Below are 72,089 nucleotides of genomic sequence, written 5' to 3' on the forward strand. Positions count from 1 at the left end.
TGAATCAAAAAGTCTTCAACTTAAGTGCAAAAACAACATTTCATATCATGAGGCTTAAAAGTTATTGATGTCACAATCATCTGCATCTTCTTTGTCAACTAAAACTTTTTCAGCAGTTGTGTCAACTCAACAATCTAGACCAGCTCCGGTGACAGTATCTGTAGCTTGCCAAACAACACTTTCCTGGTTCGAACAACAAGTTACACTAGACACAGTAGCTCCAAATCCTCAGCTTGAGGCTAAAACCTCAACATCAGCATCTCAAACTGATATTATGCCAGACTATACATCCAACAAGGCAGTTCAGGGCGCAGCCCAGTTATCCATAAAAGAAAAGAAACAAATGGGAAGAAAAGAAACAAATGGGAAGAAAGGCCAGGTCCCTCCAGCACTTGGAGGTACCTTCTTCACTTGCAAATACTGTTGAGGTTCATAATTCATTTGAACCTCTTGACATGGAGATTAGTCCCTCGCACATTGTGAAGGATAGCAGACCTCAATCCCGATCTCAAATTAAGCCCCCATGAATGACTCACATATCATTCAATGGAATTGCAGAGGACTGCGGAATAATTTTTATGATTTACAATTACTTATACAGGATTTTAAACCTTCAGCTCTATGTTTACAGGAGACATATTTACCAAATACTGAGAAACTTGACTTAAGACAGTACAGTTCATACAATTTCTTCTCATCCCCGGGTGTTAAAGCAACAGGAGGTTCTTCGATTCTGGTGAGACAAGGTATTATTCATAGCCCTGTTTCTCTGAATACCCCCCTCCAAGCTGTTGCTGTCCGAGTGACTTTGCACATTGTTCTTACATTGTGTTCACTCTATGTTCCTCCTTCTTCATCTCTTCAGCATTCTGATCTTCAGGCGCTGTATGATCAACTTCCCAAGCCCTGTATCATCATGGGAGATTTGAATGGACACAACCCTCTTTGGGGAAGTGCACACACTAACAATAAGGGGAAAGTACTGGAAGATTTTCTTGCCAACAGTGACATATGCCTCTTTAATGATACTTCCAACACGTATTTACATCCCGGTACAGGTACTTACTCATCCCATGATCTGTCCATGACAGACCCGTATCTTCTGAATCAGTTTGAATGGTCGGACCACAATGACCTGTGTGGCAGTGATCATTTTGCAACCATTCTCAAAGCTATTGCTCCGTCAGATGCTCCTCCATCATCAAGGTGGAATTTCAAAAAGGCTAACTGAACTTTATATAAAAGTCTGTGTGCTGACAAACTCAAACCTGAACTTTTTCATGATATACCTGATGCCATACAATGTTTTTCAGATGAACTAAATAACATAGCTGAAGAGTGTATCCCAAAGTCCTCTGCAATTCCACATGTGCGTAAATCATGGTTTAACAATGAATGCAAACAGGCTAGGAGGGCAAGGAAGAAAGCTGAAATGTTTTTCCGTCGCCATCCCACGGTCCATAATTTGGACAAATTTAAAATTTTTAATGCCAAAGCACGCCGTACATTCAAGCAAAATAAACGCCAATCTTGGCGGAACTATACATCAAAGATTAATTCGCGCTCATCAATATCAAAGGTATGGAATATGATCCAGAAAATCAAAGGTAAGGGCTCTAAATCTAGCTTTCACCATCTTAAAGATGGGACTCAATTATTGACCAATAAATCAGATATTGCAAATAAATTAGGTGAAACGTTAGCCAAACATTCTTCCTCATCTACTTATGTACCCGAATTCCAAAAATATCAAAAACTGCAAGAAAAGAAAACTATTCATTTCAATTCAGATAATGGGGAAGATTATAATGAAACATTTTCGATGCATGAACTTCATGCACTGCTTCAGGCAGTGATGGTATACATTATCAGCTCCTCAAGCACTTACCTGAGTCTTGTTTAGAGACGCTCTTACATATTTTTGATGAGATTTGGACATCTGGAACATTTCCTTCGTCATGGCGTGATGCTATTATTGTTCGCATACCTAAGCCCGGTCGTGAACTAGCTGCGTTTGTAAGACCATGGAACGTATGATACTTTTGGTACTTGGAAACCAATAACCTCATAACAGATATACAATGTGGTTTCTGTAAAAACAGAAGTACTGTCGATCATTTAGTACGCTTGGAGTCTTTTGTAAAAAATGTCATTATTAATAAACAACACGCAGTGTCGATCTTTTTCGATTTAGAGAAAGCTTACGACACGACTTGGAAATATGGAATCTTAAAAGATTTACATGACTTAGGATTACGAGGCCGCTTGCCTCAATTTATATCCAACTTTTTAAATGACAGGCAATTTCAAGTCCGCGTGGGTTCTACCCCCTCTGATCATTACAGTCAGGATCAGGGTGTTCCACAACGCAGTATTTTGTCTGTTACATTGCTTAGTATCAAGATCAATAGTTTATGGAAGGTTTTAAATGATTCAGTCGATAGATCGTTATTTGTGGATGATTTTAATATTTCTTGTCGAGGTAAAAATATGCGTAGTATTGAACGCCAACTGCAGTTATGCTTAAACAAAATAAACAAATGGTGTGTCGAAAACGGATTTAAATTTTCTAAATCAAAAACCAGTTGTATACACTTTTGCCGTAAATACAAGCCCCATAAAGACCCAGAACTATTTCTAAGTGGCAGCCCCATCAAAGTTGTCAAGGAAGCTAAGTTTTTAGGTTTAATTTTCGATTCACATTTGACCTTTTTGCCCCATATTAAATCCTTTAAAAGCCAAATGCCTAATGACACTTGATTTATTGAAGGTTGTTTCTAATTCAAAGTGGGGAGGGGATCAGACTACCCTCCTTCACTTATACAGATCACTCGTCCGCTCAAAACGTGCTTATGGCTCCATCGTATATGGTGGAGCCTGCAAAAGCAGCCTGAAACTATTAGATTCTGTCCATTATCAAGGTCTAAGACTTTGTCTTGGTTCCTTCAGAACTTCACCTATTGACAGTCTCTACGTTGAGGCCGATGAACCATCTCTTACAGAACGTCGTATTAAATTATCCTTACAATACATTACTAAATTACACTCTAATGAATCTAACCCTGCAAAAAACTGTGTGTTCAATCCCCTTTATGAGGATTTGTACGACAGGAAGTCTTCTCTTGGTCCACCTCTAGGGCACAGAATTAAACCCTTTCTTTCTTCAGCCGGCATTGAGCTTGAAAACATAGCTCCCTCCCGTCTTCTTTCTTCTCCTCCTTGGCCACAAGTTGACCTAACATTAACTACATTTAAAAAATCAGAAACTAATGAATTACAGTATAAACAAGAATATAATCAATTGGAACATAAATATAGCAATTATAAAGCCTTATTTACAGATCATTGGATTTACTGTCATTGGATCCAGAACAATATCTTCCAGATTACCAGATAATAGTTCTATTTTTACAGCAGAAGCTAACTCCATATTAACAGCTCTTAAATATATTCAAAGACACCCTAAACGTAAACAATATATAATCTATTCAGACTCTCTTTCTTGTCTTCAGGCGATTAAAAATTTATCATGTAAACATCCACTTTTAACTGACATTATTGAATTGTATAATAATCTTGCTACTGGCCAATACGACATCGTCTTTTGTTGGTTACCAAGCCATGCAGGCATTTCTGGCAACACAATGACCGATCTTGCTGCCAAGGCAGCACTCAACAAATCTGTGACACCACTTCTTATTCCATACTCTGATTATAAAGCTACAATTAGATCGTATATCCGTGATCTGATGAAAAAGAAGTGGGACGCCCAAGTGAGTGTAAATAAATTACATGCAATAAAACCTTAAATTGGTTATACCCACTTTGGCTGTCAGTCCAGATTTGAGGAGGTCATTATGCGGCGATGTCGTATTGGCCTTACGAGATATCCTCATGAATACCTTTTGAAAGGTGAGGATCCTCCCTTCTGCATCCCTTGTGATGAAAGAATCACAGTCAAGCATGTGTTGCTTGACTGTGTGGAATATTCCATCGCAAGGGATAACTATTTTAAAGCAAGAACTACGAAGGATCCCTTTAGTGATGTTAGTGCTCATTTAATCATTGTGTTTTTAAAAGAATTAGACCTGTTACATGACTTGTAAATTGATTAATATTTTATGATTGGAAGTTGAATTAGCAGCTAAGATTGTTAGTGGCTGTATCCTCGAAGGGGGTTGAAGTACTGTAAAATTATTGTCCTCCTGAGAGGGTACGTAAGTCCCAAAACGGTTTAAGTCAGATTTAATTTTCCAGTTTTTTAATCGTAGAATATGTGTCATTTTAATTTGTGGCTAATCTTGCATACAGTCGCCAGCAGCTGAGGGGATGGTGTAAATCCAGCCAGGGACCATGCAGGTAGCAGAGGTACTGTAAGTCCCCATGGTCCCTGGTGTGGTGATCTACCCTCTGTTGTTGGAGATCTATGGCCTGTTTAATATTGTACTGTCCAAATAGTGATACTATCATTTTTCAAGTTTCCACGCTAGTTTTAATACTAACTGTGACAGTCTAGTGGTTTTACTGTCCTTCGTAGACAGGGTCTTCTTAATATGCATATATATTCTTTTTGTCATGTATGTTCTCGTCACGATATGGCTGCAATATTGCCGATGTGACGTTAAATAATAACTCACTCACTCACCCAAGGTAGACTCTGATTGGTGTGGAATTTGTTGGGGAACCTGGAGTCCAAGCAAAATAGGTCATTGGTCGTCTGTCGTGGTATACCCACTGCCCTTCATATGACCTGTATATTAAGTAGCTAGTATTTCTACTGTCTGAAAGGATTAAAGTATAGTGTCACTTGAGTTTGGAAAATGAAAAAGCCATGTTGTCAATATTCTTCTGTCGTAATTACTGCTTTTCACTGGCAAATTCACAAATTCTTGCCATTTATTTCATCAGATGGATTCTGCTTTTGAAGACAGTCAAGACTAAGAATCCCCTTGTACTGAGATTCTATATTAGTACATAAGCCTACATTGAGGCCAAACAACTTTCACAGATTATTAATAATTACTTGATTTTGGACAAGCGAAAAACCACTAGGCAACAGTTGACTGGTAAGAGTTAAGAATATATGTGAATGGTACTGGATTATCGTGTGTAACACAGTGGTTAGCTGCACAGGAACGAATACTTAAAGGCCAATTTACTCAAAAATTGGAAATGTTGCTTCAAGCTCAAATGGATTTTATTATCAAAATTCTCTATTCCATTATTAAGATTTATTACATCTATCCACAGTCTACCAATAGGAACTGGCCACTGTGAGAACATACTAAGCTGTGATAGAACTTGTAAACTCGTTTATGCGTGGGTCTTTCTAATTTGACGACAGTGTTTCGGTGTATTCTGAAGTATTATTGCAAGAGCTTTTCAAACTGTAACTTTGATTCCCCGGAAGGTGGTCAACCTTTGTTTATAGCCTGGTATAACTGGTAGATATATTTCTATATAGTTGTAATAATGCCGAAGCGATGCAAAATTTTAACTCACTCACTCAAACATTAACACAGTTTTACAAATTTGTAAGTATCACGCCAGGAATCATCTACAAAACACTATCTGTGTTTACTGTATAGACGAATGGCGACACTTTTCAAGAAACGTGGATCAATTGAATTCACCCTCAAGGAATAAATATTACTTATTTCTTGACAGTTGTATAGCTGCCGTATTTGCCTTTTCCGAAAACAAATCCATCAAATCATCACTACGTTACAGCTACTCTACATGGTTGATGCAACATATGTCATATTTGGGATTTCACTTTCTTAGTAAAGTACAAATTCTAGTACTTTTTTTCGGTTGAGTCCCATCCGGGATTCGAACCCGCACCCTCAGAGTCAGGCACCTAATCGCCAGCACACAAAGTCAGCCGCCTAGCCCGTTTAGCAGAGGGGTACACAAAGTACGCAGTCTAGACTACCAGTTGTCCGACTTTCATTTTTGTGGAAGTCGCGGTGGCTGAGCGGGCTAGGCGGCTGACTTTGTGTTCTGGCGATTAGGTGCCTGACTCTGAGGGTGCGGGTTCGAATCCCGGATGGGACTCAACCGAAAAAAAGTACTAGAATTTGTACTTTACTAAGAAAGTGAAATCCCAAATATGACATATTTTGCATTTGACCATTTTCTAAATGGCATCGTGTAATCATACATGGTTGATCTTAGCAAAAAGAAATATCCAACTATTTTGAAGCTTTGCTACGGAAACTAGAAAATCCATTTATTTGATTTAAACATATAAATATCAGGTTCATCGCCCTGGTAAAACGAGTGCACGATCATGGCAAAACTGTATTGAACGTACTCTTTTAAGTGTAGAGTCTTTTTGTTACTCGATTAGGTTTCATTAGGTTACACTGGATTATATGTAACTCCATACTAGTCAATACCATTCCTGCATTTGAAAGGTTTCGGTTTCCAAATATAGACTGCATCTAGCATCCTGTCACTTTGAGGATTAAATTCCAACCTGAAGAGGCTTTGACATGTTTTTCAAAGCGACTCTGCTTGTCCGGATTGTCAATAACAACGAAGTGTTCTCTTCTTGAACAACAGTCCGCAAGACCCTCAGTGTAAAGGAGCTTGTCGAGATGAAGTTGAGGAGGCGGTTGTGGATGTAGTCGATTGGACAAGCATCTGTTAAAGACAAGAACAGTTATGATTTAGATTGTGGTAGATTTATTTTGTGGTGGTTGATGCTTAAATGTTACTAATAAGAACAGAGTACACAGAAACACCAAGTAATGTAATGTATTATAAAGTGTTTCTGATACGTGATGGCAACAGTTTCAAAACAAGTATGACGTTGTATCAAGAAGGCTTGTTTGTTTATTTCAAGTAACTGCCTTAAACTGGCCTCAATAAACGACCGTGCACTTGTAGCAAAAGAATAAAGCAAAATCGCTAAACACCAATATGCAGACGTTTTCATCAAATAATGTTATTCTATAATTCTTTCCTACACAGTTTGCCTAAATATAGTACGGCAGTTATCATTTTTACAGATGATACGTATTTTTGTCCATTTCTGGGAAGCCATTGTTAATACTTTAAGTCAAAAGGCCAGCGATCGTTCAGTGACGATGAGTAACGTAATTAAGATCTTATGTTGATCTTGAAACGCATATAGAAGTGGACTCGTTATATGGAACTGTAACATATCCTACATTCTACTGCCAGAATTCCTTCAGGGATTCGAGTGAGTGAGTGTTGTTTTACGCCGTATTTAACAATATTCCAGCAATATCACGGCGAGGGATACGCGAAATGGGCTTCACACATTCTACCTATATAGAGAATCGAACCTGGGTCTTCGGCACCAAAACATTTCACACAAAGTCAGCGATCTAACCCGCTCAGTCAACGCGGGCTTTAAAATAATGCAAGTCCGATAACTGGTAGTGAATTCAGGACAAAGGACTTTGTGTACCCCTCACAATGTTTTTTGTGTACACCTCTAACAAAGTGGTCAAAGTATCGGATTAAGTACCTGAGGTATGGATTTAGTACACTGTCCCCGCCTCCTCTTGTCTGACCAGCGGTGACATGAATACCACAAAAGTAAATTTCAAACTTACCAGGATTTTAAGCGTAGGCTTTTTGTGATTTTAATTATGGCTAAATGTGACTACAATGACAGGCTGCTGAAGGGATGATGTAAATCCGCGGAGGTAGAAACGGTATTGTAAGTCCCCATGGTCTCTAGTATGGTGGTCTATACACCATTTGCATATTGTATTGTCAGTATAGTATAGTATAGTATAGTATAGTATAGTATAGTATAGTATAGTATAGTATAGTATAGTATAGTATAGTATAGTATAGTATATAGTATAGTATAGTATAGTATAGTTTTTAGTAACATACAACTTTATTTGAGATACACTAGTATTTGTTCCGTTTATCGTAGATACGTTTCTGTCTTCAAAGCAAGTATTCGATACCATTATAAAAGGTACCTGGGCTTACACATGATTTCTGATATTTAAGTTGGGCAAGCTCCCAGTACTATCTAATTAAAGCTTTGCAACCTATCAGGCTTACCCGAAACAAAGCTAACTAACGATATATACAGATTCGGTTAATATAAAATATATGGTAATTGATTACCAGGAGCCTCGGACAAACATGGGACAGTGCCTGACGTTCACAAGTTCATTAGATTAGATTACAGAGGCAAATTAGCTGATTATGTAGGCAACATGTATTTTATGTTCTTTTAACAGCGCGAGCTTTGCAAACACGTTTGTCCATGATATTGTCTATTTGCCCGTTTCCATTTTCAAGTAAGTTTTCATTGTGTGGAATTTTATTAGTTAGATGTGTTAGGTCGCTAACACTTGGCTGTGGCTGTGTGACTGGTAGTAGAGATTATTGTAAGTTGGTATTACTGTGATAGGCAGGTGACTTAAATAATTGAAGTTGTGATATAGTGTGGTCGTTCGGCGACAGATTTTAGCCATAGACACAATGACATGGAATCGTCGCTTTATGCCTTTGCTTATGGCAAAACCAGACTCTAATATAAAAGGCCGCGAGCGTGTACTTTTGAAACACAGCTTAATAGTGATGATACGTTCTGTTCGCCGACCCGCATGGGTGGCACACATCATAGACACATGCGAAGATAAATACATGTTGTTCATATTACATTACAAAGGATGCTAACAGACCCTGTAAATAAACCGTTGTCAATTTCACAATTTTAGCATTGTCATTGCTGCTTTGACAACATCGAGAGTCTTGTAACTGTTTGCTTCAAAACAAACTTATTTTTAGTGGTATTTTGACAAGATCAAAAGTCTTGTAACTGTTTGCTTCAAAACAAACATTCAATAGATATGCTATTTAGATGATGTTGTTGATCGTGTTTATAGTTTAAACATTCGTTTTGCACAGGATATGTGTTGACAATAGTCAATTGTCGAGGCACTGTCGTATTGTGAGTTATCTAAAAGTTTGACAATACAAGGTTGTCAAACTTGACGGATTGAGCGCATGCGTTGTTCTAATGTCCTTCACAGCAAAGGCCACAGTGAACGAGGTGCAGGACGTCAGGAGAGTCAGATGGTCAAAGTGAACGAGGTGCAAGACGTCAGGAGAGTCAAATGGTTAAGGTGAACGAGGTGCAAGACGTCAGGAGAGTCAAATGGTTAAGGTGAACGAGGTGCGAGACGTCAGGAGAGTCAAATGGTTAAGGTGAACGAGGTGCGAGACGTCAGGAGAGTCAAATGGTGAACTGGAAAGTGAACTGGAAACACGGTTACAGTAAGTATATGCAAAATACTTTGACAATTCCCTTCCAATAGATAAATACTGAGCACGAATACAGTTAGGTTTGGATTCTCGCATTCTAGATGCAGAACCAAACAACAGTATTTGTAAATCAATAATCATCGGCCAATGCATTCAAAACCGATAATGCATCATAATGTGTTAAATATGTCAGTCTATTATATCTGCATTGATCGAACCATTTCCACTTCACTTCACATCTCACAAGCGAATAGATTTTTAAAATTAAGCGAATACAATCAGAAATGAATCAATCTGCAAGTTGGATATGTTGTATGCGTATATATTGACCTGCGCCATGGGTGATGACTAAATGGTACATGACAGCCATCACGATCTTATTTCATGCCAGTTCAAAACTGTGAAGACATTTTGTACATCAGGGGTTGAGAAGAACCGATATTCTTTAGTATCCATAAAAATATTATTAACTCTTGATCTGCCCACCTTCTAGAATTTCAATTAAGCGCGCATATCAAAGCAGAGAAATGTATTTTATCCGCTTGTACAGGTAACAGACCCGTGAAGGTACGGGGTAGAATAAGCCTTCAGCAACCCATGCTTGCCATAAAAGGCGACTATGCTTGTCGTAAGAGGCGACTAACGGGATCGGGTGGTCAGGTTTGCTGACTTGGTTGACACATGATCATGAGTTGCGCAGATTGATGCTCAATGTTGTTGATCACTGGACTGTCTGCTCCAGACTCGATTGTTTACAGCCCGGCGCCATATAGCTGGAGTATTGCTGAGTGTGGTGTAAAACATGTAAGTTATAACATGTATTTTATGTTCTTTGATCAACGAGTGCTCTGCGAACACTGTGTGTTCTATATATGTATACTGGTCATTTTAATGAAGGTTTTCACTGAGTGAGGCTTTTATTATGAAGTGTTAGAAGTGATTATTGTAAGTACATATACAAACTGTGATTATGAGGTGACGAAAATGATTGAGGCGCTTGTAAAATATTGAGGACTTTCAGTCAGATCTGAGTCGAATCTCGCTCCTGTTTAATCTTTGCTAACAGAAAAGAAGACTTCAAGTACGATTCAGTAAGCACCGTACTCATTGTTGAATAGTGATGATTCCGAGAGTGTGCTGAATCTCACAAACACACGCAAAGGAAACTCAGTGCTTAGAAAAGTACAGGGACATCTGTTTTACGTCAAACCGGAAAGCTGTTGTTCACTGGATTGTCTGGTCCAGATTCGTATCCATATAGTTGGAATACTGCTGAGCGCGGCGTTAAATAAAATATCTTACAAGAGCTTCAATTTAATATCACGTGAAGCGCCGTGGGAACACATTATCCAATTTTACGACTAACATACAATTTACGTTAAATTAGAGTTAGTAATAAAATATTTATTACATCGCGATCGGTAAGGCATAGTTACCTACTCTGTCGAATTGATTTGCTTATTTGTACTGTCTTTCACTGGGAACGCGACATAACAAAAAATGTGCGTTCAGCTAGGGTTTCGATGCTGAACATAGTCTTCTATTGTATCTTGTCCTCATACAACATACTGAATACTATAAAACGATAAGTCATATTACATGTTACTAAAATTATCTACATGGGGCAGCAGACCATGTACATGTGGGGTGAGTTAGCCTAATGGGTAATGCGTCTGTTCGTCACGCTGAAGACCCAGGTTCGATTCCCCACATTGGTACAATGCGCGAAGCTCATTTCTGGTGTATGCCACAGTGATATTGCTGGAATAACGCTACATACGGACCCAAACTATACTCACTCACTTATGAAAATGCACTGTATATTGTACAAAATACATGTAAATCAATTTCATTTTTTCTTTTTTTTTCCTTTTGAGAAAATTAATAATATACCGTCAAGTTGGAAGAGAGGCTGAGGGTTGAGCCATTAAAACACAGAACTTGTTTTCAGCGAGTCACCAAATCCTTAAACGTGATTTTGCTGTGTAGATTAAATGACTAATTCAGCATGCTAGAAGATTTGAAAACTCATGAACCGTGGAAGACATTTATAAACTAGATGTTTGCGTATCCATTACAAGAATCTGATCAATGTTTATCAGTATTCAGACATCAACCTGCTTTGTAAAATAACTGATGTAGAGTTTCTTTTTTTGTTATTGAAATGAATTGTACACACTTTTGTGTTGAGTTAAAATGCATCTTCTTTTGCTAGCTACCTTCGTGAATTGACTTTGAATCCATTTGATACAAGCATCTACATGTTAAACGAAACCGTATTAGCATATATATTTATTCAAGATTTGTAATTTCATAATTGTTTGATGTATAAGTAAATAAGAAAGTGTTTCACACGAATACAATCTTATCGCGATTCATCCTACCAACGTTGCCAGAGCAGCTTTTACTGATGCATCCAAGTTATTTTAGAGCCATGAATGTCCAGAGTAGAACAGGTGTTCAGCAACACATACTTGTCACAAAAGGCGACTATGCTTGTAAGAGACGCCTAATGGGCGTGTGTCATCGGTTCCCAAACGATCGATGCTCATGCTGTTGATCACATGATTGTCTGACTCGATTATATACAGACCGAGTTATGTAACCGGAATATTGCTGAGTGCGAGGTAAAATCCAACTCACTCACTCCAAGATATTTTATCAAGGTGTGTCATTCAACATAAGCCTGGCGCACTATGATCAGCACCTGGAATACCTACAGCACCAGGATCAGCACCTGGAATACCTACAGCACCAGGATCAGCACCTGGAATACCTACAGCACCAGGATCAGCACCTGGAATACCTACAGCACCAGGATCAGCACCTGGAATACCTACAGCACCAGGATCAGCACCTGGAATACCTACAGCACCAGGATCAGCACCTGGAATACCTACAGCACCAGGATCAGCACCTGGAATACCTACAGCACCAGGATCAGCACCTGGAATACCTACAGCACCAGGATCAGCACGACTATCTGACACTGAAACAGCCGCACCAAAGTCGTCGATATTCCCCGCAGTAGTACTTAACACACTTCAAGAATACAGCCAGTCTCAGTTGCTAATTTATACGACCAATTATAAGATACCAGATCCGTGAAGCTACCAGGTAGAATAGGCCTTCACCAACTAATGTTTGCTACAAAACGCGACAATGGGTGTCGGAAGAGGCGACTATGGTGGTCGGACTCGCTGACTTCGTTGACACGTCATCGGTTCCTAACTCGCAGATTGATGCTCATGTTGTTGATCAATGGATTGTCTGGTCCAGCCTCGAATATTTTTATAGCTGGAATACTGCTGAGTGCGGCGTAAAACTGAACTCACTCACTCATTGTATATGTAAGTTATAACATGTATTTTATGTTCTTTGATCAACGAGTGCTCAACGAAACTAAACTCACTCACTATAAGATACCATTTATGTATTTACAGAACATATTACTAAAAAAATGGAAAACATTCTATGTATTCTGAAGACAACAATTATTAAATAATAATAATCATTATTTTGGTGATCTTCATTTGCATGTAAATGTTTGCTGGAGATCTGAAATATCCTACATAATCTCAAAACAAACATTCTGAAAAACCACAGAAGAATCATAGATGTGTAAGATCAAAATACTGCTTCAACAGACGCATGTTTCATACAGAAACTGACAAATAGTCTCCCAAATATGTACAATAAAATTTCAGATTGTTGCAAAATGTGCACCGTGTCGACTTACCACATCGTTTCTTGGACATGGACGTGGTGACACATCTCAAAACATAATGAGCGCGAATCCTATATTTCTTGGGAATAGTGTTGCAACTAACCCGAACCAGCTTAGCCATCACAGCCTTTCAAGTCAACATGTGAGGGAGTATAACATCTTTGTATCCTCGGGATCGGGCCATCAAGCCCTCTGATTTGGTTGACACGACACCGTATCCCAATCGTAGATCGATGATTCGTGTTCCCGATCACTGGATTGTCTGGTCCATATTCCCTCATTCACAGACTATCGCCATGTAGCTGGAATATTGTTGTGTGCGGCGCAAAGCTAAACTTATTCACTTAGTTTCTCTATCTAATGCAGTGAAATAGTGTTAGAATTGGGAATCTTGATTTTTGGCGGCCATGAGGCGCTGGGAGATGCTCACTCTTCACAAAGAGGGAGTTCACACTTCATATTCTCCCTGCACCACCACCACCATCAAACACTGGCTAAGGAACACTTTTTGCTTTAACACCGCACTCAGCAGTATCGCAGTGGCGCTCTGTACATGCTCAAAACTGGACCAGGTAACCCAATGATCAACAGCATGAGCATCTATATTCGCAATTTGGATACTTTAGAGATCTGTTAGCGCCATGCACAGCAATATCCTAGCGGCGGTCCGTATACACTCGACTCTGGACCTGATAAGCCTGTGATCCGCAGCGTGACCATCGATATTTGCAACTGAGATACGATGATGCGCACCATGGAAGTGACGTGTCTGTGAAGTAACTCTTAATTGTGTTTTAGCTTAGTCATGTGTCACACATTGCGGATATACAACAGTTCAAATACAGGTGTTTAATATTGTCCTGAATTAATTTGCTCTATGGGGCACGTAAGACATTCAAGATAACTTAACTCTTTAATTTCGTAATTTAATCCAAACTCTTATCGCCTCCTGTGTAATGAACAACGTCCTGATGTTTCCACACCAACGGAAATTTCCTTATTGAAATTCTGGGAGTTCCGTAGTTGATTTCCTCAGTTGTTGGCAGTATAGGGCTTGCTTTTTACTTTGTATTGTCCTCTGTGGTTAAACTATTATATAGCTAGTTGCTAGTGTTACAGTCGATTCTGTGATAATCTAGTTGTTCCACTATCTTCGCTGACAAGTTTTAACAAATTACCATTAATTATTATGTCTAAAATTAATTGTTCTCGTCACGGTATAGCTGAAATATTGCCGATGTGGCGATAAATTTTAATTCACTCACTCACTTCGTAGTTGATTACTTCACTGCAAAAGTGAAACTGATTACTTATATGTGTATATGTGTCCCGAAACCACAACGAATAAAACGTTAAAAAAGACATCAGGCAATGTATCCAGTGATGCGCCAGTAAAATAACACATGCATACTTATTTTCCCTTCGTAAGTTTCTCGGAAATTGTTGTCAAGAACTGTGTCAAACAAAGCGCTAGCATTTTATGCGTAAACTAAATTATCTCATTTCCGAATTAACATTGTAAAGCACTGGCGAGATTTGATCAAATACTTCAAAATGAGTGAGTGAGTGATTTTAGTTTTACGCCGCTTTTAGTAATATTCCAGCAATATGACGGTGGGAGACACCAGAAAATTGGCTTCACACATTGAATCCGGGGCTTCGGTGTGACGAGCGAACGTTTTAACCTCTAGACTACCCCACCGCCGCTACTTTAAAACTGATTTGTTTATGATCTTAAGGTATTTTATCGTTGGTGTTAGAATCTGTGATTTTAGTATCGATATACGCATCGTATCGCCACCCTTATGTCGGGATTTGTATTGTATCGCCACCCTTATGTCGGGATTTGTATCGGATCGCCACCCTTATGTCGGGATTTGTATCGTATCGCAGCTTCAGTGCACAATACTTTGGCAAGATATCGTCGTGGCTAAAATTGTGGTATCGTGATATATCGTATCGCAAGTCGTATGCCAATACCAGCGAACCTGACCACCCAATCCAGGCCAACAATATTTACAACAAAGACGCTGCAGGCTGCGATTAACCTGAACCGTTTTATACATCGGAGTCACATAAACAAATAATCGAATCAGACACAAACACCCCAAAACTTTTTTGTGCTCTTTTATTTGCATTGGTGTTGTGCATCGTCTTCATACAGTTTTGGATTTATCTCATGTCATTTAGGAAATTCACTGTGAGCGAATGACTTAATATTTAACGTACCATGGACAGTATTTCAGGCATTTCGTGACGAAAACAGTCACTAGATGATATATCAATAAGTTTACAAAGTAAAACCCTGTTGTCAAGGAACGGTAAATCATAGATAGGAAAGTATAGTGCTAGTAACTGGAATGTAAAATATTGCAACTACGGTAACAGATGACAAGAGCCTTGGGCGGCATGATGAGCGAGCTGGCTAAGGCGCCAGGCAAATGATCCAGCAATGTTGAGGTGTCGGGATCGAAGCCGCCTTTGACCGGGTCTAAAAACCATGGAGTCAACTTTGTGTGCAGACTCTTTCAGTGTTGTCACAACCCCAAGTGTACAGTACACAACCCTGTGCAAGAACCCACGAATCCGTTGGTATATGACCAGATGGTGGCCACGTGAACACATGCAAACACCTAGTTGCGGGTACAGCAATGTGCAGTGAACTTGGACAAAGTACTGTGATTATGAGTCCTAGTCCACCCAGCTGTTAATGTGAGAGCCTTAATAAACTCGGTGCGCCAAGTGGCAACAAGAGTTGTATACTCCCCAAGGAGTTGAGATCGAAACACGATGTGCTGTTGAGATTGACATCCAGTGATCGAGGGAAAATTACCAGCGCCTTGACCATGCACCGGTGCGCACATATGTGCGCTATATAAATATCCTATATCCTATCCTACCCTCAAAAGGCGACAGATAGCCGATAACTGAAAGTAAATCACCATGGGAACATAAAGTGTCTTTGCTACCTGCATGGACCCGGGCTGGATTTACACCATCCCTTTAGCTATTGGCAATTGTGCATGGTTTAGCTAGAAATGAAAATACCAGGATTAAACAGTCACTAGGTCAAACCGTCCTTCGTATGTTTTGGGCCTTACATATTTTCTCATGAGCACAATAATTGCACAATACTTTAATCCGTTCGACGACACAGGTACCAACCATCTCCGTTGCTAATCTAGTCATTCAGTTATAAAATGACGCATAATAATCATAATGTCAATGAGGTCTATATCTTTTGAAAATGGAATAATTAAACGAAAGCAGGGATTATTAAAAAAGATCCTCCTAAGTCTTAAAGTACTGGGCCCTTATTCTCGAAACGTTTGTAGCCCTAAGAATCCTTAACTTTAATCGTAGTCTATGTGTTAAGAATGGGCTTAAGAAGTTCGTAGGGTTACGAACGTTTCGAGAATAGTTAGCCTGATCCCTTGTGACAGAAAACAACAGCACATTAAGCAGCACATCCTTAGCTACTGCTGTGATATTTTTCATCACAAGGGATACAACACGGAGGATCTTCGCCTTTCAACAAATGCTCATGAGTATATATAGTATGGCCAAGGCAATTTTACAATGCATTTTTTTCTCAAAATAAAGTGTAATTTATTGATACCTGCTCGAGTGTTATCTACTCTAATATTTGTTTTGTATTCTGAATATGTGATCAGAAGTGGTGTCACAGATTTGCTGAGTGCAGCCTTAGCAGCAGACCCGACCATTGTGTTACCAGAAATTGCAACATTAAACCATGAATGCAACTCTTACGACAAGCATTTATTACTGAAGGCCAATTCCGGGTAGATCTTCACGTGTAAAGCAACAGGTAAATGAGTGAGCATCCACATCATGAGTAATACAGGTAACAAATTCACGATCATACACTCAGTTAAATTGCAAAAACCGGTGCAAACTAGAATAACAGAGAAACAGAAATAACAACTGATAACATAATTATCGTAAATCTCTAAATATAAAAATACTTTACCATTTAGAACTACACAGTATGAAAACAATTATAGCAACCTTGAGAACAGCACTACCAGCTTTCACTGGTGTAGCAGACTTGTGCAGTTTGGGATACTGATTTCAAATGTCTCTCTCACAAATGTAACGTTTGGGTAGTGCCCCAGATTTGTCTCCCCACAGAAAGGCTTCCTCTGGATCTGCGACAAGAGAGTTCTGACCAGAAATATTCTTTGGGAAATTTGGCAACCAGTCAAAAAACGTCATTGGTCGTCCATCGTGGAATCGCCAAGTTCCGTCAATATTCGATCCATCGATCAGATACTTTTTGACCGGAGCCTCTGAACAAGGAAAACAAGATGTAACTGCAAATATTTTACGGTACATCCTTATTAGCCGTTTTTCCCTAAAGGGGCATCTCTCCGCTTATCTTAGGATTTAATGGTTAATGTGCAAACATCCCTCCCCCTCCCATAAAAAAATCCCAGATTCGCCTCTGTGCTGAAACTTACCCCTTAATGTAGCATATATTGTTATTTGCAAATCTCGTAAGGTTATGTTTATTTACAAAGCACATAATATTATGAGTGAGGAACCTTAAGATTATGTCACCTTAATATGTTATGACTAAGTTAGTGGAACACCAAATACAACTAGAATGTCACACACAATATGATATGCATTACAGGCTTACCAACAGCTCACCAAAAACATAGTGAGTAAATGAGTTTAGTTTTACACCGCACCCACCAATATTCAAACTATATAGCGGCGGTATGATATTTGACACTGTGGAAAAAAGCATTCACTATTTCTATACTGAAATATTTATCCCTTGTGGGAAAATCAATACAACCAAGCGGAACGTTGTGAACTGTGATTATTTCACCCTGATATCCGGAATGACCAATACCACATCGTCCATAAGAACTTCTTGAAGTTTGAACTGGCAAGCTTAGTAGTTTCGCACTGCTTCAAACAGTTCCAAATTATCATTGAGGTGTTCGGTAAGATAAATACGTTGCTCAGTGTTCACGAGGGGAACATGGGTTAATGTACCCTCGTTGTTTGTTTATGTTCGCTGAGCCCGAAGATTTCTATGTATTTCGAATAACATTGAATCACGTAAGATGTACGGAAATTTCCGAAGTTTTCCGAATCAATAGAAGGGAGATACCCCTATATCTGTTTTGTTGTCGGCAAGATCTGGCGATGGGTACATAAAGATTTGCGCCCTTGCTTCAAACAATTAACATTGAGGTGTTCGGTAAGATAAATGCGTTGTTCACTGGTCCCTTGGGGCACATGGGTGCATATACCGTCGATGGTTCTGTATGTTCCCCTTGTCCTTCGGGCAAAAACATCGACAGTACACCATCCCATGTCTCTCTCTCTCTCTCTCTCTCTCTCTCTCTCTCTCTCTCTCTCTCTCTCTCTCTCTCTCTCTCTCTCTCTCTCTCTCTCTCTCTCTCTCTCTCTCTCTCTCTCTCTCTCTCTCTCTCTCTCTCTCTCTCTCTCTCTCTCTCTCTCCCCCCCGTTGTGACCAGTGAACAACTCATAATACGACATAAAATATCAAGCAAAACATTCTCTCAAGTCAGGTGGTCGGTGAGTCCTTTGATACTGACCTGATGACGCAGTAAGTTGCTGTAGCATATGGGCTTGCTTTTCAGCACTGTCAATGACGATAAAGTGGTCCCCTCTTGAGTTACAATCAGCGACACCATCGGCATAGTTCAGTCTATTAAAACGAACCTCATAGCACATGTTAAGAATTCGGTTGTGGGCGTGGGTCGAAGGACATCCACCTGTAAAAGATATGACCTTGTTTGTGTTAAATGATTTTTTGAACATGTTTTTTCAGCAAATATCCTCGAGAGGGGTTAAAGTACTGTAAAATTGTTGTCTTCCCGTGATGATGCGTAAGTCACAAACTAGTCAAAGTAATTTGACACTTTTCATTTTTTTAATCGTACTGTATGTGTTTTTTTAAATGTACAACTAGATGTGTCTAAAATGCTAACAGCTGAAGGGATGATGTAAATCCAACTTGGGCCCACGCAAATGTACTGTACCTCCCCATGGGCCCTAGTAGGGTGATCTACCTTCAGTTGTTGGCAATCTGTAGCCTGTTGTAATATGTTGTAGTATATTGTCATCTACAGTTAAAATGTTTCAGTGTTAATTACTAGTTTCTAATTGAAACCTGTTGGTAAACTAGCTGTTAGGCTGTCTTGGGCTGACAGGTGTTTATAATTTACTTTTATTTATCGTAAAATTGTAACTTGTTTGTAATCTTGATATGGCTGAAATAGTGCCGATGTGACTTAAAATTAACTCACTGACTCGCTCACTCTCCAACAAATAAGACAATCTATAGTTTTATCCTACTATTTTGTGGCAGAAATCATTCAATTCGCCTCAAAACCTTCTTGTTGAGAGCTGTTTGTCGTCACAAATACCACTGGAAATACAGGGGACTCCCTCTAGACCGACATGGCTCTGGACTTGTGAAAAGTGTAGGTTTTGTGGGAGTTTTTGGAAACTGAATCCGAAATTAAACCACACGGACAAAGAAACAAACACGGTGAAATGTTTGGTTGTATCAGTTCCACTTTAGTAACGCACATCCTTTGGGTAACAACAAATGAAATTTTTAGTAATGATGAGCAAAGAAGTCAGTCATGGTAGTTTGGCCTGTGAATAGGCCTGATGAAGTGGCAAGGAATAGCTCATAAACGCTGTGACATACAATAAAGAATCTATAACCGGTTTCTATATTGTATTGTTGTATCGACTGATTTATTTTATCAGATAGCTAACTAGTTTTATCTGACATTTTACTGTTCTTCGATGACAGCTTTTTACTTTCGAAATTACTTGATTAGTTTTTTATATTGACATAACCTGACTTGCTCTCGTCTATGGTCTGTAATACTATGGTCTGTAATACTATGATCTGTAATATATGACGCTTAATATTAACCCACTCACTCACTCACTCGAACTGATTTCATGCCGTTTCTAACACTGTCATCGTACTCGTACGATGTGCAACTACAGTGTAGATAACAAGTACAAATATACTGAAACAAACAAATAAAGGAACACGAGAAAATTCAAGTGTTCCTTTAATATTTTCCAGTTTTCATCACTAGTTTTGATTGCGCTGTGGGACAATGTGAAAACAACATAAAGGAACTCTGCCATTACACAAATACGTCCTTTCAAAGTGAGCCTGCTCTTGAGAGGACTAGTCCCAACACTTTCAAAGTTAATTTTACGCTTACCAGATTTTTAAAACGTAGTATTTTTGTTCTTTTAAATTGCCAAATTTATTGTATGCCAAAATGAAATGTTTTGGTTTTACATGGTATGTTTAGATTCATATTTGTGATACTCTGCTATTTTTACTGTCCATCGTCGACAGGTTTTAATCTTCCAAATGTTTTCAATTTTTACTGTATAAATTGTTTTTGTCCCGATATGGCTAAGTGAGTGAGTGAGTGAGTTTGGGTTTACGCCGCTTTTCGCAATATTCCAGCGATATCACGGCGGGGGACACCAGAAAATGGGCTTCACACATTGTACCCATGTGGGGAATCGAACCCGGGTGTTCGGCGTGACGAGCGAACGCTTTAACCACTAGGCTACCCCACCGCCCCCGATATGACTAAGATATTGCCGATGCGACGTTAGATATTCCCTCACTGAAAGTGAGGATAATTCCTATCATAAACAGGACCTATCACATATGACATATTTTCATTGCTGTTCGCGTTTGTTGTATCAGACTTATATTAGTAAACATACATGCGATGTAAGTTGCAAACTATTCTAATATATTCATTGTACAACTGTACGTCTCGGAAAATTGTATTTGCTCTGACTGTATGCAAGTAGAGGACCCGTGAAGATCCGGGCTAGTTTGAATTGATCTTCCGCAACCCATGCTTGTCGTAAGAGGCGACTCGCGAGATCGGGTGGTCAGGCTTGCTGGCTTGGTTGATACATGTCATACTATCTCCATTTGCGTAGATCGGTGTTCATGCTGTTTATCACTGGATTGTCTGGTCCAGACTAGAGTATTTACACCCGCCGACATATAGATGGAATATTGATTGCGGCTTAAAACATCAATCAATCCATCTCCGTGGATACCTTCTAAGTTGCCGTTGCGGCGTAAAGCAGCATTCACTCACTGACCATTCATCAACTCACCTGTAACAACAGTGAAGTAAAGTGTACCAATCTCCAGGTCTCCGTCCTGGGGCGACATGAAGAGAACGTCATGGAGCTGACACATCCTGAGTTGGTGCCTGTAGAAAACGGACATGCAGGCTTTGTTCTCGAGACACAGCGTCACACATGTAAATTTGCTTCCAACACCCCCGATTTCTGATATGATGTGTGTCCTTATGACGACATCAGTGAAATTTGTCCACTTGGCTCCGTATGCAGTTATGAGATCAGGGGATGCGTAACGAACTACAAAAGTAAGACTGAGTATGAAAAAGACTAGTTTTTGACCAATAAGTAACCCTTCGTGAAACATCGCGAACGTTTTAAGACGTGTCTTCGAGTTGTCAAACATGTGAGGATCGATTCAATCTGTTGTGTTGAACATATGCACGGCATTTATATCTTTTGGCAGCCATCTAGTCCATGGTGGATAAACAAAACACCAATGAGAACAGTAGAAACATCGTTCTATCACATAGATATGTAAATTAATCGATTTTTTTTATTCTAGTAGCCAAATACCAAGGGACCTACATGAGAGCGCAGACCAGAAGCAGGTTCACAGATTACTTGTCCTTGAACGTTGACTACCGATAGGATGGTAGGAATTGCCGCACCCCATGTTTAAGTCTCAGCTGAGGAACCTCCGCCTTGACAATTACGTGATATGTGTAAAACAACTCGGCTATGTGACAGAAAGTAAAGGATTGAATTCATTCATGTTTTAGTGTTAATGACTGTTAACGTGATTATTCTTCGTCAATATGTATGTATGTATGTATGAGTGTGTGTATGAGTGTGTGTTTGTGTGTGTGTGTGTGTGTGTGTGTGTGTGTGTGTGTGTGTGTGTGTGTGTGTGTGTGTGTATGTATGCATGGTAGGTCGGTAGGTAGGTAGGTAGGTAGGTCGGTAGGTAGGTAGGTAGGTAGGTAGGTAGGTAGTTAGTTAGTTAGGTAGGTAGGTAGGGTGGATGGGCTGGAAATCAAAACGTGGTACACAAACCACAAACAAGTCATAAGATAAAGAACCGATTACAAGTGGTAACTGGTCATGTTTTGATTTACTACTTAAGGTCAACTTCAACAAGTTCATACCCGGAAGTTTATTATTTTAAGATATTTATGTCAACACATCAACCTAATTGTCAGGGGTGCTTTTGCATTACTGGATATATGTAACAGCGGTGAGAAATTGCTGGTGAAGCGAGTATTGGTTATTCTTTTCGGACAATATAAGGCATGTCATCGTTATTACCGAAAGTGACTGACAAAAATGTGCTGTTCTGATTCAGCCAAACCGAACAGAATTATCCTGATTCATATGCAAGAAGAAAAATAATCGCGCACAGGGAAGCACAATAAGTGCCAATGGGGTTGCCTATTTCTGTCCTAAATGTTTAGGAAGTTATTTGTTTCACCTGGACGTAAATAGCATTTCCTTTCATGAACGTATATAAGGAGGCGAAACATTTATCACTTGTCCTGACATTAGATGACCAATACGTTCTGTTCAGCTCTCAGTTTCACCTTACATTTTGGTACATACAAGAGAGGGAGTCGCGAGTAGAAATAACTTGACACGACTGTGATGATATACGAGCAGTGCTTTCTATGTACATTTTATAGAATGTATTGAATCCAGTCTGTTAGGGAAAAAAACCTATGCATGCAGATTACCTATTTGTGTTCAATAAAGATAACAGGGCGTTTTGGTAGTCTAGCGGTTTACGTGTTCGCCCGTCGCGCTGAAAACCCGGGTCAATTCCCCATATGGGTACAATGTGTGAAAGTCATTTGGGGTGTCCCCGCGCCGTGATATTGCTGGAATGTTGCTACAGGCGATTCACTCAAACTAAATTCACTCAATACCGATAATGGCAATACCAGTCTGATAAGAAATTGTGTTTGAATGAAGATTTCTTTCATGAGGGGAACTGATCCATGCAACCCTGTACCAAATTTCTGACATAATGGATGATTTGTAACAGTAAAGTATCATTTTAAGATAGGTCTTTATATAGTAACTGGAGTGGAGATATTAAAGGGTAGAGCACTTCATGGAAGTCTCAAGAAGCTATGTCAATCGTGCCGTAGATGCTATTGGTGACCGAGGGTCCCTGGTTCTCATGGTAACCTAACTTTGGTTGCTTGTTGACTTATAACCTGTCTCTATACATATGATTATTAAACCTTACATATTTAACTGATTACATACTAGTTTTATGATACAGATCTGTGTTTCCTATTTATTGTTGTAAGTCCTTTTCGACAGGTTAGTGTACAATCTAAATGTGTTTCGTATTAAGTAGTCACGATATTAATGGACTATTCATGTGAGTGAGTGGATCTAGTTTTGCGCGGCTCTCACCGATATTCCAGCTAGACGGCAGTGGTCTGTATATAATCGAGTTTGGAAGAGACAATCCAGTGACCAACAGTAAGAGCATCAGTCTACGCAAAATGGGATACGATGACATGTGTCAACCACGCCAGGGAGCCTGACTATCCGATCCCGTTAGTCAAGCATTTGTTACTGAAGATTAATTCCAACCCAGATCTTCACGGGTTAATCCAGATGTGATTAAATTTGTTTGAGGTTTGAATAATATTTTTAACTCAGTGGTTGCTGGGGTGTCCAGGCTTGAGACGCGGTGCAGTTGCTGTATATAGCGACAGTCAGGAGTATTGCAGCTATATAACAGAATTGTATCCAAACAGTCCAATGATTAATATCATGAGCATCGACCTAAGCATCTGCTAGAGGTTCCCTGGTAGTAGGTTTAAATTCATTTTTGTTTTGGGACTTACGTACCCTCACAGGAGAACGAATGAGTTAAGAATTTGAATCACATCGGCAGTATTTCTATCGTATCGTGTCGAACAAATCTTGCATCGCAGGGCACAAAATATTAGAAAACCTGTAGATTAAGAACAGTTAAACATGGAATATCACACATATAGATGCAAAACAACCATGTGAATAAGTAAGCTTGTAAACTATTAAGTACGATAATTAATATATACAGGCAACAGCTCACCACTAACTAAAGGCACGTCATTATACTAAGGACCAATGTGATAACGAACAGTTCCACAAACCATTGTATCACTTTTGCTTAGGTCAATACTCATGATATTAATCATTGGATTGTTTGTTAAGCAATTGAAGATAATCCCTGCTACTACTAGTTATAATCGTAATAAAAATGTGTCATTTAAAGTTAAGGCTAGATTATCAAAAATTGCTAATAGTGAATTGCTGAAAGGATTGCGTAAATCAACAAATATGGCGTAAGTCCTCATGGTCCCTAGTATGGTGATCTTCCTTCAGTTGTTGGCAATCGATAGCCTGCTTTTTACAATGTATTGTCCTCTGTAAAAATATCGTTTAAGGTGACATGCTAGTTTTACTTTAATATCTGTGATACACTGGTGGTTTTACTGTCCTTTGTCAACAGGATAGTAATTTCTGTTTTCATTCTTCTATGATACAATAATCAGTTGTTCTGATCAGCGATATGGTTGAAATACTGCCAGTGTCACGATAAATATTAACTCACTTACTCACTTAATTCATTCTCTGCAAACCCGATCCTTCGAGACGTCCTTTACCTCAAGGACGGGTGCTGAATAGAAGTCGCCTTTGGGCTTTATCAGAAATATTTGATGATTACTTCTTCCTGGAGAGATTGAGGTCAGGAAAGCCTTTCAACTGAAATCACTTACTTCATTGATATATCAAACATATTCAGATTAAGAGGTTTCAATATTTGCTCATGTCAGACTATAAATCAATCGGCAAATTGTTGTGGACAGACGTACCGGAATCTGATAGTGTCGGTTTTGGAACTCTTGTTGCCGTCAATAATGACAGAGTCAAGAGTGTGTTCGTAGCAGACATATTGAAAAAGCCAAAGGCCAACAAATACGCGGCTATTTTTATGAAAGTAATGTAATAAAGTACATTTTAATTCACAGATTTCGAAAAGCAATATATAAAAGCTATAATTCGTGTCAACACGCCCAACACTACACGTTTCCATTACAGGATAGGCAGACCTTTAGATCTATTCTCCAAACATATCAACAGGATAGTGTCAGGATAGTGTCAGGATAGTGTCTACATAAAACGTTAATGATGGACCACTATAAGACCGTTTCGGTCCGAGCCATCATCTAAAACATCAATTTCCTAATTATGTATTATTGATTCATGTTTCTCGTACTTTTCTTTAAGAGATTTTAGTAGCGGCGCTTTCATTCTCTCACGCCATCAAAGTGTCCATCAGACACGCCCCTGTTTTATACGTAGCATTTTAACAACAGTGTAAACTAGATAATGAAATATCGGTGAATACATGTTGATAAACACTGAGCAATTCATTACTTCCTGTTTATACTTCAGTTTGTTTAAATAGTTAATGATATGATGCGGAAAGGACTCCGAGGGACATCTTTGAAGGTATTATTCAGTTCTCCGTGTGGACGCCAGTTTCCTTATTAACAGGACGCGAGTGTCTCGGTTCCGACAATGGTTCTCCTATGTGCAGTGATGTATTTATTAATTGCACTTTTACAGGAAACACGTTTTCCCCAATAGACGTGTCGTCAACAAGATGAAATGAGGCGTGTCCTCGATTTCAAGATTATTGCACTTTGCGACATGCAAAGAAAATTCCCATCGACTTGGGCATTTTCTTTAGTTTCATCTTTTTATAAACGTGTATGCACCAAACGATCAGCAGGTTTGAGTAAATATTGCCGAACGTTGTTGCATCTTCCTGATTTGTTTTTAACTATTCTATTCATCTAAAGAAGGTCAGATCACATTTGAAGATGGCGGTAGATGATAACTCCTAGTTGTTAGAAAGACTGTAGCTTTCTTATGGATACTTTTGTGGCATATTTTACATGCCGTTTTCTGAAATGAAACGCTAACTTATTCAAGAACCAGTTTCCAATGTTCTCAAGCAATACCTTTGTCATTAGAAATGCAGCAATGTTTATCTTTTTTGCTGCAAAGTACCGCCAGTCAAATATTATGGTCAGATGATCTACATACACTCTGTGAATAAAAGTGATTTAAAAGCAACAAGAATCCATTGTGATACCAACAAGAAGGCAATGTCGTCGACATCCCCCATCAATCGTCTGAACTTAGAACAATAGGTAAGACCCAAAAACATTCAACATAAATTAAAACGTTTCACTTTTAATCGCAGAGGACGTCTCAGGCTTGGCGTGTCTAAATTGCCAACAGCCACTGTCACTCGATCAAGAACAATATCTTCTAGATTATCAGACAATAGCTCTATCTTTACAGCAGAGACTAGCGCCATATTAACGGCTCTTAAATATATTCAAAGACACCATAAACATAAACAGTATATAATCTTTTCCGACTCTCTTTCTTGCCTTCAGGCGATTACAAATTTGTTTTGTAAACATCCACTTTTAACTGAAATTATTGAATCGTATAATGATCTTGCCACTAGCCAATGCGACATCGTCTTCTGTTGGTCACCCAGCCACGTAGGCATTTCTGGTAACGCAAGAAACACTCATACGAAAGACACACGCATGTCGTGCTTGATTGTGTTAAATTCTCCATCACAAGGGTTAATTATTTCAATGTCAAAACTGTTAAGGATCTTTTACCACTGTTAGTTCTCATTTAATTATTGTTTTTTTAAAAGAAATTGATTTCATGATTGAATTTTGATTAATGTTTTGTAGATAGATATATTTTAATGATTGGTAGTATAAATTAACAACTGATATTATTGTTAGTGGCTGTATCCTCAAAGGGGGTTACAGTATTGTAAAATTATTGTCCTTCTGAGAGGGTACGTAAGTCCCAAAACTTTTCTCAGTTGAACTTTTGCCCACCCGATTTTAAACGTTGTATATTTGTTCTTTTAAAACTTTGGCCAAACATGCGTACAATCACCATCGTTGACAGGTTTTTACAATTCACTATTATGTATATTATTAATGGGTCTCCTCACGATATGGCTGCAATATTGCCGATGTGAAGGTAAATATTAACTCACCCACTCTTGAAATTGCTAACATCTGAACGGATCACGTAAATGCAGCTAGGGACCATGCAGGAAGCAAATGTACCGTAAGTCGCCATTGTCGCTGATCTACCTTCAGTCGTTGGCAATCTATAACCTGTGTTTAGACTGTATTGTCATTTATAGCTACAGCATGTTAGATTTAATTACTAGTTATAAATGGATATCCATGATGCACTAGTGGTTTTAATGTCCTTCGTCAGCAGGCTTTTAATTTCTAATTTTAGAGATCAATAATATAATTCTTACGTGCTCTCGTCACGACATAGCTGTGATATTGCCGATGTGTGGAAAATATTAGCTCACTCACCCACTCACTCACTCAATGACGTATGCAACTAAATGCGAGAAGGTATCTAGTTATTAGCGTGCGCACCTGCCTGATCGAAGAAGAAATCGAGTACAAGACCATATATCAAATGTGTATTGTGTGTCCGTAACACATATGTGAGTATTATGATAAACAAAAGTTCCACTGATCAATGTGATGGCTCAGATGATGGCCGATCCTTGCTTGCTGTGCAACGTCTTCATTCAAATATTGAACTGTAGCGTTATGCGGCCATGTATTGTTGCATCCTTAAGCTTTTCAGCCAAGTGATTATCTACACAAGTCCCTTTGCCAGTTCGTATGGAACACAGATCATAACACCTTTGAAGCTTACAGTATATAAATCAAATGTTGTCTTGGCAGAAAAGAAAAACTTCAACCCATTCAAGATCTTCAATTGGAAAAAAAATCCTGTTTAGTTTGACCTCAGTAGACAAATGACTGTCAGCAAATTGTTATGGAAATCGGTTTTGAAAATACTCGTTAAACTGAAATTGAGCAGTTTCGCCTCTAAGCGTTCAAAACAACCTGACGTTTCTCTTTTTCGGTAAGGCACAGCAATGTGCTTCTCGGTACTCCTATAGAAAAAGTGCATGTAAGTGTAACAAAATTATAATGTAACAGTGTCTTTGTGCTCACTAAATGTCTCTCTATGTTTCATCATTTGAAAATGGCCTTCAGACTATTTAAATTAAGCGGAAGGGCATAATCGACATTCGGGTACTCTGAAACTATTAGCTATCATATTTTCTACAATGTCTGCGATTTAGACATTTCAGACTAATAAACATTTCTGAAAGTTTACTTGCACATGTATTCTATTAAAAACTGTGAACATGTTTCTACATGTTCGTTAGATGTCCGCCTCTGACATTCTATCTTCAACAAGATGGGAAATGTACAAGCCGTATCAATTGACCAAACTTATGTCTGAATGAAGTTACACTTTTTAAATATGTTAAAACGTTCACATATTTCACAGACGTAGGTCTGTGTCTACAAACTGGAACAGGACACAAACAGAAGGTTTTCAAGTTTGCCATGTGATATCAAAAGCGGGTATTGTTAACTAATAAATCAAATATTGCTACTAAACTGATTAAATCTTCATTCTCATTCCACTATATACCTCATTTACAAAATCACTAGCAGAAAACAAAGAGATCAAGCATTGTCACTAAGGTGTCATAATCCCCCGACGCATATTATCAAATCAAACTTAAAAGAAATGAAAGTCAAGGTCGTAGTTTAAGATGAAGTAAAATATCAACAAAAAACATTACTCTCAAATTCTCCTGATATCTTGCACTGTTGTTGTTCAAACACAAAAATATCTTGAAAAGTCACTTAGACCTTGACCAGTGGATGAAACTCCTAAAAACACAGTCGCCGTGACCTTCAAATTTGACTGAAGGTCACCAAAATCGTCTGGGCCCTGCACCTTCCCTGGATAAAGTTTGGTGACAAGGTGCAACGTTAAAGTCTCCTTGTGACCTTTCTTTTACTGTGATAAACTTAGATACCAAATGTGAAAAGAATCAAGTTAACGATTCTTAAGATATTCCAATCCGTTCATACTATACCCCCGTTCCGTGCTATCCCCCACGTCCGAAGAATGAAAGTTAACCCATTTCTAATCACGTGCTACATACTCCCCTTCTTCCACCCCCGATGACACATAAAATCACCGAAACACATTTGCCACATTCCTAGAAACTTCCACATAATAGTTTATGACCTAGAACATCTGGAAATTTTCCACCAACATGCAGTGTCGTCATAGTTACTCCTCACCAAAAGATGTGTGTGATCACCCTGACCTCTCAGATTATCAGATTATCGACCCATTTCATTGTGCATTTTCCAAATCAAGGAAGAATGATAATAGTTATGACAAAAAAATCAATTTGGTTGGTACTAAGAAACCAACAAACAGACAATGTGGTTTCCGCAAAAGCGTAAGTGTCATCAGGATCTAAGTGTCACACGGTGCCGTATATTGTTTGTCACATTGAAGTCAAACTGTTCCTCAAAGGTTTACAACTTTCCTCTGTTGAATCTCGTTTTGATATTTCTTGTCATGCCTTTGAGAGGAAATCAGTCACGATCAGACCAAATATATTATAAACTGTCTCTCGAACATGATCTGAAAAAATGCAAACCTTTGTTATCTCTTCCATTCACAATGAAAGCTTGTATTTGCAGACAATATAAGCCACATAAAGATACTGATTTACTGTTGGATGGAGCTCAATTCCATATGAAAAAGTCAAGTTTCTTTGTCTTTGAGAATCCTTTGAACTGACGAATAGATAAAGAATAAAGTTTTGAAACAATGGGAGGGGATCAGTAAAATCACTCGCTTATGGGTTATGGCCGACTGAGATGCTGGGAATCGATCACAAAGAAGACTGCGACAAAAAGTCTCACGGAATTATATCCTAGTCAATCAAATCCAGCATTTAACTGCGCAGTTAATCCTTGTTATGGTGATCCTAACCAAATTATACCCTTCGCCCCTTGTACTAAACACTTAAATAACTACAGTTGATGACACAACAGCGATTACAGTTATTTTCTATACAAATAAACAGATGTACATATATATCGCAAAATATATCGCAGGGTGACTGTACCTGTATCAGGTTATGTTTCTTATAAGGGATATTTTTGCTACAAATTTTGATATCTTGGTAACTATTTTAGTGTCATTAGCTATGATAAATCAATAATTTAACAAAATCTTAAAGACTTGGATATTTTTTTGGACGATGGTAAATATATTCTTTTGGTACGGAAGCGTATTAGGACCACGGTTAGTATCTCATACGTAGGACTTACTACTTAGTATCTCATACGTAGGACTTACTACTTAGTATCTCATACGTAGGACTTAGTATCTCATACGTAGGACTTAGTATCACCTACTTAAAAGATACTAAGTCCTACGTTGGAGATACTATAGCTAAGTCCTACATAGGAGATAGTAAGTACTACATAGGAGATACTAAGTCCTACGCAGGAGACAGTATGTCCTACGTGGGAGATAATGACACCAAAAACAATTTTCACCGAGGCACTAATACGCTTCCGTATTTTGACGTCACAAAGACACTGACGTTAATAAATATAATGAAATTTATTAGCAATAGATGTAGACTGTTCTATCACAATGTGGAATATTCTCACGGCAGTTAGATTCTATTGGTAGATTGTAGTTAGATGTAATAAATCTTAGAGCTCAGATGCAGCCAAAAACGAACACAATTAAAACACAATTATCATTTATTCATGGCGTATAATGTGCATTGCTGACTGTGATAAAAGAAATAAAATACACAAAATTGTAAGCGTAGAATCGCAGATCAAAAGTGCTATAGTTTGTACATGGGTTTGCTACCCTCGAAACAAAACAGACATCGAACCCACTCAGAGCGGACGGGCATGCGCTTAAGTGTAATGAAGACTTTCTTTGGCTGGTTAATTTACCGATACGCTCAGGATGTGTGCATATAAATGTTAGGTTTTGTAACGCATGCTCATTTTTCTGTATTTGCATTCGATCCGGCCAACAATACTGAGATTGTGAACTGTTCCATGGCTGGAAACTGGCACACGTCCAAGGACAAAGCAGGACTTGAATCTGAGTTTGTACCGGTTTCCGTCAGATCCAGTCAACCGAGAAAAAAAGGGATTCAGTTCATTTGCATTTTTAATAATTTGTTAGTGTAAGTCCATACCGAAAGGTTATGGTTTGCGTGTAACCTTGAACAATGGAATAGATGATCCTGGTTGCTTGTGTCATCGTCACAACAGCCAGTGGAGGTACTGTCTCACATCATGTCGGTTCAACGATCTAAAACCTACTTGTTCACAAATTATAATACCTGGTTGAGACGAATGTGTTGTGGATCCAGACAAGAGCAAAGTAGACTAAACTGAATAGACAAATAAAATGCCTGAATTTAGCTTCCAAGTTCTGGAAAGATGTCAACGATAATGTTTATACGAAAGATGAATGACACAAGAGACACCTTGGACACATGCTGTCGTCACTTTGATCATTCTAAAGAGAATGTACCAACATCTGAAAAGAATAGCGAGGCGATAACCTAAGCATATGAGTCATGGTCCTCCAGATGATGCATCTCAAAAGTTGGCGTCATTTGAAAGGAAGGCCATCTGAAATTAAATATAGAAGACAAAGTAAGAGCAAAGGCAGTTGAAATTAGTCCTTATTCCTTAGATCGATGTTTAGATCGATGCTCATGATCACTGGATTTTTTAGTCCAGCCAGTTGCCATTATATACCTGTGATGTAGCTGAATCCATCAATCAATCAATCCATCAATCAGTCAATCAATCCCCAGCTTCGAAGCTGGAATATTGCATAAAGCGGAGAAAAATCCAGTTCATAGCACATGCTCCAACTACCCTATTTGCTATACAGGATAGACAAAGATACACGGAATTCTACTGAGCTGCCCCCACACCTCATGCTTTCCCACGTAAAATAACAGACCGGTTTTAGTTCAATATTTCCCCACTGATGTAATCATAAAATATTCCAACCATTACACACTCATAAAACATGCAGGTCAGCTTGATCATTCTTCATCGAATTTTCTTTTAATGCATCTTTGTGAAACAGGCAAACTGTTGCGCAAACAGTGTTGCGTAACAAAGGGTAAATGACCAGTCTTGCTATAAGCGCGCGAAGTGAGCAAAGGTTGGCAATGTACTTTCGGTTCGAAAAGTATTTTAAATATCAAAATGAAATATCATCACCATCAAAGGTATACACCTATTTCCTCACATGGTTATGCTATCAGTTTCCAAAGCCATATCTAATACTTGCTCGCGTAAAATATATTAATTCCAACATTTCCAGGGCCATTTGTGGTATGTCAAATGGTTCTTCGACTCCACTACACACCGCCCCGAACTTGAAAAGAACAAAGCATCAAGTGCATACAGAAAAAGAACATTAGGATGTTTGTATTATTCCTTTCATTCATATTTCAGTCTGTGCGGCGGTGGGGTAGCGCAGTGGTTAAAGCGTTCGCCCGTCACACGGAAGACCCGAGTTCGATTTCCAGCATATGTATAATCATGCAACCCATTTACCTTTGTTGAAGTATTGTTAAAAGTGCCGTAAAATCTTACTTCTTGGTCGCCTGATCATGGTGAAAGCCGCATCTTAGCGTTATCCGTAATCTCTCTCTCTCTCTCTCTCTCTCTCTCTCTCTCTTTCTCTCTCTCTCTCTCTCTCAAAGAAACGTGCAAATGTGTATTAATTTAGTAAGCCCTGAGGAGTACCACGTTAAGCGACGAGCGAACACATGTTAATCGCCAACCGTTATTCACATATATTTCAAAATATGTTGTGAATGAGTAACTGGATGATGTATATAGATTCCCGACTTGATTAGGTTTTGTTTGATGTTTAACGCCAACATTCCAGTGATCAACATCACAAGCATCATCCTACCCACGAGGAGGAGATTTTTAAATGTTCCGTGCAAGGTATGAGAACAGGGTACTGATGGTTCGCACAAACAAAACTATTTGAGAACTCCAAGATGATTAATCACATTGGTGCTGTAGTCATTGTGACTGCACTTTCCGACTCTGTTTATACTCCTCTCATTTGAAATTATTTTTAGCCAAATGTCAATTTCAGTTTTTGTTTTAATCAGAGTAATGCATGTTACAGTTTACGTTTGCATGCGCCGAATTATTAGTTTCACAAAGCATATACGTTTATTGCATTCCGACATATCATGTTAAAAGGTGGGTGGTGCTTGATTAAAGCTCATGTATATACAACTATAATAGATTGTAGGTCCCGTGGTACGGAACAGAAATTCAGTTGTCTTGTCAGGGCTGATGTCCGCTAGTAAATCGATCGATGTGGTTCAGTTAGGGTGAATGAGTATTATACTCTGATTGAAAGTATCTCGTTCATTAAACTAAAACAGTATACAAATACGTGTTTTTACGTCATGATAATGCGACAAGAGCGGCATGATGTTGAGATCGATGTAACAGAACATTGTTTCATGCTATTATTGTTGTATGTATACAGAAATGTACGTGTTTCACGAGGGAGCATCGGTTTCCAGTGTAAAAGTGAGTCAGCAATATTCCAGCTATATAGCGGTGGTCTGTAAATAATGGAGTCTGGACCAGACAATCCAGTGATCAACAGCATGAGCATCGATCTGCGATATTGGGAACCGATGACATGTGTCAAACAAGTCAGCGAGCCTGACCACCCAATCGCCTCTTACGACCACCTCTAGTCATATTCGCCACTTGTATGGCAAGCATGGGGTGTTGAAGGCCCATTCTACCCCGGATCTTCACGAGCCTTCCATCGCACAAAGGACCACGGGATATTTCATGTAATCGTCGTAATAATAATGCTTGATGAGTGAGTGAGTGAGTGAGTGAGTGAGTGAGTTAAAATTTATCTTGGCAAGAGAAAATTACTCATCAAAGACAAATATATTTCATAAATGTCGTTTTGGGTGCTAATAAAATCTTCAAATGTCGGTAGCCAAGTACAAAACAGAAAGTTCTTCAGGCTGCTAACAACTAATGTTTGGACAGAATACACGTAAATCTTTCTGCTTCCAGCAAGTTTCATATCCCATCTCTTTAGCTGCTTGCGATTGTACGACACATTTGCCTTTTATTTAAAATGTAAATACATATTGTATGCTTCAAGGTGACCCTTGCAATGAGTTTCAAGCGTTGGGTTAAGACAGTCGTTTTCTGGACTTATCAAAACACGGATTCTTAAAATGTTAAAATCTCAGAAAGAGACTAGTTTGATGCTGTCAAATAAATTGGCATTTCAACGTTCAACATAACTACTCTCCGGTAAAACTCCAGTCTTTGACAAATTGCTCATGATTTAGTATGCGAGTTCCAATGCATGTGGTTGGAAGGTGGTTTGTCGTTTTTGTAAAAAAAAAAAAGAGACGAGAAATTATTATGAATTGAAATGGTCGAACATAATATACTACACACTGGACTCTTTGGAGATCGGTGTGATAGAAGAGTTGAGCGATCGAGGTATCATATAGTGAAATTACCCATCGGTTACAAACAACAGGAACTTGACTTATTGCCACAATTTCAGGTTTGGCATTACCTTTCTGTTTGCCTGTCGTGCACAGTAATACACAGAGACAGACATATATTTGTCTTGCGTGATGTCAACATCGTTAATACCCCTCGAACGTAATGACCAATACTCTGACTTTGAATATATGCAAAGGTGGGTAAGTAGATGCTATCGCAGATCTTGTATGATATAAGTTATCGCTGACCAGGCGCTGGCACAGAACATGGTCATAAGAGAGTCATCATCTGTGACATTTCCATAGCCTTACATGTTAATTAACTTTTACAAGAATATTTTTCATTAAAGAGTAAAAGTCATTTCATTTTAATATTTGGTTAAAACCTAGGAAATCATTCTCAGTTATGTCGACGTAAGTTTCCTTCACGTTTACGTCGATTAGTTATGGAGTGTAATCTATCCCACAGACAACCATGTTAATCCTGATTGGTATGTCTAATACATGTTGTTCAAATAGTTTTCATAAAAATTATCGGAAAATTGAACAGAAATTATGTGTATGTAACTGAGATGATTTCTATTGAAAGCAATCCGACCGAATATTGTGGACGTTGTCAAAACCGGCATCTGTCCAATCCGGCGCGTTATCAACACCAGCATGAAATCTTAGTCCCGTTCGTGGTTTGTACATATATCATCATTTTAGATGCCCAGCTATCCGACAGCTGTCATATCACGATCTCGGCATGAAGTGAGCCATATATTTGTTCATACAGAAATCAGCCCTATCTTAACCGGCGCATGGTGAGGAGTCGCATGGATGTGTATTGTCACCAATTAATCCTGCATGGTTGCCGACAAGGGCAATTTAATTTTAGTTCAGTTGGGGTATACTTTTATTGTGAATGTGTCCAGTAATTGAGAGAACCACGTGATGCAACAATGTATATGAGAGTGACAAAACTGGATCATTACTAGTCCGCTCTGCAATCTGGCACTCTTGTTACGACAGTGTGTTTTTGTAATTTGTGTAATTACTGATTAAGTGATAGTTATTATGGGTCACTTTTCGTATCACGGTACCGGTATTTTAGCGGCATAACTTTTAAGGTAGAGCTTAAGAGTTCCGTCCCTTTAGTTCGCTGGAATGCTCAAGATTCAGTGACTGTGTATATATAAGGCTGGTTGTTGAGTTGCCGGGACACACACACGGACATACCCTCGGAGGTATACTGGAGGTGTGTCATCATTCGGCCTATCTACATCTATCTGCCTCTTAGTCTGATTGTCAAAATCGACCTACATTCAAAACTGACCGCTCCCCGTGTAACATTTAGTATAACTGTTTCTTACTCTCAAACGAAACTTTTGATGAGCTGATGGTATATTTGTGACCCATTTCTTTAGATTTAATTCTGCTACATTGTATCAGAAACCTGTGAATCCTTGTATCTTGCTCTTGTCTGCTCAATACATAACATTAAATATTTGAGACTTGTCTGTGTCATATTTTGGTGGTTTTGAGGGGGTTTCTTATACCTCTTGTCACGGCAAATTATTAACCATAACACTCTGACTAAACAGGATTATTTCTTCAGTCCGGACGAGTGCCGGTTTAAGCAGTTTCCACTACATACAGATTTCACAGCATAGGAAATTATGGATACTTGGCTTTACTACGTGCATTCCCTTGTTTTGATAAGCTTATAAGAAAATGTCAGTCACATCAATAATTGAGCAGATGAGGCCAGAAGTCGAAGTCCTTTAGTGCCCGTCAATATGCACAGTCATTGTCTTATGCCCTAAGCGTAAACTGTCGACGGACATGATCGACTATGAAGTCCATTACATGTATATAACAAATTGTGTTCTAAGTAACCATTGGCTTATTGGCTTAAATTTCGGATAGTTTGTCCTGGACCTTTGACGGCAGAGCCATGATTGCGAGCTTTAGTAACACCTTTTCCCTGTATCAAAGTATCTTTTCCATGATAAATATGCGTATGAGCTACAGAGAGAGATCAGGCATATGTTACGAGAGAGTATTTTATGTAAAATGTATTATTGATTAAGTAATAATTATTAATACTGTTTAAAGATCAGGCATATGTTACGAGAGTGTATTTTATGTAAAATGTATTATTGATTAAGTAATAATTATGAATACTGTTTAAAGATCAGGCATATGTTACGAGAGTGTATTTTATGTAAAATGTATTATTGATTAAGTAATAATTATTAATACTGTTTAAAGATCAGGCATATGTTACGAGAGTGTATTTTATGTAAAATGTATAAGGTAGGCTTTAGGCGTACCTCCTCTTGACTAAGTGTTTTGATTATTTGTGTGTACTTCCGGTTGACCACTAGAAAATTTCACGTTGTTGCCAATGGTCAACAAAGTGACCAAAGTGCTCGAACGTTCAGGAATCGGTGACTATGTATATACAGGCTGGTTGTTGTTACGAGTGTGTATTTTCCGTATATTTTGTTATTGATTAAATAATAATTATTATTGGGTCATAACGTTTAGTGTTTTGAATAAAAAGTATGATGGATCACATTTCGCATAATAGATGATCTTCATTTTTAGGATTTGGGCAGCATTCTTGTCCAGGAATTATCTGCCCTTGATTTCCTGTTTGTGTACATCCTGGAGACTGTTTCGAGGGCATTCTACAGTGTTGGCGATGGCAGTATGTGCTCGTACTTCTCGGGAAACGACTGAAAATGTATATAAATGCTAGCTGCCGTGTTGTGAGCGACCCGGACACCCATTCATATTCATTCGCTGGAGTTTATCTTTATCTAAGACTTTGGTGAGTTGACATTATATTTGTGACCCTTTACTTTAGCTTTGACTCAGTTGTATTGTACATGAAACCTCTATTTTGAATCACTGTATCTTGTTCTCTGTTTAATACAAACATACTGAAAATTTCAGACTTCTCAGTGTTATATTTGCTGGTTCTGAGGGGATTTCTTACACTTTTTGTCAAGGCAAATTTTTAACCTAACACATATCGTGAATAAATGCATTTCCAACATAGCAGCAAACATGTTATCATGAAAAGATATCACTATAGTTAACGGTACACTACGAAACAGACTCGTAGGAGTTGAAGGTATATCAACACACTAGGGACCGTGATTAATTTTGCTACCTGCATGGAACCGAGCTATATTTACATCACTCAGGTGTTGGCGATATTTGCGCAAAATGAGCAACAGGGTAAAAAAACATGTACTCTACGATTAAAATCACGGAGACTAAATGCGAATAAATACTTTGAATGAACAGTCTCACTTGTTTATCCATTCTCCTAAATTAAAACGTTACATATATTTAGTAACCGGGAATCACAAAACAATGACAGTGTTATATAAAGAGGTATCATCGTGGGTCAGGTGAAAGTTTAAGTCACATGAGCAATATCTGAGCCCTATCTTGGGAAAGAAGGTCATATAGACTTTACACAAAAAATCCCTCACCGAAAGACAGCATAACTAGTAGATCATCAGAGATATGATTAAAACCAGCTTCAGCAGATCTCAACATGTCATTAATTCGAAATTTTATTCAAAAGCAAACTAAAACAGCCACCATACTGAAGCTAGGACATATGACACACCTGCTCCCTGCTACCCGAGCAGTATTCAAAGCCAGCTAATTAAATTATCACGTTATAACGTCAATTTTAGTTTTCATGTTATTCAAGCTGAAGACTCGTTACCGTCCACAGGTTTTAATTTGTCTTCCTCGTGCGTACAAATTGATCGTAAATTGTTATCAATAATGCAATACATGGCTTACATGCATCAGCAGTTAACAGCATGACATTTTGTAAATAGGTAGTCTGGAAAAGATTGAAACAACCTCAAATAACTAATGCATCCACAATCTACAAGCATCGTCTGTTGCTGATTACATTGTGTCACTATCAATCAAAATCCTAATTCAGAGCAGATTTGAGAATGCCCACTGAGTTGTGGCTCAGCTCGTTGGTGACGGAAAGAAAAAAACGCAACTCAAACCATCTATTCAGAAAGGTGGAAAATGCCTTGCTACAGAACTAAACATAACATGATTTGTTGTTCGAACTCAGCAAATCTTCAGATATATGTCGGCGGTCCGTAAATACTCATGACTGGACAACCTAGCAATCAACATCATGAATATAACATGATGCTTACTGTGTGTTTAATATACTATGGACAAAAACAACAACAGAAACACAAAAGTGGGTTTCATGGAACTAGATTACGAAGTGTTGGCAGTGAGTGAGTGACTTCAGATTTTAAGTCACATCGGCAATATTTCAGCCATATCGCTACTAACACTAGTTCTAAAATCACAATACATGTACAAACATACAAAACCCTGCCGACGAAGGGCAGTAAAACCACTAGATTATCGCAGAATGAGTTAAAACTAGGTAGTAGATACCCTTAAAAGGAGAAAAGCATTTTGGACAGTACAGTGTGAAAATGGCTTATAGATCGCCAACAACTGAGCATAGAGCACGAAACTAGGAACCATGGGAAGTCTTGGCAGTGCAATGTTCACCCACTTTTTCTGCAGTATTTGTGCCAACTGTTTGAAGTACTATCACTGCTGCTAACGTGATCGCAAACATTGACCAAGGTCAACCCGCAATTCTTCGCAGGGTTTAGGATCTAGAGACAGTTGGATCCATGGTAGTACGTGGATATTGTGGTCCAAGAAAGGCTGTTGCATGCCTTGTATTGTTATGATAGGCGTTGTCGTGTTCAAAAACTCCCAAATGGGAAGTACTCGTGGCCGATACGTATCGTAGTACCGTGGTGTTTAATTGCCCCGAACGTGAACCCAATCTGGTGGTCTAGTATGGGAGATGTCGTCCCACACTGTTACACCTCTCCACCAAGCCTGTCCACTTCCTTTTTTGCAATTTCGAGCATAACGTTTCCCATTGACGTCTTCTGTCATTTCCGCTATTTGTTTGGTCGTACTTTATTCTAACCCCATACTCCCAATACGCTATTAGAGAAATCTATATCTGGCACACATTCTGCATGACTACCAGCAACAGGCCGTCAAATATTTCAACGTTTACTGATTAGATGTCCCTTTTTTCAGAGTATATGTTGTGATATCAGCAACATGAAAGATACAGTTTCCTTGGAAATCCAGCAACATTCGTACATGTGTCTGTCCCCGTAGACATTTTTTTCATTAAATTGGTCAATAAAGTGTCCCATTGTATTGGATAGCCTAAATGAGGGCATTACATCTATATTCATGAAACCCATGCTTGCCATAAAAGGCGACCATGCTTGTCGTGCGACGCGAATAGCGGGATCGGGTGGTCAGGCTCGCTGACTTGGTTGACACGTCACTGGTTCCCAATTGCTCAGATCGATGATCATGTTGTTGATCACTGGATTATCTGGTCCAGACTCGATTATTTACAGACTGCCGCCATATATCTGGAATATTGCTGAGTGCGGCGTAAAACTACACTCACTCTATATTTATGAAGCCCAGTTATAAGGAATAATTTTGGATGTTAAATATATGTGATAAGAAGATAACAATGTTTTCATTAACAAAACAAAAATATAGTTCATTATTTCGACAAATTGATAAGTGTCACAGAAACCCTATTAGATGAGGATGTATGCCGAGTTTTTGTGTACCCGTTCGTTGTTAAGTAAAGCCGTCACAGTATTCCAGTTACACAGATCAACACCAGGTGCAGGAGCTTTGAAGTGGGGATGCCATGTGCCAACCAAGTCAGCGAGCCTAACCATCCGGTCCCGGTAGTATGGACTTTTGAAGACCGATTCTAAAAGGAATATCTTGAGTATCCTGTCCCACTAACAGCTCCAAGAAATCACATAAAGGCAAGGCACAATGAAGGCCCAAAACTGGAGGTGCTAATGTATTGATCGCCATGGCAAGGAACGGTTATTTTTGGTCTTTTAAAGTCATAGCTCTGATCAATCTGTTGTTTTAATATTTAAGTTTGTTGCTGTTTCAAACTGTTTGTTGTTCAACGCATTATTACGGAAGTAATATTTCAGCTGTATTATGATGGTTAAGTAGTGGATTAAACAACATGTAATTAACATCATAAGTATCGATCTCCCGAATAGTGATACGTCTCACCAAGTCACATGATCACGTAATCCCCTCCAAGTCACATGATCACGGAATCCCCTCCAAGTCACATGATCACCTCTTAAGATCAGTATGTATTGCTTGAAGATCAATTCCAGCTCTGACCTTTACGGGGGTTTGTTATGCAAAACACTTGAACTTTCACAAATCTCTTTTAATTCTATGTATTTCTTGTTTGATGTTATGTTTACGTCAGTTGACGGGAAAAGCGATATCTTTTGTTTCTAGAGCAATAAACTATTTGGATTGTAAATTTAAAAAATCATTATGATACTTCTTAACTATGAAACATACTTTAACTTAATCTTCAAGAATATTTTTCAACTGAAAATATTGATTACTTTTTTCAAATAAGAAAATCGTTTCCACCGTCACTATTAAGTCAATCTTCTATATTTTAGGTCAATATATTGAACGTGAAATTTGATTTTTACCCTGGAGGCAACCGTGGGTACTAACAGCTTAACGCTACTATCAGGGAAATTGGGAATCAATTCCGTGTAATTTTTTGTTAAATGTGAAACAGACAATTGTCAAAAACAAATGCCAATGAAGTCATACAGTACAACTATGTCCTCCTTTACAAACAATGCATTCACTACACTTAATCAACTGTGAAGTAGGATATAGGTATACAGTATTTGCTTGTCGATAGCAAATAAACTTGTAACGCGCCAGGGTGTATGATGGTACTTAAACTTAAAGTCACGTGATTGAAGAAAAGATCAAATCAAAAGCATCGTGATATTTTCTTCATGGTCAGTGTGGACACATTCGACTTCATTTACTGCATATCTAATAAAACGGTTTTTTTTAGAAAAATAGATTTACCAACTGTGCAAACAAAAATATTAAAAACACGTAATGAAACCGAAGTAAAACAGTGAAAAATTTCTGAATTGCGAAGTTAAGAGCGTACGCGTATGTCCCATTTAGGATGCTAACTGAAATCCATTAATATTGAAGACCTTATGCTTTCATATACGTCGTATACATGTGGTTATACTTTCATACACATTTCGGTTAGAAAGCTATTCTTTCAGGGATGATGTCTTTTTATACGTCCAGTTTAACACAATATACTATCATATATATCCAATGTAAGTGTTGTAAGTTTTTAAACTTTTGTGCACATTCCTTTTAGGATTTCTTTCATATGTATCCCACTGAAGAGGTTCTGCTTTCATGTGCATACCATTTAAGAGGTCGTGCTTGATATGTATCCAACTTAACACAGTATGTTGTCATATGCACCCTATATAACTGTCATCATAAAAGGCGTTCATCGACTTTAATGTCAGAAATGAATAAACGACTTTTATGTCAGAAATGTACAAACGACCTTTTCAAAACAAACAATGCATTTTCATTGCCAAACTATTACCTTTAGTGCACATTACTGCACCACTATTCATCATAGGCACAGTTCTAAAGCAAAGAGTTCTTTGATGTCTCTAACTATCTTACTATGAAGGAGATTTAGACCTACAAATGAGGCATAAGACTTCCTGGTGTAGACAATTGATGTATGATTCAGTGAGGCATGGCAGGTCGCGTACTTTGACAATTGATTACGATTTTCTTTGTTCGACACATGAAGACAATTGCCATGAGGGGAAAACATCTTAACATTTGTAGAAATATTTTATAAATGGTCACGTGAAAGTCCTGATATCTCATGCTCCCCCACTGGCTTTGAAAGCAGGCGATTTGGGGGCGTGTCTTGAAGCTAATCTGTAGATCTTCCGCCAGATATATGTTTTGGGATGCTTATAGATGCAACGTATCAGTTCTATTTTGACACGTTATAATGAAGCGAATAACATTCGGTAAAACATTAATGTATTACCATGTTATTTGTCACCAAAAGGGATAAATATTTCGTATCACTAACTATAAAGGATCTTTTTAATGACATAAGTTCTATTAATTTGTGAAAAAAATAATAAAGTGAATTGGTTGCTAAATCTTGATATATAGGGTTATTGTTATAGACATGATTTATGTTTTCTGTGATTTGTTGTGCCGGGGTACCGGTTGAAGTACAGTACAATATTGACCCTTTGGGCGTATTTAGAAGCCCACTTCAATCACAGAATATTCCTGACTACCAGTTTTTAATCGTACAATGTTTGCACTTTTTAGATAAATGACTAATATTCCATACAATGCCAGAAGTAGTGAAAGTCCTCACTGTCCCTAGTATGGAGTCCTAACTTCCGTCGCCAGCCATCACTAGCCAGCGTTTTATCGTGAATCGTCAGTCGTTAATGTATTATTTCAATTTTCCTTTATATTGTTAAACAAATATGTGATGACTTAGTTATTTTAATGTCCCCCGTTGGCGACGTCGTATGAATTATAGTTTACTAGTTTAGAACTAGTTTACCAATTACCAACTATTACCATTTCTGTCGGTTGACATGAACAGAACATATCAAGAACAAAGAACGAAATCTGGAATACATACGGTGAGTGAGTAAGCCATGCATTTAGGTTACATCGGCTGTATTTGAGCCATAGTCAATTATAGAAACAATCGAAGACAATTTTCATGGATCTGATACATTTCAACGTTATAATAATAACATATTTGATTTAATTATTAACTTAGAACACTGACCAAATCATGATTATTTATAATTTAAAAAAGCGACAATAACACTAGTTTATACAATTGATTTTTTTAAAAGAAAAACGGCACATGTGCCCACATGGAATAGCAAATCCTTCCATACATACACATTTGCAGTTTATGATACAGGAAAATTCGTTCAAGTAATCTCTTGTGAGATGCGAGGATACACCAGTAAGTAAATATTTCATGTTTACTGCTAATGTGGATATCTTGTAACTGAAAATATAACACGGTCAAACTAAAGATGGTGAACCATCTATCACAAGGAATTTACTTTGGGGCGTTACTCTCGTCTATTTTTGCCATCGGCGTAGAATGACTTTGTCCTGTCTTGACGGACAACCCAAGGAGGTATGTTGGTACCGACTGTTGATTTTAAATTCATGAAGTATATTTATTCCTACCTGGGTACCCCATCTTCTCCATCAATCGATCCGAAGTAGAACTTTCCATAGTTTGACTTGAAATCACTGGATAATCAGTGATAGCATTTTCTCAAAAGCTGCCTTTCGTGATGCAAGGCGAATTATGTATGCCACAACTAAAAACACATCTGAATGTGTTTGTAAGTAACTCTTACAAGAGCAAAACAAGTAACTTCGACTGTTTATCCTTTTCACTCAATACACTCTTAAAACGTGCAGAAAACACACCGCTATTAATCGTTCTGGAGTATATTGGACATAAAACACAGATGGACATCTATTGGCATCCTTCGGTTTGGTACATGGCAATATGTCGCTGCTTGTCGATTCGACGCGCACAGAAACGCCATTTGGTACTAGTATTTTTCAACAAAACAATCAAGATACAAAACTTCCACATATTGACCGCCCACGAGTAACGACACGACGTCAAGACCGACGTCAAAAGAGACAGCCAGTTCCGACGCCAGAACATCAACGTCTCCAGTGGAACAGACAGCGTTTGCAATGGATCGTACGTGAGTGTCTACAAGTGACGTTACAATGGGCCATATTTTCTGGAAGGAGAACGTTTTGGAGGTTGGGGGGTTATGGTCAGTTGTTCACAAGTACCGTTGTCAGAACAATACAAACGTAATGATGGCCTGCTAGATGCCAAGATTAGCCAGCCACGGTACATATGTGGGATAAACAGAGCTAGATGCCAAGATTAGCCAGCCACGGTACATATGTGGGATAAACAGAGCGACAAACAAAGATGAAGTGCCTCCGCGCAGAAATACGTCCTTTGGATATCCCAAGTCAGCATGTCAGACCATCCAACCCCCTTAGTCGCCTTTTACGACATGCATGGGTTACTGATGATCAATTCTAACCTGTATCTTCACGGGTGACAGGTCTGCGTCAGTGCACAACGTGGACATACTCGCTACTGACCGTGAGGACCCCTCTGAGAAACTCATCGTGTTGCGTGTTGTGACCCATTTGTAAGTTCAAGTGATATATACTAGCCACATGAAGAAACTGTGCACATCGAAAATACGAATATAGGCACACACTGTCTTTATACATAAATACAGGTGTGAAATCAGAAAGTATTGCGGGACAGTCAAACGCTCATGCACGTGCCAGGTGACGTGACGTCATTAATGGTGGCCTATGGACTTGCAGTGTGTTACTGCAAGAGAAGTGTGTGGAGCTGCACACAGCATGTGAAACTCAGAAATTGCTGTCACTGTCAAAAACGTGACCTTAGGTCATTCGAACGTTCACAAATTAGGTTAACATCTGATTATCGTCATGAATCCATTGAAATGGTTCGAGCAGGAATGAGCCAACAACCGGTTTCCAATGCCATCGCAACGCGATATCTGCATTGGTCAGACGTTATCGAAACACTAATGACGTCGCCGACCTCCCACGTTCTCGGCGTCAAGACAAAAGATTCCAGACGACAGAGATCACGTCCTGGACCATTCAAAGACTGTTAAGGATCGTCAGCTACGTCAATTTTGGATTCGACCATAACTCCCTGCTATGTGACCCATTCTGACACAATGTCATCGAGACAACAGCAAACGGTGGTAATACCCTTTCATGACTTTGTGACTTCGTCGTGTGACCCCTTATTCGATTTTGAACTCCTGACCTAATCGTTATAATATTTTCCATTTCTTTCCGACATTTTGTTGTGGTCCGATACTTCAACTTAAGTGTCATTTCGTCTTTGCTGTGTTGTATTCCAATTCTGAATGTATTTTTGTGTGTGTGCACAGTTTCTTTATGTGGTTAGTATATTTCCGTATTTTCACAATGCACGGACGTGTCTATTTAATATATTAGCACACGTATTAAGGAAATGAACCGTCTGAAATAGTGCCTACTCCCATTCAATGATGTCCTTGGTTCCAACATGTCCACATATTTATTGTCAACCTCCCACATATCGATCGAACAGAGGTCTAGTGAGGCGGCAGGAAAATCAAGCTTGGATTTGATGGTATTCTTCAATGACTGGCACGAATGGCACACCACTTTCTCCTTTCTCCTTACGTATGAAACCGTCTACACTGGGACAGTACATAATAGTCTGTTGTGTGGTGGCTTACAAGAAGCTTTACCATGAACTTCCTCACACCATCTCATACCAAAACAGAGTGAACCACTGGAGACTTGGGAACCATTTTGTCGCATTGTCCAAGCTTTTGCTGTCCACCATTTCTTTTAAGTATTGATTTTCCTAAAAACCTGACATTTCAACTCGTCTTTAAAAGCACATATCTGCATAATCGTTGACTATGCTTTGCTCTCATCATTCCTCTCTCTTAACAAGCTCAACGATGCAACCTTTCGCCAATCTGTTTTGCAAACCAATTTGGGTGCCCCTCCGCCACAATGTGTCAGTCACCGCCTGTCATTCGGCCCAACAACTCTTCGTGGCGGCCTGAACGCCTGCTCCGGCTCCAAGCGACCCAAACTCTAAGAAAGAAATATGACAATATTTATCGTTGACGTCGGCCATCGCCATCACTTCTCTTCTGCTGACTATTACCATGTGACCTACCTACTTACAAGGGAGATAATCAAGAAGACACTTACCTCTACACAATACAAAGTAATGCTACGGGCAATAGTTTTACATCCACAAAAAACCCACTTGTTAGATTGGGCCGAATTTGTGCTGGTTACTAAACGGGACATGCAGCTTAAATGTCACAGTAAGATTGACGAAAACTTGTTTGTTTTCACTTGTTTTCTGAAGTTGCCCTCAGCAATATTCCAGCTATATGTCAGCGTGTAGACAAGTCTTTGAAAATCCATAATACAATGAATTAAAGTAATATTAAAAAACATACAGTACAATATTGATAAATTGGCTGGATGTCCTGCCGCAATGTGGTGTATGTAACGTGTCATCCATTCACGGTAAATGATCATTTTGCTCCTGGCCATTTCACGACATTTCTTGGATCTGTCATCATCGTTAATACAGTGGCTGATGCTGCAGCAATGGCAGCTCTCAATATATGGCGTAAGAGGTCTAATACAAAAGGAGTAGTACATATCAAGTAGATATTACAAAGTTACATGAAATTGCACTTACCGTATGTTATATTACTTGCCCCAATGGACTGCCCGTCCAGATTTACAGAGTACATTCACTGTGCGAAGACGCACACGCCAATAGTTTCTGGAAAGGTAAGGACCCTTGAGAGGGCCAACAGTTTTACAAGAAAATCACAGGTCAAGCTCTCTGTGCTTGTCTCTGTAGATGGCTGCATCACGCGGGATAGCTAGCTATCATCTTTACTTTGCGTGTCACACATGTACATCCAAACCAATCAGTTCAGAAACAAACAAACAAACAAACAACATGCCGCCTCTAAACCGAAAATTATCAAAATTTCAGAACTCTACCTCGCGAATATTATTTCGATCCAAGTGACAAGGTTTTTTATATAACGCCACACTCAACTATATTCCAACTATATGGCACCATTCTGTAAATAATCGAGTCAGACAATCCAGTGACCAACAGCATGAGCATCGATCTACATGTGTTAACCAAATTAGCGAACTTGACAACCCGATCCCTTTACTCGTCACTTACGACAAACATCCCTTGATGAAGATCACTTCTACTCCGGATCTTCACGGGTCCTTGATGAAACAGCTAGCATCATTCGGCTGTTTTACTTCAGTTCTTTTCATGTTGTCTTGTTAGAACAATTTGTTCGAGTTCATATCTTTGAGATGTCATTTCATCCGTATTCCAAGTGGTATATTCCTTTCAAAAACATTTCACGGAGTGAATGATACAAACACAAGTAGAGTTGGATTGGTTTGAACCAAGTTCAGAAATATACTTCAAAAGAGTCTGGTGGTTTATTGTCTACCTCATTTTTCAACTGACATGCATGCTTTGTGTACTTATCGAGTGTTTAAAGTAGGACATTCGAGCCATTGTAATTGCAACCATAACCATAAACCATTGGCAAATGGCACTTTAACCATGGTATTATCTAGGCAGGAAATCCGTTCTAGCGAAAACATGACATAATTTTAGGGGGGGGGGGGGCATTATATAACATTATAACCAGGGTGCACTGTATATGAATAGTTTACATATAAAGTTATATGTTTTGGGTAGATCTAGAACCATAAATAAGAACAATGTAACAACTGACACAGTCATAACTGAATGGCATATTCATGAAAAACATTTTGCCATAGCGGGGGATATTGACTTCAGAGCCTGTGTGCGTGCATGTGTGTGGTGGGGGTGTAGCAACAACCTGTAGGCTCACCTTGGCACGTGGATAGCCAACATTTGGTGTCCCACCGTGATATTACTGAAATGTTGCTAAAACGCGGCTTAAAACTATATAAACTCATCCTAATGTGGCTTATTTATTTGCTACAAAGAACTATAAAATATCGGCTTTTGATTTCGAAACTTGAAACCTTTATTTGACCATTTGGGATGATCCAAAAGAGTTTCCACTGACTGAATCTAAACCTTTGAACGGCCTTTCAGTTAATAACTGTGGCAGACAAAATATTGCGTTGTGGAACAACCTGATTCTCATTGTAAGGATCAGACAGGGTTTAATGCACTCGGGTTTGATCGTGTCTGTCATTCAAACGATCTCTTAAACCATTAATCAATCATTTGAAATCGTCATGTCACACTTTTTCACGATCAAAGAAAATTGACGCTGCGTGTTGTCGAGTTACTAAAGCATTTGAAACAAAGATATCTAAATAATCAATAGCACGTCGATATTATATATTTGTAATTTGTTTATTGGTTTCCAGTAACCAGATTCATCTATTATTTACCATTCGTTCCATGCATGGTTTTACAAACGCATCTTGGTATATATTGATCTGTAATTAAATGGACCCGAGTTAGGTAGTATAGGGACTAAACTTGCAGGCCATACTTGATCAAACATATCTAGGCTATCTGTCGACCTTGATAAATGATTCAGTCTAATTCATGAACAGGTGACAGTGAATATTTTCAGCCCTGTTGCTGTTTCCTGAACTTACTCAAGGGTAGTGCGTGTAATGAAAATAATTCAGTTTTCAAAGTAGGAATTCCCGGGCAGAATTTCGCCAAATTTATTTGCAATGTCAGCATTATCAGTAATTACTCACCGAATGTGAGTGAGGAACAGTAGATTTTGAACCTTTGCCTTTAATCCGTAATATCATGTTCCATACCTTAGACACACAGATGTACGAAATATATTTTGGAAACACACTTTCAAAGGGGCTTGAAATTTTCAGGGAGAGGGGGGCATAATCTGTCGTTTCATTTTATGAATAAGACACACAGTAGTACCTGGACTTCAAACCTCTGGACACATCTGCCAAGTCGACATTTGCATTAGTAAGTGAAACTCTCCTTGACATTAACTGATGGCTGTCTGCCAATTGTCTGAATCTGGATAATTACAAAACAGTACTGTGGGCAAAGTTTACAGTTACTTTGCTAAACTTAAAGAGAGAATACAGCAATTTATTACCGGTGTTAAAGCTTGAAACCTCGGAGTTATCTTTCACTCTTCCCTGAGCATAGGCATGCAGACACTGTCTGTAAATCCGTCTTTCTCCATCTGAGAAACATTAGCCAAACCACTTTACTGACAGATTCCGTCTTTAGTCCAAACACTGGTTATCTCGCAACTGAATTGTTGCAATTTTACCACGCAGCCAACTAGCTCAAAGTGCAGCAACTGGTGCATTACTGGTGCAAGCAGATGTGAACACATCACGCCAACATTACGTTTACTGCATTAACTACCAATGACACAAAGGATGGTCTTTAGGGTGCTGGTCTTTGAGCTCAAGGCCTTTCACAACGAAACTTCAATAATACCTCAGCCATCACGAGCTCTGAAATTAAACTCTGCAAAACCAGCGGTAAGGCCCAGAGCGAGTTACAGTAATAGAACCTTTGCCAAAGCAGGTCCTATGATATGAAATTCGCTACCTGAAAAAAACTTGACAGAGATCGTTCCATTCAAAAAGGAAAATTTAATATAATCAGTATTTGACCGAGCGGTTTAGAGGAAAGCCTCGATTTAGGCGCTACACAAATCATTATTATTATCAACTCAAAATTTTCATATTCCAGTATGGCCCACAGTTCTGCTCAGATAAGGGCTCTCTTGTCCCTCTTCAAACTCCCGACACAGGGGTCAGTTGTAGTGTGTTACATATTTTCTTCACGAAGTGCTGGAAACATTGAGCAAGATGTCGGCAGAACAGTAAAGAAAGGATGAGAATGTCCATGAGTGCAACGAGAATATGGAGGCTACCATTGCTACCACAGAACAGGTGAAGCAAAACTGAGCCACTGTGTTTTGAAAAAAATAGTATTTTTTAGCTTAAGAAATTAATCATTTAGAAACTACACTGCTAATATATGTTTCATTTTAGACCTGGATTCCATCTAAGTTTAGTACTGGTTTCTATATATTTAGACTCTTTAGAGTCTGTTGCATCGTCCGCACTGATCAAGAAGCTGAATCAAGTCAGTGTATCCATGTCAAATCGCTTCACGGACATGAGTGATTCGCTGCTTTCAGCATCTTCCATATGGCCAGATGACTGTGATTCATGTGTTTTCCAAATAAAGAAATGAACATAATCTATAAATAATTCATGTTCATATATTATTGGAAGTTTAGGTGATTGTATTGTATCATGTCCAAAGCAACATTCCGCTAAAACAGATTGCACTTATTCTTATAAAGGTTATCTCTTTGCAGCAGACAACATGCACACTGTAGCGCAAATAGGTTGCGCAGCATAGAGAAAATGACCAGTCTTCTTACATGCAAGCGAAGCGAGCGAAGGTTGCCAACGTGCTTTCCTCGCTCTGTTCGAAAAATATTTTTCATGTCAAAATGAAATGTCGCCACCAACAAAGGTATACACCCATTTCTTCACTGGGATGTGCTCTCACATCTGCAACGCCATGTTGAACAATTGCTCACGTGAAATATCTTTTTATTCAACATTTTAAGCGCAACTCGTGGTATATCAGACTGTTCTTCGCCTCCATTCCCCTTTCCAACTTCCCGTTCAACGGAGTAAAGGAACAGGAGGGTATTATTCCATATAGAAGGAATACTTACAGTTACCTCCCCTGTTTCATTCACCCTTTACGCCAGAAGTGTTTTTTATGTAGAATGAACTTAACGTTACAATTAAGACAAATAAATTCCAACAGGTTCATGATGAAATTAGGCAAAATTGCATTTCTTTTCAATTTCTGCTTATTCTTGTTCCATCACTCCGTTCAACCCGAAGCTGGTAGGGATAATGGATGCGAAGAACGATCTGAATACCACGAGTGGCGCTTAAAATGTTGAAAAAAACGTATTTCACGTGAGTAATTCTTTAACATGGGGTAGGAAGTCTGAGAGCACAACCAAGTGAGGAAATTGGAGTGTACCTTTGTTGATGGGGATATTTCATTTTGACATGAAAAATATTTTTCGATCCGAAACGAGGGAAGTACATTGCCAACCTTTGCTCGCTTCGCTCGCATATGAAATGTCTAGTCATATTCTCTACGCTGCGCAACCCCACTTGCGCTACAGTTTGCCTGTGAGCAGACAAACTTAAAACCATCACAGATCACTGCAGAGACTTCCTTACCAACAATACTGATGTAGAGCTGAACAATACTGATGTAGAGCTGAACAATACTGATGTAGAGCTGAACAATACTGATGTAGGGCTAGACCTGGATGATCAAGAGTGGATGAGTCTTAATACAAAGATCTACAACAGGTTCAAACTGCAATGTTTAAAACTAAAATTTGAAAATCACGGTCTACAGGCCACAACTGCCGAAAGCCCCATGAACAGTTTAATGTTTAAACAGTATTTAAGGGATATTGTTAACTTTTATTCACAAGCCTTCTGAACTGCCCTTGGGTGTAATTTGGAAAATCTATGCAGAGAGACACAACAATAGACCAATGCTGCCCCGACCGATGAGCCCCGCCCACTTCGGTTTTGACGTCAAGAGGAAATAACCATGGACTATTCACAATGGCGTCACCGTCGGGGAAACGTACGTCTTTCAAAACGTTGTTCATGAATTCTGCTTGTGGTACTTTGATATCCGTCGTTTGTTGATGATATTGAAAGAAGCGGGTTATATGCACTTCATTTTGAATATGTTTTAGTTGACAGACTGTAATTGGCGAGTGAAAATGAGTACATGCCAATCGTCTCGGCCGAACCAGCTGTTGGGAGCGTATTTATTTTCGTACTAAGTGATACTGTATGGCAATTCACGTCCGTGTAAGATATTAGCAGACGAAGGGTAACTGAAATATATCGTTTGGACCTTTTCCCAAAAATTCTCATCGTAAGTTTATCAAAACGGTGAACACAACCACATGTTCGATTTGCAGATTGTTTCGGTATCTATATATGAATTGTCAACACTGCGCCTGTATTTATTCATCCGTTGTTCAAATTTAGCTAAATCAATAATGTGATAACATGGGTTTCTTCTTTTTAGTGAACAAAGTAGAAAAAAAATATTTCCTGTGCAATGTATTTGTCTGTATATATTAATATAAACAAATCAGTCACAGCATAACCTATTTGATCTTATTTGGGAATCTGGGCAAGGTGACTGGGTTTGTAAACAGTATGTTTCCATGGATGTATCTGGACATACCCTGAGGCAAATATTCAGCGGTTAATGTACAGCAATTCACCGTAAAATTTCCCTTTCAAAATCTGTACACCATCCTGAACACTACTGAATACCAAACAATCCACTTTTCATCATCCTTTCCCATTTATATTTATATGTGTATTTTGTTGTGGAATGCTAATTTACCAACTTAGACAATACTGATCTTCATGAACAGCCAGCCTTAATGTAGAGGTATGTCACACTACCATAAGTCAAAGAAGGACCAAGATATCGATACGGTCTGCATCTATGCAGTGACCCATCTTCCAGAAACAGGAAACCTGTGATGCAATATTGTGAAGATCTAACGTTATCCAAACAATTAACTAGGACTGAAATAGAATTTTAGACAAAATGCATATTTACTGATTCACAGAAGAAGAAGCAATACATATGTAATTGCTGAATACTAATGTGAATAAGGTGCAAAGGATATATCCAAAGTTTGAAGCTTTTTGTCAATAAAATCATTGCTTCTTAAACAATGACAATGTTTATTGTATTAGCTCTCTGACCATACCACTAAGGGACATAACACGGAATCTGATCTGTTTCTTTTTCCATGATACTTACTGGTGTCATCAAAAATATATTTTAAAGTTGTTGAGAAGTCTGAACAAACATTTAGGAAAACACATACAAATGTCCTGAAGCTTTCAGATCCTGGAAACCCGACGTGCAATTTAATATGAAGCTCATTTTCCAAATAACTATCAACAAACCCTGAAAAGTTTGTCCAAAACCAACATGTTAATAAACACTACGTTGGCTCAGTTTTTAAATAATGATAACGTCATCAAAAGATGACGATTTTTATGATGTATAGCATCAAATTTGGGTAAAAGATATGTTTCAATATTCATTCGAGATACAAGAATAGTCAAGTGAGAATTTCATAAACTATTCTATTCTATTCTATTCTATACTGAATAATGCATCCCGAGGGGGTGACCAAAACACTGCCTTTGTTTTTTTCACTCTCTCTTGGTGTTGAAATAACTTTGTTATGAGTTATGATACTGGTAAGCACTTTTCTTATTAGTAAATACTTTATTTTAAAAAACACCAAAGCTGTCTTACAGCAGGAGCCAACAAACTAGCCTTGTACCAAGTGATTTTTTTGTCAAGATATGTATATGGTGCTTGTTTGCCTAATTCTGCCTTAAACTCACATGACTCTGTCGCATTCCTTAATCTGCCTCATTTCTTTGTCTTGACCGTAATAATTTTGTTTAAAGTACATATCAAATCGCAGCAACATTCAGTAGATATGGCGGGTGTGAACGACATATTTCGAAGCACATCGTTTCGGAGGCATCGTTTGACCTCGGAAGTAAGTCTGGCATATCCGCAAAGAGCGCCCGATTGTCCAAAATTAATGCATGCGCCAGATTTGATCGACCAACTGTATGGGTCTGTTGCCTGCACGTGATAGACCTTCAGCGTCAAGTGCAGAACGTGAGCGTGGCTTTCCCAGCTGAAAATGATCAAAACAGATAAGAAACAATCATCCCAGATAACTGGCATAAACACTTTAGTGACGCCTTCAACCTTCAAACAAACTGCACACAGTTTGATATACATGTACGAATATTCCTTGAAAACCATGATGTTTTTAATTGTGAACAATATAAAGATTGTGACGATGTCTGGGTGACGAGATCTAGATAATGAAATTTTGAACGCTCTTCAACTGAAAAAAAATACATGCGGCTTGTTTTTGTTGAGACCACCCAATTATCATGCTGAGCTTGGAGACTGCTGAATATAAGATGGAAGGTTATACATGATACGCAGTGTCAAATGTCAATGTTCAGGGGCTAACGAACAGCCGCCGTTTATAAGGTTGTATTGAGAGGGAAATTACTGTGTAGATTCCCTTCCGTACCAAATTTGAAACGAGTCTGTTTGCTTTATGCGCTGGTGTGAAATGGATTGTCAGCATTGTGTTTCAGTAATTATGTCTCAATGAAGTTAGTGAATATCCTGCACAATTCCATTGCTTTATAGTTGACAACTGAGTGATGGCGGCTGTATTGGCGATCTCGAAAATGTGAGAAGGATCTATTCTTGTCCTGAGACAAGGTAACCTCCATGACTTGAGGTCAAGTATGGTTCTTTAGAGGAACATTTGAAGATAATTTGTTTCTTGTTTAACACCACATTCAGCAATATTTCAGCAATATTTCAGCTATGTATCAATGAAAGCAAAGTAAAGAATATTCAGAGACAGAATCATGCTGGTGGACATCTTTATTACTATGCTGCAATATTGGTGATGCATTCACACAGAAATATCGATCACCGATGGGTTAAAAGGGGAACGCTGATAAATTGACAGACACAGTTGATACATATTCGTCAACTGCTAATTATAATGCTCATTTTTCTATGCATGCACGGAGAATAATATTCTCGATTTGAAATCCGATAATTCTGTACACTTTACTCTGTGGCTTGAGGTTATTATGATACTCGTTGTGCCGAAACCAAGGACTTAACGACATATACTCCAAATTACCACCCGATAGATTTAACTACCTGTATCGGAAAAAGCTAATGAGTGAATGATCAACAGTCTTATATGTGACATCCAATAAGTCAACAAACGATATTCTGTCCAGGCCTTAGATGCACAATTGATTATCTCATTAGATTTGTATGTTTTGTGCTCGTTGGTTTTATCAATACACTTAATGTTATATCTTGCTGAATTAAAGATAGCCACGTGGTAAAAATGGAAGAAGATTGGCACATTGAAGTATCTCTGTGGTGTGAACTTTTCACATTAATTCAAGGGACTGAAAATATAAAGTTACTCTATTAACCGGGTATATTATTATGTAACGGGGTGATCGGAGTACTGTTATATGAGTTACTCCATTTAGAATAAAAATTTTAAAAAATTCAAATATATCAACAGTGTCATAATCATAATCATAATACATTTGAACGACAGTTTTACCGTAATTAGACACATATATATTATGATTTCAACTTAATGGTGTTTAGATTTCCAAATCGAAAATATTTCGTGGTCATTCTTTTACCAAACGGAAATCACACAGAAACATAAGCAGAATTAACATCGAATATTATAATAATTCCAATCCAAATGTTCAAAACCGTTTTGATTATAGCCTTTGATCAATAGCTTTTATGGCTCATTTTAGAAATATCTATTAAAACAAAGATAGGCCTCTTTGTACCTGTGGAAAGATTGATCACACGAGACCTTCACTGTGACAGTTTTATCTACGCTCAAACTCTTGAATTGTACACCCGTCTTTATGGCCATCAAGGACTTAGTATGACCTAGTGTGAACAGATGGAGATTCCCCTACAAGAATTCAAGGTTGTATAACAAGTTCCATTGCAATATTATCCATCAATTTCACTCAAATCCTGGTGGGATCGGTAAGGTAGCCTTGTAGTTAAAGCGTTCGCTGGTCACACAGAAGACTCGGGTTCGATTCGCCATATGGATACAATGTGTGAAAACCATTTCTGGTGATGACGATTACTAAAAGCTCACTAACTTTATTCCTTGTAATGCAGATTTTAACTACGTATTTTATCTTTCATATAAGCCTTTCTGTGGCAGAGAGCACAATACTTTAAGCAACATTGTACACGCATACATATATATATAATTTCCAACCAGTGTCTTAGTCAATCACAAATCTGCGAGCACCACTTTCCGCATATGACTTGGGCTGTACACAACATTTAGCAATATCCGAGCAATGTGACGGTGTGCCCCTCTACAAAATATTTCTGGAATACTCGTCATTTACAATAACCTCACTCCTTAAAATGACCAGCTTTTATTATGTATCATCAAATCATTATATACAATGTACAAGGGCCTACACAAAGTGTAATAAATGCAGTCTTTCGAAGCTCAGTTCCTAACGAGGAACCTTGACCTTCAAATGCGAATCAGGAAAAAACCCAGGATACTAAGAGCCGCCCGAAGTCAATATACAACGACAATGCTGACGAAAAATTCGTTAGAAAAATGGCAAAATAAATATATATAAATGGTTCACTGAAAGTCTGTGATTGTTACGTGTGCATTAAAAGGGCACATATTTTCTTCCACCCCGGTAAAACACGCCGGCAAACAATTATCCCTGCTATAATATAAAATTTAGTAGATTACCTTTTCAACATTTCTTAAATCACCTGACCCACATTTTGAAGAGTTTAAATTAGAGCATAATCAATCTTTCCATATTTGAACAGTATACCCATGCTCTTGTGAGTATTCTTGTCACAAAGAAACTGGAAAATATAAATGAAAAACAATGAAACATTTTCTTGTACGTTTGTTCTTTAGCGCCGCATTTAGTAACATTCCAGCCATAGAGCGACTCTAGTCACGTGTTGACCAGACCAAACAGTGATCCACAGCATGAGCATCGGACTTCGAGATTGGGATAGCATGGCATCTGTTGACCAAGCCAGCGATCCTAACCACCCGATCCTGTTAGTCATTCCAATGGTTTGCTGCTTATTTAACTCACATCACTGCACCATCACTGGCGATCCCGTACTTCCACACCTTCTTGCAAGCTGTTTGTTATGCACACATCTTATAGTACATACAATGATACAAACCTATTTCCTTCCGATATTTCAAAACATACCCGCTATCACGAGAAAACAGACTTGATAGATGTTCTGCATCAGAATGAAAATGCCAGCTGCTAAAGTAAACAGCTTTGATAGATAACATTACACCACATGGTATACATTTTGAAAGTTCATCCTCATAAATGTGTTTTTAGACTTTCGTGTGCATGCCATCTCCGCATGACTATCTCACGCCTTGTCTCAAAGTCTAAGCAAATATAACCGATTGTTGTTTTAATCCATAAATTATATAACCTGCGACAAGGGTGTGTGGCATTGTTTGCACATGATCATAAATATAACTTAGGATTGTTGGTTCAAAATCACAGTATGGGATTGAAAGTGGATCGACGTGTGAAGAGCTGCTTCAGCTGAAGAGACAGCTTTTGCGTTTACCATGGCAACTAGGTTGGGGACAGAACAAAGGGTAATGTCTTTTTGGACAGTGGAAAGATCATCACACTAAAACAGCAATTACTCAAGTATGACCATATGACACGCACTATAGTTCCTGACAGCAAGACAAAGAAACGTTTTTGTCATCACTGACCATAAAAAGCAAAGTGTCGATAAATCTTATTCTCTTGTCTCAACAATCCTCCAAAATCAAGTTATCGATATATTATTGAATAAACAGTTGACAGTTAGTCAATATATACTCCACCTTCTCCAGGACTTGCATTTCAGCATTTCGTCCCTACTGCTAAGTGCATGGGTTGTGTCACCAGCTCTCTCTAATTAAGTTTCAAGAAATGAATATAGGTTCCAAATCATTTAATCGTGTATTACATGTAAATGTTACTTGTAGCTTATGTGAGAAACGGACAGATGTAGGCAAAGGTGTTAGCCATGATCCATCTCACATTCACTTCAGCGGAGTATTTAAATATCTTTTTGTAATGCCGCACTGAGATAATCTAGCCGTGTGCAAACGATCCAGTCCTAATGCTCACTCCCGTTGGTTTGAGAAGGCAAACACTACGTCGAAGACTAACCTCAGTTTACAATCTGGATAGTTATGCCATTTCAGGCTTTTCGGCAATGAATATGTGTAACAAAGATGCCCCTTCAGAAAAGGAAGCACATTTGCTAACAAGGATAAAGTGGACTATTTCATGTAATTCGATTGATGCAATGCTGTAACTTAGCATAACGATTGTCACATTATGACACGTACGTCGATGACGCGAGCATTCCGATCTGGCACAGAGTGATTAAATCTATAGACACTCTTGTGAAACTGTCAGTGACGCATGTTGTCATGTAGCCTAATAGCCAGTTGTGAAACTGTCAGTGGCGCATGTTGACATGTAGCCTAGTAGCCAGCTGTGAAACTGTCAGTGGCGCATGTTGACATGTACATAATCGGCAGGCCATTTCATGTTACTGATGCTCCTTTGACTTCAGATGAGATTGTAGCATCTTCCAAATCTTGTACACTGAGGCAAACTAAAACATCAGTTATTACACTATGTTCAGATTATGTTCTTCCTTGACCTGTCGATCAACTTCATCAACTGTCGGATCTTCAGACTTTAAAAGATCAACTTCAGACAGATCACCTACATAACCATTGGTGATTGGTGATAATAACACCTTGCGGGCGAGAACCAACAAAACAATAGCGGAAACAACCTCGAAGAGTTTACTTAAAAATCATTTGTACATTTCAGTAATGCATCTAACACTCATCTGCATCCTGTGACGGTTTGTTTTCACAACAATCATGCATAACCTGACTATTCGTACAGAGGAGGATACAAGGGTACAAGGGCAAGTGAGACAGAACCTCCCCATCCACCCAAATAAATAAATAAATAAATAAATAAATAAATAAATAAATAAATAAATAAATAAATAAATAAATAAACAAAAAACAGTCATCTGTGGTGTAGTCTGCATGAAAACACTTTAACTCTATTGAACACCTAAGACATTGTCTTTTTAGCTTTTAGGCCCACTCAGCCAGCAAAAAGGTAACGTAAGAGATACAACCCAAGTAGTGTCCCAAAAGGAATACAGCCAGTTACCAACTAATCATAGATGGTGGGAACGTTGCTAGTGTCACTGTTTCCTTGGGAATACAAGTCTGGCTTACCTTTGCCCTATATTATACAACAAAACCATTATAATAATTTCATCATCTTTCAGATTTCTAGTCATGATTTCAGGAACTCGAAAGTGTCCCCTCTCTCATTCAGTAATCCTTGACATTTTAGAGCCTCACAACGACATATGTGGGCAAAGTGACGTAGTCGTTTGTTGGTAACCAAGCGACGTAGGCAGAGCGGACATCACAAGAGCCAGTGCTCCAGATAAAACAGCTCCTGACTAACCGTTATTTCCACTGTTGACCAGTATAGATATTTTACACAAATGTCCTCAGGTCGCTTGTACTTTAGGAACTGAACATAAAGCACGTCATAAAAATATATTTACTAATACATACCACAATAGAGTGTTTTGTTACACCACTCTCGTCACGAAAACACAACGTATTTCATATATAAGTACATTATCAGGACGTGAACAAAAACATGTATTCGTATACACAGTTTCAGTTTAAAGAACAAAAGATATCCTCCAATAATGCTTAACACTCATTCGCCCAAAATGAACCAAATTCATTGAATTACTAAGGGATATTTGCCCAGACAAGAGAGCTGAATTTCTGTTCCGTCTCAATATTGGAACACACATCCCTCATCTAGGTCTAATTGTAACTTGTTGCAGTTGTCCTCTCCTTGTCCCAAAACCAAAACCAACCAGGTACATGTCCTGCAAACTAGAAGGTAGCAGAACGTCGATTTCGTTTATGAAACACCGGGATGGAGGTGACGCTTGGTCAAGCACGTCTCGTACTATTTTTGGGTGGAACTGTAGCGGGTATACAGAGTTTTGGTGTTCTGGTGTACGTTGAAATGAAGTGGATCTGCATACTTGGAGACTCGGAGCTTTACGACGTCTTCCGGTGCTGTTGCGATTGACAGTATTCCGTTTTGACATTTTGCTTCTACCAGTGAGTCGACAAACATAGGTCAAGTCGTGGGCTTGTTTGACCTTTTATAGGCTTTGTCAATGCACATACAGTTTTATTTCACATTTAATGCCATAACTATTACATTTCATTGCAGGCCTATCCGATACTAAATCTGGTGTGTTAAGCCACGAAAATGGTTGCGTATAAGTAGACAAGTGACAAATATTTCATTGGTTGTCAGTGGTTCGAGATCCGACAAGATCAACATTATCTCCAATGCAATTGTTTTACATGAATTATATATTTTCCATACAGAACATTAACACCAAAGAAGAGCAAGGTTTTACAAGCTACTTTACACACATTCTCAAGACGCGGTAATGCATTCAGATGTCTCTCTCACAAATGTAACGTTTAGGTGTATTTCCTTCTTTGTCGCCCCACAAAAAGTGATCACTTGGGTCTGCAACGATAAAGTCCTTGTCAGCCGTTTTATTTTTGGGGTAACCAGGAGCCCAAGCAGAATACGTCATTTTTCGGCCATCGTGAAACAGCCATGTTCCTTCAGTAACCTCATCTGTTCCATCAAGCAGATATTTCTTCTGCAACCCGTCTGAGGAATAGAAAAAAACGTGTCAAGTGACTGCAAGTGTTTGTATGATCAGTCCTCAAATAACGTATTTGAACGGCATTGTTAGAAATTGGGAACAATTTTGAACACACTTTATGGCAAGTTTATGGGGAAATTACCCTTCTTCAGCGAAAATCGTTTTTGTCAATCGGTTTCTTAACCAAGACAGTGCAGGTATCATAAGTAACCCTTTTTGCATTATATCTATTCATATTTTGTACATTAATCTGAGTTATGTGATGACAATAAACACACCATGGCTTATGCCCCTAACAATATGACATCATTGGTGCTACACCGATTGGTGCTACACAAATGACGTCATTAGACCCGAAATGACCCGGGTACATGTATGTTTCTGTTGTGACAGTGTTGTTGCCTGGCAGTCTGACGACATTGTGTACCGGTCAGCTGCACATTATAATGATGCTGTGGTTTGGAAAAATATTTGTATTGTACGAAAAGTGTTATCACGTAACCATACTGTATAACATTCAACATGAGTCGCCTTTACAATAGTACCTTTTTCAGCAAACCTAAGACGTACATATGCAATGCATCGTGCAAGCCATGGGTGAAATGTGTCGGCATTCTAAGTTCGCTGCTTAATTGCTAATTAGTTCATACAATATACGCCCCACCTCTGAACCCTCACTCTTATGTCGAAACCGTATCCAAGTGGATCGCTATGGCAGTTTTCAAAACTGATGAAATTGGTTTTCCAGGATATAGAAAAGCGATCGCAGTAAAGTTTTACGCCATATTGCAAAGCCTGTGTAAACTCCCGCAACAATTATGTCGGTGATGTTTCGCATCAGAGCGAAGTATTATTCAACATCAGCTTTCTTACGCTTTACACTGAATTCCTCATACAGTTCAAAACAAAATGACCTTATGGTCTTGGTCACCAATACCAAGTTTCACAGTGAAATTAAAGACCAATATAATCTGGGAAAATCTCAGATGTGAAACGGAAAAGACAGCTGTTTGAAATATTAACAAAGCCAAGCTCAGAAGTTACAATGAGTATCGTTTCTCATATCCGGTCGCCTTCCTCATTGCATACATGTGCCTGTTTTAGAACGTGCATGTGAAACGTAACTTAGCACCATGCTGGGAAATAAAACATAGGTGTATACCAATGATTTGCTGCATTCGACACCATAAAGTAATAGTTTCCGACTTACTAACACTCACGCATTCAAGCATTAATATTAAGTAATTAAAACATTCCATTTCGTTTCACAGAAGAAAAAACGCGATTTATATTTCGTGCGATTCATATTTCGTGGCACTATTTCACACTACACTTTTCTTAAACTATATAATTCATTTTTCTCAATAATACTAATCATCTACCGCCAGAGAAGCAGTCATACACTATACTCCCCGAAAATTCAGGGGTGAATTTAAACGAACCCCACAGAGTTATGCCCCTTGGAGAGCTGTTTACGAAAATCCTATACCTCTAGTGGCGTCTCCGTCCCACACTACCTTGTGATTGAAACCAAATCGGTAAACACCAGCAACACCGCGTGCGACAGTTTTAGATGTGCGGCGTTTCTGTTTACATACCATGTGTGATAAGTGTTCTCTGTTCACTGATACATCACTAAAACGGGCATTAACACTATGTTGCGTCTGTTGGAGTCTTGAAATATAACGTTTGCACTACGACGATTGCCGTTGGTATCGCAGCACACCTCAAATCGGATTACTGGCTTCTTTACACTATAAGGATCTGTAAGACCTGGACTGTGTTTACCTGCCGCTTTTCACTGTAGGTTAATGGACACACTTGGATTCTAATTACTTGCTACTTTACACCGTAGGGTAATAGACACACTTGGATTCTGATTACTTGACACTTTACACCCTATATTAATAGGCACATTTGGATTCTGATTACTTGATACTTTACACTGCGAGGTAACGAACGTAGCATACATTCTGCTTACTTGATACTTTACACCGTAGGGAAATAGACACACTTGGATTCTGATTACTTGATACTTTACACCGTAGGGAAATAGACACACTGGATTCTGATTACTTGATACTTTACACTGCGAGGTAATGAACGAAGCATGCATTCTGCTTACTTGATACTTTACACCGTAGGGTAATAGACACACTTGGATTCTGATAACTTGATACGTTACACTGCGAGGTAACGAACGAAGCATGCATTCTGATTACTTGATACTTTACACCGTAGGGTAATAGACACACTTGGATTCTGATTACTTGATACTTTACACTGCGAGGTAACGAACGAAGCATGCATTCTGATTACTTGATACGTTACACCGTAGGGTAATAGACACACATGGATTCTGATTACTTGATACTTTACACTGCGAGGTAACGAACGAAGCATGCATTCTGATTACTTGATACTTTACACCGTAAGGTACTCAACAACCCTTCGTTCTGATTACTTTCTTCTTTACAATGTCAGTATTGACTGTTCTCGCTTTAAGTGTTTTTTTTTGTCTTGACGACCTTTGGTAATTGGCTCACCTTATTTCTGGTAATTACCCTCATTACGCAGTTGACACACCTAGTTTCTGTCTAATGGTAAGTGGGGGACTACAAAGGTTTGCACCGATTATCCAGATTCTGGTAGGTAAAAAGATTGTGAAATGAGTGCATGAAAAGGAAATAATTTACAGTTTTCAAGACAGTGTTGACAAAAACTGTCCATTTTCATGCATATTCTTAATAATTGTGAGTATGTTCAGTGAATATCAATTACATGATAACTGACACAACAGTCGCAAAACAGACAATGTTAAAAAAATCCACAAGAAACTTATTAACAACCGGGTTGTCCTGTCTCAAAGATCAATCGTAATCTTTACAAGTACATGTATTCAGGAAGGAGTTTCTCAAAAAGCTGTATTGTTGACATCAGAAACGGACCGAGTTCCGTTCTGTCAAAACATTTGATTTTGACATATATATGTTTCAGTACTTTACAACTCCTTGATGCTGTTTGTAAACAAATCGAGTCTAAACCAGACAATTCATTGAAACCTGTTTATGAATCACTATGAAATAGTGGTCACAGCAGGTGTTCGTCAAAGCGTTAAATCAAAGAAATTTGTTGACAAAGAAGCAGTTACACGTATTGGTCAGTCGCATAATACTAACCTGATGAAGCGACGATTTGCTTCCGTATGTGATCCTGCTTGTCTTGACTGTCAATGACAATAAAGTGATCCCCTCGTGAGTTACAATCAGCGACACCACTGATATAATCCAGGTTATTAAATTGAACCTCATAGCAGAAGTTAAGAATTCGATTATGGACGTAGGTCGGGGGACATCCGTCTGGAAAGGACAGGACCATGTGACAAGTCGACCCGCAAGGAACGGAATTATGTTAAAATATATTAGCCAGTAAGCTAGAGTAACTATATTTTCGGTTCTATTACGACACTAAGCTAAAATAGCAGAACAGTGGAGTAGTTGTTAAAGTTCCTTAGAGCAATAAACCTGGTTCCGCTATTTCTATGGCAGCAACTACAACATCTGTTCTTACTGCCACGGAGACACACCATACTAACTAATAGTTGCTTGAAACGTTAGGAATACATCCTTTGAACGTATGAACAATTCTTCTTGTAAACTACAAAATTACATATTTTATGTTTTTATAAGTCATATGAAGCAATCTGCAATCTACATTTTATGCATTTCACCACCTTTACATCAATGTCACTATATTAGCGTTGTAAAGCTTTCATTCACTATATTAGTATTGGCGATTTAATAAAACATAATGGTGTCCTTACCTGTTGTAATACTAAAGTACAGTGTTCCCATTTCCTCCTGTCCGTCCTGTGGTGACACAAACAACACATCATGAAGCTGGCACCGTTGTTGTTGCTGTCTGAAGAACACAGACACGCAGGCCTTGTTTTCAAGACACAGACCTAGACAGGTAAATTTGTTCCCAATGTTTTGCACGTCTGATATTATGTTGGAGTCAACGAGGACATCTGTGAAGTTTTTCCATTTGGTTCCATATGCAGTTTCAAGAGCAGGCGATGCGTAGTGCAGTAAAGACGTGAGAATGTACATGAACACCACCATTTTCGAACTCACACTATATAGCAACTGCGTATTCTGGGTTGCCTGAAGCATCGCGAACGCCAGTGGTTTAAAGACGTGTCTACGAGTTGACAAACATGTAAGCATCGATTAGTTTATCGAGTTGATCACGGGCTCGGTATTTATATCCTCTAACTACCGACGGGGTTATGGTGACTAAAAAATACACCAATGAGATAGACAAGAACATTTCTGTCTTATAGATATGTAAATTGATCTTTTGTTTGTGTTCAAGATGTAGCAATACCATGTGATGTATGCTGAAGGAGGATAACTTTGATGAACACTAGTACTGAGTGTTATAGGTATGGCTGGTAAACGTAGTGATCAAGACATTCACTCTTCATTACAATTGTTAGATTTCTAACTGCGAAACTGTTTGTCTTACAGCTTTATATTGCAACAAAGTAAACACAACGCAGGGAATCACAATCTTTACGGCCGTTTGACTTTGAGTAATTAAGATGTCAGCAATGCTTAAATTTTAAACGAAGCATGAAAAATAGGAAAATCCCGCTTTGAACGTCGGAAGTGACTCTGTACTTCAAAGCGATATTGGCCACGTTGGACACTGAAGGATCATGTTGATGATTTGGGTAGGAACTTATGATAAAACGTATGAACAGTGAAACGACCAGGTCGAGTTCCTGGCCAAGTTTCCAAAGCATAGCATTTCACGCTTTCCTTCTTTTTTTTCTAGTTCACAAGTTTACCCTCCATTTTCCTTCCAAATATACTATTTAACCTAGCGATTTGAAAAACGGTTATATGGCAGTGCGCTTATGAATGCCCATGTTTGCCTTTCCTATAATTAAATGTCTGTACGACCCGTAAAACCGACTCTGCGATTTCACTTAGTACGTCAATCTGGCAACAATTCGTAGGCGGTAATCGTAAAACTCATAAAGGAAATGATGACTAGAACACTGATATGTAAAACTGTCAAATCATGTTTCACGATGATCCGTCTTCTGATATTGGATGTCAAACAAAGCAAGGAACGTCAAACGGAAATGAAAAAAAAGTGGGGTTCAATATCTGAAACGCATTCATATTTTAACATAAGAAACACACTTACATGATTGAGCATTGCAGTTATCAGGCTTTCACTTTGGATCAATATGCACCGTTCCGCTCATAGTTCCATTTTCTATATTGGCAAATAATTATATAAAAGAGAAAAATCGCGACACGGCGTAACAGCGTATTGTGATTAGAGCGCATTAGGATTATTGACCAGCTGAGACTTGATTTACATTTGATAGTCAAGGTATATCGTATCCCAGACAGTTTTCATTCATTTATGTAGACCACTCAATATGTGTCCAATAACGCTAATAAGGTGCATCCGTCTATGGAAACACTGCGGGTATACCGTATGTAGTGCCCCATCTTTAGTTAAGCATTAACGGTCCATTACCGAAGACAATTCTAGCCACATAATAACCACAACATTAAATATCAACATTTCGTGCTTTGTCTGCACAATGCTGAGAAAAGGATATGTTGGGGTTTTTTTAAACTGAAAATGTAAGCTTTAGGCGTGAATATATATAGGAAACGTCATTAACCTACCAGTGAGTTTTGTTGTCTGATTGTAAATAAAACAAATAATGTCTCCAAGAAAATGAAGCGAACCACGAACACCGTTAAGTGTTATATCTTGTACCTCTACCTGTACGTAAATACAATGGTTCGTTAAGGTCTCTTGATCTAAGACAATATTCGATTGGTGTCTAAATACTGTTTGATGTTAGAATAATTCCTGTGGAGATATAGGGTCAGATCAGGTCAGCAAACGTTCATCGACTGCAACAACTTGAGTGACCGATTGAATAAATAATTTATTGTTATTACAGGATTCAATATGTTCGTGCCACATTATGCGATGGAGTCAATTAATTATGCGTGTTGGAAGACAATTATATCTCACGTACACACACTCGCCAAAAAAGGAACGCATAACCAAAATATCAGTTTACCTTGACGTGTTTTATTTAATCGGATTACACAATAAATAAAGAATGTAAAAAAAACCAAATTTTACACAGAGTAGGGCACATGTTTCCTCCACTACAAACAGTCATTTACTGCTTTTGGGAACATCTGTGTCTGTGACAGCATTTTGTCAAAGTCAGTACCTGGTGTGACCACCAAGAGCATTGATCACTGCTCTGCACCGCATGGACATGAACTGAATCAGTCGTCGAATCTGGTGTTTTGGAATCCTTCTCCAATCATCTTGCAATGAATGCATGACCCAGTTGTCGTAGTCTCTGTGGTTATGGCTGTCGGCGTTGCACTCATCTGTTTAGCATATTCCGCAAATTATCATTGGGCGAATATGGACGACCATGGCAGCACATTCACATTGTTGTTGGCAAGAAAGTCCATGGTAACACGTGCAGTATGCGCTCTGGCGTCTTGCGGGAAAATCTTTATCCTGATGTCAGTGGCGGGAATAAGGTGACGTTGGAGGAATTGATCATGGTAGCGTACCATAGGTAACATTTCCTGTACGTGCACCAGATCTGCTCTACCATTCAAGGACATGGCTGCCCACATCATGACACTTCCATCGCCATGTCTATCAACTTCACGAATACAGTGTCAGTGTTGCGGTCATTTCTCAGTCACGATCGGTACACATGCATCCTACCATCATGGCGATACAGGAAGAACCGCGATTCATCACTAGCTCAGATCCTCCTCCAGTGCAGTAAGGTGTTTGGTCGAACATTTCTGCACCGTTGCAGATGATGATGATGTCGCAGAAGAAGTGGTCACATTGGTCGTATATCCAGTGCTCTTGTAGGCGATTTCTGATAGTTTGCGCTGATACTCTACCATTGGTGGCTGTGTTTGTTGCACTTATTGTCCGTTTGCGCAGATTCAACACCCGGATGAAGCGGTTCTGCGTGACCTATGGTCTACCATTTCTCTGTCGATCTCTTGTGGAGTCTGTAGCGCTGCCACAGACTGGAGATGTTCTCTGCCTCACGTTGAAGTGCTTGGCTCCTGATGACTGACTTTCTCCACCCTCCAGACGTCCAATGGCTCTATTTCTACACTCTTCATTCATTCTTGGCATCTTGAGCTTCGCAAACACGAAACAACCTAGCGTGATTCGCAACAGGACTGTCACATGTTTATATCCATCGGTATGAAGCTTTAGTACCCGCATTTGCACTTGCAAAATGTTTACAGTTTTTCTCCATACGATTTCTTCAAATTTGAATTCAAGGTGGTGTATTTCGGTGACAGTTACCCAAATGTTGTGTGCAATGCATTAGTATAGGGGATGTATTCACAATGACATAAATGTTAATTTAAAGCATTTTTATGACATTTTACTAAGCTATTCGTTTCTCTTTTTTTTGCCCAGTATAGCTTGAGACCTACAGCCCGTATCTGAATTCTATTAAATGTGATCTGTTATGTTGTTGTTGTTAAATATATCTATTTTAATATTTAAAATGGTCAGTTTTTAGACATAAACTGTGCTATCCTGCTAATAATTTAGTGCCTTTTTGACAGATATTAGCAACACTTAACGTACCTCATGGCTGAAGTATTACCGCCGTGGTACTAAGCGTTAACTCGCTCACTCTATACTGAAAACATGTAAAATATTTCGCGACTATTTATAACAAAGTAAGCTAAATACAAAGAATCTAAATACGACTTGGGATATAAAAGGCGTCTTCTGATCAAGTACAACTATGGTTCATGCTACTGTTCATTGCCCATCACAGAGCAACTTTGGTCTCACTCTTAATGTAATATCACAACTACCTGTGTATAGTTAAAACGTCATTGATTGTCCCAGTATTTTATATGGGTTAGGTAGATGGCCATCATCTCGAACATCATCAATATATATTGTTTCTAGCATGTATATTCCAGAGATTGACCTTAACCTTGACCCTTACAGATATTCCACTTATCACAGTATGAAACGCGTCCCTGATTAATGTTACAGTGGTGTGAACTGGATAATGAGATTTGTGTGCAGAAATATTGATGGAACCTCTGGGATGTTTTACGTGAATAGTTCGGTCATGTGAATATTTAATGATCAAGAAAGTGTAACATTTTCAAAGATTATTGGTCTACTAATAGACACACCCACGAGCTAGAGTATTTTCATCATGTTCAAAAAGTGCAGGGAGAAAGGACAGCAGCGGTAGACCGTTAAACCCAAACCCATGAAGATCCGGATCAGATGTGATCTTCACCAACCCATGTTTGTCGTACGTGGCGACTAACGATATCGGGTGGTCAGGCTCACGGGCTTGTTTGATACATGTCATGGTATCCCAACGGCGTAGATCGATGTTCATGGTGTTGATCACTGGATTGTCTGGTCCGTCATATAGACCCCGTCTTTGAACAACAAACCAACCAGTCGAGCCAAACTACATTTGCCTGGTGTATTTTAAGCGTACTTGAGTTAGCGATTTGAAAGATACAGAGAACTAGGGGTGGAATTTTCAGACAATAGTCAAATGCGTACAGCGACTGACGGCTATAACGAACTGAAATTAATGGTTATCTTGACATCCTTGTAAACGTTGTGAACTGTATGTATCCTACCAATAAAATGTTTAGACTCACCTGTGTAAATGTAGCCACTTACCTTCATTGTTATTGTTATGGGTTCAATAAATGATGAAACTTCTTAACATACCGAATTCTTAACAAACATTTAGACCAAAACGCAGCTGTTCACAAAGCACGATATTTACACATGCTTTACAGCAATTTGTTGCATGATTCTCGCGCGATTTATCTGCATACGGTTTGCAGTGTGGTTCCCCAAAGTTTGGTGGAGGAATTCCCCTTCTATGTAGCAATATACACATATAAAGACATATAGTGAGTGTTTTCAGTCCTTTGATGAGTAGTATAGATCCAGTCAATATCGTTGGCTTTGATGTCGAATAGGAGGTCATGAAATATGAATGCTAATATTGTATGTAAAAACAGATACGTCTTGACGAACATTTCATGCAAGTAGAAAGGAAATATAACAACATATTGACGAACCTGTTTACTCAACTGAGGCTCGCCTTAGTGTTATTTGCATTCTATTTCTACTCTAATTATTGAGTTGAACGCTGTAAAATTTTCACAAGGAAGCCATGACTATATAACAATGTCTAATGTATTTTGACTTGAAGTACGTAAGTTTGTGTCTGTCATGTTTGCACATTTGGGCATGTTCTTATTTCACTGGATATTGAAGATTATGAGCATGCTTGGTTCGCTGTTTTGTTTAGGAGTCATTTCCGTCTATTTATTTATTTATTTATTTATTTATTTATTTATTTATTTAATTTTTTATTTATTCAGAAATGGTCCCCTTGAGATCACAATATTAACGCTTGTAGTTTATGATCTCCTACACACATTTCTGGAGCAACTATACAGATATTCACTTTACGATGACATGGCAATGTATACAGATTAGACATGTACTGATACCATTCCTTATAGAAAAATTGCCCCTAATGACAATGAGTTACATAAACAAATCAATTTAATCTCAACTAATTGTACAGGACTAACAAAGACATCTAAAAGGTAAGCATTAATGAGCATATTTAGGAAAAATAATTTTCATAATATGTTTGCAAAATATTTATGAACCTGCCTCCAATACCAGGAGAAATGAATGGGGTTTACCGTCAACGTATCTCTTTTCAAATGTAATTCCGTGCTCTGCAATAATGATACTGATACCATATTAGATGAAAATATAAGTTGTTCACTGGTCAAGAGGGGGCCATGGGCTCATGTACCCTCGAGGTTTGTTTATGTCTCCATTTTGCAGACGACACAAGATAAACAGATTTAGAGTTATCGCCCTTCCATCGATTTTCAATCGCAAAACATCGGTAATTTCCGTGCTTCATGCGTGATTCAACGTTATTCGAGATAAAAAAGTACTACCCTGAAGCACCAGAAGAGTTCTCAGTTCCCAGCGGTGTACCTTGAAAATAATACATCGCCTGTAAACGGGGTACATTGAAAATAATAGAATAGATCTTAGCCAATCAGAAAGCGACATTCGTGTATGAGGCAATGGCAATTATGGTGTTCCTGATATTTCAACAGAGGAACAAGAATGACTAATTTCTCATGTCCTAATAATGATAATCCTTAATTTGATATTAATCTGTTTGAAAATATTTTAATATTTGAATTTCATTCAGAACCAATAGACTGGTACCTAGTGCTTGGCCAAACAATTTATCTTAAGAATTGTTAGCATGTAAACCACCAAAAAGTTAGAAATACTGTATCAGAATTGATATAGACTTGACATTTCGAGAAAGTTGACTGAAAAACTAAGAAATGCACCTGGTGAAAGAAATTCCAAGGAAACGAGCCAGACTTGATTACTTTATTGCATCTGAAGACATATTTGATATGATTTTGGATTCAAATAATTTGCCAGGCTACGAAAGTGATTACTCAGCAATAACATGAACATTTTAAACGCTGTAAACCAGGAAAGAAGAAGTGATTCCTGGAAGTATATCATTCCTCTCTGTTAAACCCCGAATTTGGAAATTTAGTCAGAACTTGATACTATTCGAGAATATTCAATAGAAAAAATAACATCCACAACATTGATCATATTAATATTACAGTTTCTGATTCCATATTTCTAGAAACGTTTTACATGAAAATTCGAGGAAAGACAATATCTTTTTCAGTCTACATGAAAAAGCTAAAAATAAAGAACTAGAACTATGAAAAATGCTGATTTAGGACAATATTAGAAGGAACTTCCAACACATAGACGAAGAATTTCTTAGTGACGTACCAAAGCAAGAAATGGAAGAAGTCAGAAAGGAGGAAATGAAGTCTTTGCAACGAAGAATGAGAAAAATATTTCTGTCGTCTGAAATTTCTCAAAACACCAATCAATACATTGATAACCAATGATAACAAAGACATTACAGACAGTACATTAATACCTAATGTAGTAAAGTTATTTTATAAAAAAAACAACTATGATGCTCATGAACAGTGTAAGGA

The 72,089-nt window shown here is 38.5% G+C and overlaps 2 protein-coding genes across 2 annotated transcripts; both read right to left on the minus strand.

Annotated features, from left to right (window-relative positions):
- Positions 1-15,120: 15,120 nt before the first annotated feature.
- On the minus strand, positions 15,121-21,554 carry LOC137296216 (uncharacterized). The gene is made up of 3 exons (XM_067827954.1): positions 21,185-21,554; positions 18,592-18,771; positions 15,121-17,304 (listed from the first exon to the last, which is right to left on the minus strand). Exons 1-3 carry the CDS (start codon positions 21,516-21,518, stop codon positions 17,087-17,089), a joined length of 732 nt encoding a protein of 243 aa, XP_067684055.1. The 5' UTR covers positions 21,519-21,554; the 3' UTR covers positions 15,121-17,086.
- A 38,491-nt stretch (positions 21,555-60,045) lies between these two features.
- LOC137296567 (perlucin-like) lies at positions 60,046-65,072 on the minus strand. Its single transcript, XM_067828371.1, has 3 exons — positions 64,721-65,072; positions 64,077-64,256; positions 60,046-60,902 (listed from the first exon to the last, which is right to left on the minus strand). The coding sequence occupies exons 1-3, from the start codon at positions 65,070-65,072 to the stop codon at positions 60,676-60,678; spliced, it is 759 nt and encodes a 252-aa protein (XP_067684472.1). The 3' UTR covers positions 60,046-60,675.
- Positions 65,073-72,089: the final 7,017 nt, after the last annotated feature.

This window comes from Haliotis asinina, chromosome 9, assembly GCF_037392515.1.
Source record: "Haliotis asinina isolate JCU_RB_2024 chromosome 9, JCU_Hal_asi_v2, whole genome shotgun sequence".
Classification (NCBI taxonomy): Eukaryota; Metazoa; Mollusca; class Gastropoda; order Lepetellida; family Haliotidae; genus Haliotis; species Haliotis asinina.

What these genes read in the sequence shown, in the direction of transcription:
- LOC137296216 (XM_067827954.1), bottom strand. Translation starts at nt 21,518, where the DNA reads ATGTTTCACGAAGGGTTACTTATTGGTCAAAAACTAGTCTTTTTCATA. An exon ending in TTACTTCACTGTTGTTACAG is followed by an intron (nt 18,772 to 21,184) that starts GTGAGTTGATGA and finishes TATCTTTTACAG; the next exon opens with GTGGATGTCCTTCGACCCAC. An exon ending in GCAACTTACTGCGTCATCAG is followed by an intron (nt 17,305 to 18,591) that starts GTCAGTATCAAA and finishes TTCCTTGTTCAG; the next exon opens with AGGCTCCGGTCAAAAAGTAT.
- LOC137296567 (XM_067828371.1), bottom strand. Translation starts at nt 65,072, where the DNA reads ATGCTTCAGGCAACCCAGAATACGCAGTTGCTATATAGTGTGAGTTCG. An exon ending in GTACTTTAGTATTACAACAG is followed by an intron (nt 64,257 to 64,720) that starts GTAAGGACACCA and finishes TGTCCTTTCCAG; the next exon opens with ACGGATGTCCCCCGACCTAC. An exon ending in GCAAATCGTCGCTTCATCAG is followed by an intron (nt 60,903 to 64,076) that starts GTTAGTATTATG and finishes TCTATTCCTCAG; the next exon opens with ACGGGTTGCAGAAGAAATAT.